The sequence below is a fragment of the Nematolebias whitei genome, chromosome 6 (assembly GCF_014905685.2).
Source record: "Nematolebias whitei isolate Nwh7 chromosome 6, NemWhi1, whole genome shotgun sequence".
Lineage (NCBI taxonomy): Eukaryota > Metazoa > Chordata > Actinopteri > Cyprinodontiformes > Rivulidae > Nematolebias > Nematolebias whitei.
In genome coordinates, this window is record NC_056503.1 from 40,362,686 (window position 1) to 40,428,504 (window position 65,819).

General features: G+C 37.4%; 4 protein-coding genes across 4 annotated transcripts in view; 1 reads left to right on the forward strand and 3 right to left on the reverse strand.

The window, feature by feature from the left end:
- The window catches only part of nbeab (neurobeachin b), a 249,282-nt gene extending 248,571 nt beyond the window's left edge, over positions 1–711 (forward strand). Inside the window, exon 55 of the mRNA XM_037677882.1 lies at positions 512–711. Coding sequence (XP_037533810.1) covers positions 512–602 — 91 coding nt within the window. The 3' untranslated portion in view covers positions 603–711. The remainder of the gene's footprint in view (positions 1–511) is intronic.
- A 3,304-nt stretch (positions 712–4,015) lies between these two features.
- Positions 4,016–19,689, reverse strand: LOC119411343 (serine/threonine-protein kinase DCLK1). Its single transcript, XM_037678286.1, has 17 exons — positions 19,578–19,689; positions 18,841–19,224; positions 18,257–18,603; positions 12,231–12,330; positions 11,585–11,701; positions 11,411–11,505; positions 10,411–10,498; positions 10,154–10,323; positions 9,797–9,916; positions 9,469–9,615; positions 7,729–7,862; positions 7,527–7,604; positions 7,249–7,345; positions 7,051–7,131; positions 6,828–6,941; positions 5,994–6,067; positions 4,016–4,070 (listed from the first exon to the last, which is right to left on the reverse strand). The coding sequence occupies exons 2-17, from the start codon at positions 19,199–19,201 to the stop codon at positions 4,016–4,018; spliced, it is 2,178 nt and encodes a 725-aa protein (XP_037534214.1). The 5' UTR covers positions 19,202–19,224; positions 19,578–19,689.
- Positions 19,690–23,433: 3,744 nt separating this feature from the next.
- spartb (spartin b) lies at positions 23,434–31,106 on the reverse strand. The gene is made up of 8 exons (XM_037678287.1): positions 30,936–31,106; positions 29,726–30,501; positions 28,516–28,713; positions 26,470–26,617; positions 26,181–26,375; positions 25,931–26,089; positions 24,658–24,748; positions 23,434–23,860 (listed from the first exon to the last, which is right to left on the reverse strand). Exons 2-8 carry the CDS (start codon positions 30,494–30,496, stop codon positions 23,656–23,658), a joined length of 1,767 nt encoding a protein of 588 aa, XP_037534215.1. The 5' UTR covers positions 30,497–30,501; positions 30,936–31,106; the 3' UTR covers positions 23,434–23,655.
- A 23,773-nt stretch (positions 31,107–54,879) lies between these two features.
- Positions 54,880–65,819, reverse strand: part of postnb (periostin, osteoblast specific factor b) — a 13,060-nt gene continuing 2,120 nt past the window's right edge. The window contains exons 3-20 of the mRNA XM_037678288.1: positions 63,203–63,267; positions 62,850–63,007; positions 62,607–62,771; positions 62,379–62,525; positions 62,152–62,293; positions 61,162–61,374; positions 60,921–61,055; positions 59,332–59,480; positions 59,032–59,168; positions 58,709–58,839; positions 58,471–58,601; positions 57,980–58,082; positions 57,788–57,855; positions 57,519–57,564; positions 56,950–57,141; positions 56,821–56,868; positions 56,549–56,626; positions 54,880–55,288 (exon numbers count right to left, since the gene is read on the reverse strand). Coding sequence (XP_037534216.1) covers positions 55,260–55,288; positions 56,549–56,626; positions 56,821–56,868; positions 56,950–57,141; positions 57,519–57,564; positions 57,788–57,855; positions 57,980–58,082; positions 58,471–58,601; positions 58,709–58,839; positions 59,032–59,168; positions 59,332–59,480; positions 60,921–61,055; positions 61,162–61,374; positions 62,152–62,293; positions 62,379–62,525; positions 62,607–62,771; positions 62,850–63,007; positions 63,203–63,267 — 2,137 coding nt within the window. The 3' untranslated portion in view covers positions 54,880–55,259. The remainder of the gene's footprint in view (positions 55,289–56,548; positions 56,627–56,820; positions 56,869–56,949; positions 57,142–57,518; positions 57,565–57,787; positions 57,856–57,979; positions 58,083–58,470; positions 58,602–58,708; positions 58,840–59,031; positions 59,169–59,331; positions 59,481–60,920; positions 61,056–61,161; positions 61,375–62,151; positions 62,294–62,378; positions 62,526–62,606; positions 62,772–62,849; positions 63,008–63,202; positions 63,268–65,819) is intronic.

Genomic DNA, 65,819 nt, shown 5'->3' on the forward strand with positions numbered 1-65,819 from the left:
ATATATATATATATATATTTATATATTGTTAACCTATCCTTACTACAGTTGCTATGAGTACAGTAACCTTCTTTGGTGATGTCATTTAACAAATCTGTTAAATATTTTTTAAAGTCTTTAGCTCCAACCTTTTGTTTCAGTAAGTTGACATTAGGTTAGCAGAAGTGAGTTGAGCTCTAGCTGCATTCACAGAGGGCCTTTCTGCAGCAACGCTGTTCATTGTGCCTGAAAGTTTAGGCCCTTGGGGGTGTAGCAGTGAAACGCAACCCCAGAGAACCGGCTGCTTTTGTACGTACCAGTCAGGCATGGACAAAAGGTTGCAGAAAGACGCTGGGACTTTTTCAGTTAATGTCAGTTTTGTGAAAAAATACAAAAACATAATACAGTATATATTCAATTTTTTTTTTTTAAGTACTTCATTATGCTTTTAATACACATAAAACCAGCAGTTCTGTTCTCTTTGTACAATCTGCTTTTAGTTATTGTAATTTTGTGTTTTATTCTTCCTTAGGACTTTAATCACAGGCATGGCATCTGGCAGTATTGTGGCATTTAACATAGATTTTAACCGATGGCACTACGAACACCAAAACAGGTACTGATGAGACAAATGCCTTCAAAAAGATTTGGAAAGCTAAAAGATCAACCTGTGATGACGCTGGGCAGCAGAAGATAAAAAGAGCATCCAAGAGGTCACGTCGAAGGGAGAACATCAGCATGACAAAGAATTTGACATTTACATCTGATCTTTCGGATAAACTTTTTTTTTTTTCCACAGCTGCTAAACAATCTGGACATAATGTTGGTTTTCACATCTTACATGAAAAACAACAGTCTTCAGTTGACTCAAGCTGAGCTGATCTTCTGAAAAAAAAAAAAACCCGATTACAAATAAGACTGTTTTCCTTTCAACCTGAACAAGTGTTGCAAAATCAACTTCTGTTAAGAACATTTGTTCAATTAATTTTTGGAATACTTTTTATGTGAAAAGCTTATCTGAGTATAGACCGTTTTACGTTTTTCTAACTGCATAAGCTAAACAAAAGGGTCAAAATGATGTTTGACATACATTATCACCATTTTATCATGGAAGCCATGAATAAATATTGAACTAGTCTTTTTTCCGTTTAGATATTTGTTGAATAGTTACATGTACAAGGCCATTGTCTGCACTTATATGGTGGTTAAATGTGTTTGTGAAAAGAAAAAAAAACAGTCCATGTTTGTTGTAAGTCAAAGTCAGTGTGATTTTTGTCCTTTGTGATAAATGTTTTTAATATGTCCACAATAAAATGATATTTCCATATTTATTTCAAATTTAAAACTTAACTACTTCAAAAGTAAACTTATTTTGAGACTTTTACAAGAGTTTAACAGTTGTGTCCAGATGTTTAAATAACAATTGTTTGATAAAATATATTTATTTCTGTTTGTAGTGCATTTAAAAAATAAATCATGTAAATGATTTCACTTCATATGTGAATACTATTGTATTTTTTTCAGTTTGCTAACTTTTGTTCCAATTCTGGCCTGACTATTTTAGGTACGTTTTTTCACAACCAGCAGTTAATTCCATCATTTCATGCTCATGTAAGCAATATCAATTTGTTGCTAAGTGGGTTTGAGGAAGGTTTTCTGTTTTGTGGCATGTCCTATTGATGAACAGGACAAAAACGACTCCTATTTTTGGTATGATGATCAAAGCATTGCTCTGAGCTGTGTTAATCTTTCAACAAAAATATGCAAATGTATATGTTTTTTCTTTTAATGGCTGGTGCTACATGACACCATTCTACCAAAAGCAGTCATTTTGCATGCAAAGAAACTATGTAAAGACAGTTTTACTTAGCTTTCATGCTAAATGGTCTTCATTTTGAATAAAGATTTGAGAAAATTTGTAGTAAGTAAATTCTTAAATAAATGCAGTGCTTTGAGATTTCATGTACTTTCAGCTGTGCTGCCACCAGTTTGCATTTGTTTTGGTTGAAATGAAACATGGCCAGATACTGATGACATCAAAATTCAATTACGTTATTTTTTTAAAATAAAAAGTAAATTTACTTGTAAAGCTGTCTGTTTTATATGAAGACTATTAAATACTAGAAATTTGTAAATTAAAATAATTAAATGTTAGTCTGGGATCTTTGCTCTTACTGCCATCTGCTGGTTAACAATAGACACTAAAATTGATAGCGTTTCAGTGAAAAAAAGAAAAAAAACTGTAGAAACTTTGGTGTTCATCTACAACAGATTTATTTTTTCCAACTCATTCATGTTGCTTTATGGCATATTTACAGAATGTTTAAATAAAATGACATTCAGCTTTTCTTTGCTTCAACAAAACACCAGCATTCACAATCATCTAACATCCCATTAACATTTTAACTCCAAACTACCCATTACATTTTTCAGACATTGAAAACAACTGCAGTAAACCTATTCTTTTTTGTAACTTGCCACCACTAATTTATTTCCTTGTGCTTTTTTGTTTCTATTCCTTCCAAACAAAACACAAAAGCCCTTTGATAACAAAACTGTGCATAAAAACACATACAGATGTCTTAGTTTTGCTATCAATAACATTAAGCATAACTGAAATACAATCATAAGACAGTTACAGCAGCAAACATTTCATATTTTACAAACATATTAGTCAAAGATGAACAGCTGAAAGGTTTATATATCAGCGCACATGCAGGTTAGGGTCTCTGAAGTCAAAAGGACATTCACATCCATGAATATTTGATCTGACACACAGAAGATCAGAGTTATTTGATCAAAGTTATGTTCAACAAAAGAGCTGCTTCTATTACTTATTCAAAAATGTAGTTTTACTGGAAGCACTGCTAAATTTTTAAACATTTAACTTAATGTGAGAAAATAATTCATGTTGCATCAGTTGCCCCCATCTAATAGAGAAGCATGTCAGTCATTTGTCAACAATACCAGAAACACAATCTGTCAGTTCAGCATTTTAAAAGGGCATATTTTACTTTGTGCACATTGGGCAGTAGACTTAATTGAACTTAAGTCCAAATGTGCCAAGGCAATATAGCACTGACATTCATTTGTATCATGACACAGTCACTCTACCAAGAGCTACAACTTTGCAATCTTTGAGTGGACTGTTAAATTAGACCAGCTATCCAACATTAGCACCTTTTGTATGGTCTGATGAAGAGACAAGCTACTAGAATACAAGGATAGATCATTTTCTTCAAAGTTTCTATCCAGTCCAAATGATGCTTATGGTGCAGTATAGAAACATTTCTCTTGTATTACTAAAGTCAAAGGGCAGTACTATACCCAAACTTTGGGCCCTGAAGCACAAAGCAGTAAAGTCGGCACACACAAGTTGACTAATGCAGTTATGTTTGGAAGTGAATTGTTTAAAAAAAAAAAAAAAAAAAAAAATGTACTAAATATGCTATAAATAAATAATAAGTAGAAGCTAAGGTGCTTATGTATAAATTCAAATTAAAATAAATCTGGTGGTCCATCCTGTAATGCAAATATCAACCTCCAGAGGGCTCTACAGTAAAACTAGAAACGTGTGATTTCTGGGTGGGGGAGAATGGAAGGGCCAACAAAGACAAATTTGATTGTTTTGAACTTTGGATCAATAAAAATGTCTTAATCTATTAAAAATTTAAATATTTTATAGCTAATTTGTCACATGCCATCAAACTGTATTTTTATTTCAATGAGTTTTCTTTTAGTTTTGTATGTACCTTGTGTGAAAACAAATGAGTCATTATGGGGTATGAATGTCCAAGTCAGCAGATTGTTTCCATTGTATAACCCCCTCGCCCTCTCACCCAACCTTTCCCACAGAAGACAAGACAATGTTGTGATTTCTGGAAGGTTTAGAATGGAGAGATTGGTGAATGCACAGTGTCAGCTGAATTTGGGGAATAATCTTCAGATTCAGAGGTGAAACCAGCAGGAGACAGGACTGGGTTGACACTGTTCGAGGTGCCGGCCCCAGAACTGTGTGGGAGGTTAGCTACAAGCTTTACATCCTGGTGGCATCTTCTGAAAACTTGCTTCTCTTTATCAAGTGGTGTGGTCTGAGAGAGGTAACACAGCAGCACAGGTTAGGTTCTTCTTGACAAGACCAAAGGCATCCATGTACTGCGTTATGAAGTTAATTCTAGATGAAACAATGTAAACATACAAAAGCTGCAGCTCCCACTTAATTATTCTGAGATTTTACCTTCTTATAACACACCCATGGAAAAACTTGTCAAAAAAATAAAATAAATAAAAGTTGAGGCCGCAGCACTTTTTGACATCAGACCCCATGTATAAAAACATGATTGGACAAGGAGTGGTTCTCAAATGGTCCCCAAAGTTCATGCTCAATAATCCAGGTACAAATCCAGCAATGTTTAGTCAGGTCATCTTGACAGTTTCATTTTTATTGCTGAGATGTTTCGTCCTTCATCCAAAGTACTTCTTCAGTCCAAAGCGACACAAACACACTGGAGTCCCACAAGCACCAACTCCCATAGTGGAAAAAAAAATAGTCACCAGCAAACAGTTTTTTTTTTTTTTCCCACTATGGAAGTTGGTGCTTGTGGGAGTCCAGTGTGTTTGTGTCTCTTTGGACTGAAGAAGTACTTTGGATGAAGGATGAAACATCTCAGTGAAAAAATAAACCATCCAGATGACCTGACTGAACATTGTTCTCAACTGGTCCAGCTTCAAGATCCACCATCAGCCCCTAATGACAAGATGTGGCCCAAATAAAATAAAATAAAAATTACATCTCAAATTTAGCAAATGTATAAAATTTAAAAAGTCAAATGAACGACAAGTATTTAAAAAAAAAACTTGAAACTTGTAGCATTAGCCGAGTAACCACCTATTGAATGTAGAACAAACAATGCATTAGAATTATTCAGTCACTTTTTCAAGAATTAACCATAAGACTGACAACAATCAGGACTCCTTATTCTTTCCGCTTTTCCCCTCTTCAGGGGTCGCCACAGTGAGTCATCCTCCTCCATCTCACTCAGTCTTCTGCACCCTCTGTCAACACTTAATCTACCTCCATGTCCTCTCCAACTGCATCCATGTATAGTCTTTTCACTGGCAGCTGCATTTCTAACATCTTTCTACCAATATACCCACTGTCCCTACTCTGGACATGTCCAAACCATCTCAGTCTGGTCTCTCTAACTTCATCTCCTAGTTGTTCAACCTGTGCTGTACCTGATGATCTCATTCCTAATCTTATCCTTCCCTGTCAATCCTAAAGGAAAACATCATCATCTTAATTTCCACCACTCCCAGTTCTTTCTCCTGTATTTTTGTCAATGCCACTGTTTCCAGACCATACAGCTGGTCTCACAACAATCTTGTGAGCTTTTCCTTTGACGTTTGTCGACACCCTTTTGGCGCAAATCATTCTTGAAACTTTTCTCCATCCACTCCATCCTGCCTGGACTCTTTTCCCCCTCTTTACCACACTCCCCGTTTTCCTGGACAGTGGACCCCAAGTACTTGAAGTCCTGCACCTTTGTGACCTCTGCTCCTTGTAGCCTCACTGTTCCACCGGCCTCTCTCTCACTGACAACACTGGGTTATTTTTATTTAACTCGTGCCCTGGCAAATGCTTACAACCCACTAAAAATGGGTTCACAACCCACATTTAGGTCACGACTAGCGAGTCGTGAATCACTGTTTTAGACGGCTTACAAAAGAAAAGAAAGTCTGATGCTCAGTATGTGATATGAACTATCAAATGCAGCTTGCATTATGAAAACACTTTGCAAAGTGACTATCAACTTACACTGCACAACAAAACAAAGATAAAAGTACAGTAGCACTAGTGAGAATGTAATAAATTGATGAGGCACAATGGGAAAAAAGAAAAAAACCCTCAGCTGATGGACGATGGGTCAAACCCTTGGGGGATGGGAAATGGAGACTGCCAGCACTTTGCATTGGAAGCACTCACTGCACTTTAGCACTTTGCTGTGTCATACCTTATCCAGTCTAATCCTGGATGCTGGTTTTGGTCCAAAGACCCTGACTTCTTGAAGGTTAGGTCTTGGTCCAGCTGGGCAGAGGGAAATGAATGCAACTCAGAGAATCACGAACTCCAAACAATAATGACCTTATCAGTAAAGTGCTACACTTACACTTTTGAGCACTTCTATGACACTGGTAGAATAACGACATGCAACAATCAGCTGACATTTTGTATACTGTAAAATATTTCCATATGACTATTGACAGCCAAGTGCTTTTAAGTGATAAAATTAGTTAAAATCCAGAGATATGCTATTCATTTCAACTCCCATTCTTTGTCAGCAATGCTCGATATGCAGTTCGCCATCTCTGAAACAATGGAGTTAAGGTTTCATCTACTTCACCTAATGAATATATGTAACCAAGTGAAGTGAAAGATCTCCAAACAACAGTGCTGACAGTCTAGATGGCAGGCCAGAGCAAACAGGAAGACTCCGATGTGAAACGGGTAGAAAAAAAATAAAAAATGATGGTGTAACACAAATAGAAGAATGCTGGGAAGTTGCCAAAAAGAGAAGCCAATTATTTTTTTCTTTGTAAAAGTTTTAAAAAGTAAAAGTTTGTAAAAGGAGAGAACTCTAGCAAATATGAATGTTTAAAAATAGCATCCAATGTACAAAAGAGCATTTTGCTCAGAATACAAGCAGCAGCATCATAATTAAGATGGTAGAAATTTAAAGCTTTTCTTTTTTGAATGACAAAGCATTAAAAACAACAAAAAAAAGTGTCATATTAAAGCTGAATTGCATGCAGTGTCACGGTTTGGTGGAGTACAGATCAGTGCTTACTGTAATTACTGACACTCCTGCTGTAGTGCTGTTGAGCTTCGGTCCACAGTTGAAATGTTTCTTGATTTTTCCTGCAACAGGAAGTTGATGCTCTTTCTCCAAAAGGCCATCACCCTGGAAAATTAAAACAGTACTTTAGAAACTCCATACGATGCATTGCATGTTTTTTTATTTATAATCTGTATCAACTGGTTAATTATTTAAAGTAATATGATGAACTTACATTGACCCAGTGGTGATCAAGCACTTGTATAGCTGTGTATCTTTGATCTATCACTACCTGCAGCATCCCACTGATCAGAGCCTAAAGATGGATGAGTTACTCATTAACCGTTCTAAATAATATAAATATCAGCCTCTAATCTGATTAAACTGTGGTGATTAATGTGAAGAATAATGATGGTAGATGGGAGCACACAACCTTGGCAGCGTCAGAGACACTGTCCCAGTATGGTGCTGGAAAATCGAGCTGGCCCTTCAAAATTTGTTTGAAAAGGTCCTCCTGGTCTTCTCCAGTACTGAAAAAAAGAAAACATTAACTTCAAAAAGAGTTACTGTACAGCAATAGTCTACAGAGTGATAGAATAAACAACTAGTTAATGATGTAATTAAGTTCCAATTCAGGTAAAAAAATAAAAATAAAAATAAAAAAAGTAAAATACATTTTATAATGTAAACTGCCAATACAAAATAACATACCCACGGAAGGGAGGAAAGCCACAAAGTAGAATGTACGTGATGACACCAGCTGCCCAAATGTCCACTTTGAGGCCATATCTTCAAGAAACAAAAGACCGATTTAAAAATCTAAAAGCTTCTCTAAATAGAACATCCCTCTACATGCTTTTTTAAAAATCAGATAGTGATTTTGTTTCTCCCCCATATTCCCATTGAACCTTACCCTGTTTCAGCAATAATCTCTGGTGCCACATAGGTGGGTGTTCCACAGACAGCATAGAGAGGACCATTAACAACCGTAGCCAAGCCAAAATCGCCCAACTTCAAAGATTTACTACCATCAACATGATTGTACACCTGTGGGGTGAAGAAAGTGCAGAGAACGAGACAAATTTTAAGGTAAAAGAAAGTAACGGGTCTTAAAAGACTGCTGCTTTAAAATTTTTGTATCTACACAAATGTTTTAAAAATATACATATTAAAAGCTTTTCCAGACCATCCATTCATCCATCGTCTTTACCCGCTTCTTCCTTTTTGGGTCGCGGGGGTCACTAGGTGCCCATATCCAGCAGTTATTGTGCGAGAATTTTTTGCCATTTACTTATTTAAATTCTTATTTATGACAATACACTAATATAAACAACTGTTACTATGTTTTTGATATTAAGTGAAAAAAAAAAAAAAAGATACTGTATGCCAAAAATACAATTACGGTAACATTTCATCTTTGCTTTAATTGTATCACTAATAAGTTTACCGCTAGGTTAATCTTGAGTGAAACTCATTTGTCAAGAAAAAAAAAAAAGACAATATACATTCAATTTCTACAGACATCACAATATTTTCAATAAATTATCGGTCTACAGTGACTACATAATTTGGATATAGTGGCTTCTCTAATCTTAGTACATTTAGATGTGATATTCTCACTCTGTCAGCTACATTACACAATAATTCATATTTTCTTTTATGTACAGTAGTCCCTTGCTTCTTCGCAATTCGACTTTAGTAGACTCGCACTTTCACGGTTTTTCATAGTAAGATTGGACATGACACACAATTGGCTGATGGATGAGATTGTATTGAAAAGATTCCAGATTGAATTTTAAGTTGGAAGACTAAAGTCTAAGTATGTCGCATCGTAAAATTGTCATAACAAAATATATAAGTATTTAAAGTAATTTTTAATTATTTTAGATCTTCTATGTTCCGTTGTTACAGTGTAATTGATCAAGAAGTACATTTCTGCTGTGGTGCTGCCGAGTGGAGGGTTAACCCTTTGCTGTCCTGCTGTGCTTCTCCTCTACAATTTAATGCTGCATGGACAGTTTATTTAAAATATTACAGTATTTAAATTTAAATTGTTTATTTATTTACACAGAAGGAGAGAGATTGGGAGTGAAACTTGAACTTGGACTGCTGTATCCCTACTTGGCGATTTTTCACTTATTGTTGGGTGCATGGTCCCATAAACCCTGCGATAAATGAAGGACTACTGTAAAGCACTTTGACCAATGTTAGTTTTTAATGTATATAATTAGACTCTATATACTATAAAGTGATGCATATAAAAATACACATCAAATAGATTTCAGTCTTCCAACTATATAAACCAGATTAAGAATAAAAAAAAGTTTAAACTAATTTAGGGACATTTTTGAAGCATTTTCATTTGCATCTCAAGCAAGAACTCTGAACACAACCAATACATTAGTATTTTATGATAATGTAAATGTTTCTTTTGTTCACACTTACTCCTCCTGCTTAACAACCATGTATAGTTATATAATTGTTGTAGCAAATAAGCCTAAATAAAAGGGCTATGTTCTGACAAAGGAACAAAATATCGGTATCGGCATCAGTTATCGGCCAAATAAGTTAACATATTGGCATATCGGCCAAATATTTAATATCGTGCATCCCTACAAAAAGCCATTAGAGGAGTTTGCAAGGTCATACATACCAACAGATTTTCTGGTTTAATGTCTCTATGAACAATGCTGAGACTGTGAAGGTACTTGATGGCACTGGCCAGGTTGAACAGCATACAGCTGGCATCACGCTCTGTATATTTGTTGGAAGACGTAATGGCATCAAAGAGATCGCCGCCCTGGAGAAAAGGGTAAATTAAAACTTTCCTTTAATAATGATTGCAAACAGTAATAATTTAGAATGAGATTAATTCAAATTCAAAATTCGGAAAGAGTAGTTATAAAAGCAACTTTGTAAACCCACTAAAAAGTGTTTAATAATACAGAATGTATTTTTGCATGAAACATCATGCAAGGTACCTTAACCAGCTCCATTACAAGATAAAGCTCACTGAGGGTGTCCACTTCCTCAATTAAAAGTACAATGTTTGGATGTTTCACACGTCGAAGGATGGATACTTCACTTTGTATCATGTGCTCCTGAATGATACAGAACATTTTAGAGATTAATGCATAGAAATCAGTAAGATTTAAGGCTACACAGCTTTTTTTGCCATCATTACAGTGTATATGAATGACACATTTTAGAAACAGACATTTTGTACTGTGTTATACAAAACATACAAAGACAAATGTTAACTCCAAAACAACAATGACTTGCCACAAATTCTGTGATACCTCCATACCTCATTTCAGCAAATGTACAGGGATAATCACCTTTCCCTTGCATTTATCTTTGCTGATGATTTTGAGAGCATACTCTCTTCCAGTAGATCTTTCCACACATTCTCGGACTACAGCAAAGTTCCCGTCACCTAAAATCCTTCCAACTTTGTACCTGTCCACTATGGCAACAGGAACTACGTTACACTCATCCAAATGCTCAGCTTTGAAGCAAATTAAAGAGAAATGCATTAGGAAAGGCATAATTTATTGTCTTGCTTGCCCATTTTTCTACTTAAAATCTGTCTTACCTTCACCGTTAGGCCCATCCCCTTCATCCATTGAGCTGCATACTTTAGAAGAAGCTAATGAGAGTGAAGAGCCACTGTGATGAGAACCCTGGGAGAAAAAAAAAATCCAGCAATTAGGTACAAATAAGAGGTGTATAACAGAATCCAAAAGGAGGTAAAACTGTCATCACAGACAGTTTAAACTAAGCCCAGTTGATGTGCAGTGGAGTCTCAAGAACACAATCAGCTGCAGCAAAACCTTTAAATAAAATAATAATAATAATAATAATCTAAAACTTAAATGCAGTATAGCAAATGTTTGATCATTTTTAGGTTGTACACAAATCAAAATACACAGTCTTCTTGCATTTCTATAGCAGTTTCTTTTGAGTGACATTCTGTCAAAAAGTCAAATGTCTGCGTAGACTTAAAATTCATTTGCATGGAAATAATCTGAAGGAGTGAATTAGTAAAAATTTAATTAAATTAAAATTTTATTTTAAATGCTTGTTTTATTCTGGGGCAGCATGGTGGCACAACTGGTAGAGCTGCTGCCTCTCAGCGAGCAGGTCCCCGGTTCAAATCCTGGAGCCTTTCTGGGTGGAGTTTGCATGTTCTCTCCGTGCGTACGTGGGTTTTCTCCGGGTACTCCGGTTTCCTCCCACAGACTAAAAACATGCATGTTAGGCTGATTGGTAACTCTAAATTGTCCCTAGGTGAGAGTGAGAAAGTGAATGGTTGTTCTGTCTCCATGTGGCCCTGTGATGGACTTGCGACCTGTCCAGGGTGTATCCTGTCCCTCGCACAGTGATTGCTGGACATGGGCGCCGGCGACCCCCGTGACCCAAAATGGAAGAAGCGGGTAAAAGATAATGGATGGATGGATGTTTTATTCTGTCCTCTATAACACTTTTAAATTGTTTGATGCTGAAGCTGTTACAAGCTTTATTGATGCAGTATTAGATTATTAACACTATCAAACAACTGTTTAGTTTACTTAAAGAAATGTTAATTTTATTACCTGTCGTCTTCTATGGCTAACTGGACTGGTCGCAGAGGGGCTTGGCGACTTTCCAGAATGAGGTGTGGATAGCTGACTGCCTGCAGTGCCATTAGCTGTTGGCAAAGAAAGAAGAGACAAATCAGAAACAGAACAACAAAATGTATATTGGATTTTTACGAGATAGGAACACACTTGATCCAGGGGATGAGGGAGATTTGCTTCGCCGGGACATCCCGCCACATCTAGGAGAAGAACGACCATGAATTGAGGGGAGCCGACCATATGATGGAGATTTTGCCACCCTGCAAGCTTGTAAAAAACAACAATCATAAATCAAGGTGTATTGCTGCATTAACAAAATGATGGAATGTCTGTTCTAAAAATGACCGTTTGAAGCTTAGTGTTGGTTTCAGCTTAGAAAACTGGGCAAAAACTCATAACATCCTAGCCTGCAAGCTTACACAGCTCATATCAAATATAAAACTAGAATGGATCAGTGCAAGTAACGTCTATCGTTCAGTGTGCAGCAAATTTACACCAACTGCAGTCTAAACATGCAAGTCCTTACTACACAAAACAAAGGCACCAATGTACTGCGTTTAGACAATTTCACTATGGCATCCTTTCAAACAAATCCAATGAAACCGATTATATACACGATAAGGTTTGAAAAAGTTGATTAGTGTCATTCTGTATCATTAATAAATATGACCTTCACATACAAAAATCTGATGTAAAAGAAAGGTAGCAGCAGCATAAAATAACACTAAACATTAAACCTTAGGATCAACCTGAGTGTGGATCCCAAGGTCACAATGTCAAAGTTTAATGTACTTACCACTTTCATCCAAACTGAAGTCATCTTGATAGCGAAACTTTTCAGGACCACAAGCAAAGAATATGTCATCTTCCCCAAAAAAGTCCTGAAGGCTTGTGACCTAGCAAAGAAAATATTTTCATCAGCTATAAAAACAAGTACAGTACAATCAAGATGTAGACAGTTAAAAAAAAATAAAAAATCTGACAAAAAGGACACATTTTGAAATGTAAAAATTAGCGATCCATTTTAAAGTCTAATCATGCATGTACAAATAATGTTCCTAATACGAAAGCATTTACAATTTATACAGAAAAAATATGACCAATATTCAAATGAGATCGTCATTGCATATTCAATATACGTTTTGATTTTTACTTTTGCACATAAAGAAGCATTGAATACAGAAGGACACCTATGCTTTGATGATAAACTGTGATGATCACTCTAAAGTTATTGGGGTGCTTTAATGCAGCTGGATGTCAGAACATACAACTGCTGCTTTTATTTCCTTTACACAGGGGTGAACAATAATGCAAACCTATAAAAGTTTCCTGGTCTGGTTCATTACTTAGATTTTTTTGTTGTACAACATCACTGATTATTTTAAAGCTGTGATTGTTTTTGAAGATTGTGTTTCAAGTGAGTCAGCAGTGTTATGTACAACAATCAGATTATGATAAAAAGTAAGTTTTATCAGCTACTCCCTTCTTCAGGGGTCACCACAGCAAGCAAACTTGCATGAAAGATTTGGTCATTTGTTTTATACCAGATGCCCTTCCTGACACAACCTGGGCTTGCACCTGCAACCTCAGGATTACAAGACTATGGCACTGACCACCAAGCTACCACAGCCCAATCAGCTTCAGATTTCATAGAAAATAAAGCAAAAACATTTAACATTCAATTTCACATCAATGATGCTCAAAAATTTGTTTTATCAGATAACACTAGCTAAAAAGCATGCTCTGAGACAGACATATTATACTGCAAGCAAACTATATGAACCATTATGTAAAAAAAATAATATGATGTACTAACATTCATGTAACAAGCTGGAACCTTAGATTTTGAATTTAATTGAGAAAAAAAAAAAAATCGAGCTAAGTTGTAAATGTTCAGTTTGCTAAACAAACATGCTCATGCAAAAATGCAAAAAATGTATTTATTAGCAACCTTTAGCAAATCCTATACCAAAAACTTAACAAGGTTGAGTCAAGTCCTGGATCGACTCTTCTTTGTTGAAATATTTTGTCGAAAAGACAAAAGACCCGACTCAACCTTGTTAGATTTATCTACCTGGATTACTGAACATGCATGATGACTACATTCATTCAACCTTTATTTAGACAGGTTAATCCCATTGAGCCTTGAGGACTCATTTACAAGACAGACCTGATTTCCACAAAGAATGATGACAACAATGGACAACAGCGACAAAAAGACAAAAAAAAGAGGCATACCATTTTTTTTTTTTTAACAAATAAAAAAAAAGATGGCAAAAATAGCAAAACGGCTAGATTATAAGGCGAATGTAGAAAACTAAAAACAGGAACATGTCTGCATTGGGCCTTGCCAGGAATTCAACAGATTATTAAAGCCACTTAGAGAGGTCAAGATCGAGAGCTTCAGATATTTTTGCAAGATATTCCAAGAAACATATCAGGTCATTTTGCCAACAAAACCTCAAATATACAGGAAGTGGGTTAAATATAGCTGTTTAATGTCAGATTTTCTTCTTGCGGCATCAATATTTTTTTTACCACCCTATCAAAATGTACATAAAGTGGTGGTGCTGGTGGGGTGTGGGTTGCTTGAACCCTACAGGATGGATCTGCACAATAATTGCCAAGGAGATGAGTCAGACAAACCGCTCAGATACAAACAATGAGAGGATATGAAACCATATAGATCACCTGTCAGATCCTATGTGTGGCTCTGAACAATGTAAACTGCATAAAAACTATTTTATTTTACAGCTTTACACATGCAAAAGCTTTTTTTTTTTTTAAGTTGTTCCAAGCACCTATTTTAAAAGCATGTTTCACTGTCAAACATAAAACAAAACAAAAAACCCAATCACAAAGACCAAGACAAAAAGTTACTGAACTCAACTTTAAAAGTGCCACTTAACATATTAGTTGTGAACATCATGGTGACTTTTCTGATTTAAAGGCGCCAGGAATATTGTAATCAGTACTGGACTCAATAATAGGTCTCAATAGTCTGAGACAAAAAAAAAATATATATATATATATATATATGCATTTACAAAAATGATTAAGCTACTTGATGTGCATGCGTGACATCTGAGGCATAAGCAAAAAACAAGGGCTCAATCACGGTCACATTCTGCATTAAAAGCACAAGCAGTTGGTTTTGTAAAGATGAAACGCCCATAAAAAAATAGCCCTTTGATCCCTGTGAGGGCTCATTTGACCATCTGGAGGCACAACATGACAATATTCTGAATATAGTTCAAGGGGGGTTAAGAAATAGAAATGTATTTTCAGGCACACAAAATGACTATTATATAGAAGAAATTAAACTAAAATGTTCTGATGTACACCATAGCTCATTTTGTAATATTGAAAAGGTGGCTCCTATCATGGGAATATACTCAGGTCATGTGCTCCTTCACTGCCAGGTGTACAAGATAGCCAACCAAGGAATGAATCTGTGAAACCCCTTACAAAACACCTACAGTCTTCATACATCACTTGTTCACTATTCTGCAGCAGCAAATGTCCCCTAGCAACCATCTTCAAAAACCATTCACCATAGAAACTGTCACAGCCAAAACGAGAGCACACAGAATAGTTTGAACATTTCAAATACCTATTTTTATAGGATGCTTAGTCAGTTATTATGCAGATGATACATACCGGCAGTTAATCTAAATCAGCATATTAAAAAGTCCCGTTTCCCATGGTTCCTAAATTCCAGACATAGCATGAATAGTGTAACTGCCTTGTTTATAATTATTGTTGCAAAGAAAATTACCAGTGTAGAAAGTGCTATTCACTGCATACAGAACAAAATTATAAACAACACTTGTTTTTGCTCCTATTTTTCATGAGCTGAACTCAAAGATCTAAGACTTTTTCTATGTATGCAATAGGCCTTTCTATCCAATATTGTTCACAAATTTGTGTAAATCCACGTTTGTGAGCACTTCTCCTTTGCTGAGATAATCCATCCAACTCACAGGTGGATGAATTTTCAAGCACATCAAGATGCACACCAGCATGGTTATTGCACAGGTGTGCCTTAGGACTGGCCACAATAAAAGGCCACTCTAAAATGTGCAGTTTTATCACACAGCATAATGCCACAGATGTTGCAAGTTTAAAGGTAGAATGCAATTGGCATACTGCAACATGAGAATTTTAGTGGACGAATAGCATTACAATGGACCTCAGGATCTCGTCACTGTATCTCTGTGCAAACATGCGCCTGCCCATGCCATAACCCAAATATTTATCAGGCATTAGCTGTTGTTCAGCTCACCATAAGGAAACAATCTAAATTTGCATCTTCTTCATGGAGATTCATCTGGGAAAACAATCAGTTATGGAGACATGTCCTGGATTTGTAGAAGATCAAACTCTGTAGAAATGTTCATTTCAAACAAAGAACTAAAACAACTGTACTTTTAACACAGGGTGTGGTTATACATGGTCTGCGATTGTGAGACCGGTTGGATGTACTGCCAAATTCTCTAAATATAGATATTCCTGCAGTCATCATGCCAATTGCATGCTCCCTCAAAACCTGCAACATTTGTGCCATTGTGCTGTGTAATAAAACTGCACATCAGAGTGGCTTTTTAATGTGGTCAGCCTAAGGCACACCTGTGCAAGAATCATGCTGTCTAATCAGCATCCTATGCCACACCTGTGAGGTGGATGGATAATTTTGGCAAAGGAGAGGTGCTCATTAACACAGATGTACTGTATTGTACTGCATTGTGTCCAGCTTTGCTGACGCTGCCCAGCACCTTGGCCTGGAGGTCAGTCTGAAGAAGATGTGCTACACCAACCAGCACCTGGTGAGCAGTGCCATCCCCCTCACATCAACAGCAACGAGATGGAGCTGAAAGCTGTCTAGCAGTTCACCTATCTTGGGTGCATCATCTCCTCAGACCCTAAAATCAACAAAGAAATCGACAGCAGATTGGTGAAATCGAGCAGCGCCTTTGGCAGACTCCGCAAGAGAGTGTGGTCAAACAAAGACCTGAAGACGAGGACCAAGATCAGTGTGTACAGACAGAGCCACTGTAGTGACTACCCTCCTGTACGGCTCCAAATCATGGGTCACCTACCGCCGCCACATACAGCTCTTTTGAGCGCTTCCACCAATGCCGTCTCCGCTCCATCCTCCACATCTACTGGAGTGACTTTGTAATAAACATGGAGGTCCTCCAGCAGGCAGAAATCACCAGCATCAAGGCAATGCTGCTCAAGGCTCACCTACGTTGAGCAGGGCACTTGTCCAGTATGGAGGACCACCACTTACCAAAGATTGTGTTGTATGGCGAGCCATCCTCTGGGTGGCGCAAGAGAGGGGCACCGCAGAAATGCTACAAAGACCTCATCAAAGCCTCCCTGAACGTGAGCCATATTGACCCCCAAAACTGGTCCACGCTCACCGCTGACCATGACTTCTGGCGGTAAACCATCCACGAAGCTGTGGGCTGTGTTTGAGACAGACAGATGTGCCAGCCTGGAGGTCAAGCAAAACAAGAGGAAGAACAGAGCACCCATTCACTTGCAGCTGCTGTGGCTGAGGCTGCCACTCCAGGATCGGTCTCATCAGCCACCAGAGGGCCTGCAGTCATGGACACCCTTCATGATCTTCGGAGACAAGGCCAAGCCAGAGAGACACACAAATTTGTGAATATTTGAGAGAAAAAAGGCCTATTGTGTACATTGAATAAGTCTTAGATCTTTGAGTTCAGCTCATGAAAAATGGGAGCAAATGCAAAAGTGTTTATATTTTTGTTCAGTATAGATTGGAAATAAAAATACACAAGGCTTGTTCTTACATGGAAAATCTCTAAACCTCTTATCCTATTTAATAGTCTTCTACTGTTGGTAGAAATATGAGATGAAGTCCTAGAAACCCAATTCTTGTAATACATTTAGGAAATATTCCCAGTTGACTAACACTGGGCTGCTTATCAACTTGGGTAAAGGAGCAATTTCCAGAGACATGACTAAAGGACAGAACAATGCTTCAATGTACTGGATTAAGCCTCTGATATGGGATATGATACTCAAAAAAGGAAGCCATCTTTGTTATTGTCAGTATCCATGTTCTATACATTATGTTTGTTAGAGTACACTGTACAGCTAAGTAGTAGGCAAAGGTTCTCCCTATGAACAATTAATGTTTTAATGGTTCAGACAACTGCACATGGGCAATGCACTTTGTAAAATTCTAAGCCCTGTTAGTTGTTACAGTTTCTTTGGGGGAAATTAACCAATAAAACTGACTTGTTATAGAAGGCCTTACTAATATACAATACATTATAATGTTTGTTAAAGTGAATTTTCAGTTAAGTTCATTTCACATTGTGTAAGAGATACACAATTTAATAAATCAAATTAAAAAGGGTGATGACACTGAACAACTTAAGCTAATGTAACAAGTTAATGTACTCTCACCTCTGAACAAGATACATTTAAAAACACAAAGTTTGTTTTCTCAGTCATCCAGGTATATAACAACAAAAAAGGTTGAATCATGTCATCTGGACTTCGTTTTTTTGTTAAAAAGAAACGTTTCGCCCCTCATCCAAGAGGCTTCGTCAGTTTTTGAAACCATTAGTGAAAAGGCCAGATTTCAGGGGTATCTGAGGCAGGCTTGAAACACAAGAGTCAGGGTGGCTTCTGGGTAATACCAGATGGCTAGGCCTCAGACTGACGAAGCCTCTTGGATGAGGGGCGAAACGTTTCTTTTTAACAAAAAAACGAAGTCCAGATGACATGATTCAACCTTTTTTGTTGAAGATATATTTAAGTTTTAAGGGTGCAGGGACTTACCATTTTTCCGTCAACAGTATATATCCTTTTGACGGCTCCAGAATCTAATTTAATTGCATCTGTGATGTCAGTCATGACCTGCTCGAAGGAATGTGCGGTCTTCTTGTTGAGCAAAACACGTACAGCTTTGCGAGGTTTTACTCCACTGCGGACAATTGTTACCAGTTTAGGTTTTATAAAGTCTTTGCTCTCCCAGGTTTCCAGACACACAGCTTTGGCACTACCAAGGGATGAAGGATCACGAACAGATGCAGAAGTCCTGGCACCTACTGACCAGTTCGGATTTACATTCTTTGTGTAGTCTAGCTTCTTGTAAGGCTCTATGGATGCACAGACATAGCTCTCACCTGCAGAAAATTAAAATACCCCAACAGATTTTAGATCAGCTTGCAAATACAGTAAAAAAAAAAAAAGACATGAATTAAAACAATTTAAAAAAGTGAGTTACTTTTTTCTCTTCGTGATTGAGAACAGCATACATGTTCTGATTTTTTTTTTATAGCTGTTATAGGGGCAGATCTGATCTTTCTAATTTACTGCAATTTTAATTTCAAATACATTCACAGCCAAGAAACACAGCTCACCTTCTACTAGTTGGTCCATGGTGGTGATCCTGGTTGTCCCATCAATGCTATATATAGTTCTGACCCCTTGGGGCAAGTTGACATTATCAGACAGACATCTTGTGAGGTCTGCAAGGAGGGCATCTAGAGACCCAAATCTCTCCTGAGAAATGGCATACACAATACCTTTGAAGTATCGGTCACCGTTGCGGTAGAAACGAATCTTCTTGGCCTTCTTTTCTGAGCTCAGAGCTTGAAGTGTCCTGGTTCTGTACAGGCTGCAATGAGCACTATGAGTGGGACTGGGGAGCCCATTACCTCTTGAGCCTCTTCGGGTATATCTGAGAGCCTTGTCCCGCTCATCAAAATGCTCCAGTTCCATAGCCGTTTATTATTGCTTGCCGTCTAAAATAAAGAGAAAACCATCTTACACTATTGATAACATCCTTAATCTGAATTCTTACGATAGCCACAGTAGATCAATCAATTGTGTTGTGCCGGCCTGACTGCTTTTACACCTGAATGATTCTAGCTTTGATGCTTTTGCACACATAATGAACATGTCACACCCATTTTATGCTCTCTAGTCTCTATATTCAATCTAGCAAAATAAAAAAAATTAAAAAAATAACCTTTTCTATGGAATTATATTAATTACCAGCATATTTTGATCAGGCAGATTGCTGCAAGCTAAACCTTAAAACATAAATAGAGAATGGTAAATGTTAAGATTTTGTAAGCTCATTGCAATATCCTACCTTAGTTTGAGGTGAGGACAGATGCAAATCAGAAATGGAGTGTTTTAAATTGTCTTATAAATTGGAGGTTTCGAATGAAGCATGCGTCCCTTTGTTGCCCTGTGATGGAGCTCTGCCTTCCTGCTGTCTGCTCACATGCGGATTGGAGGCAGGGCAGCCGGTGTCCTCCACCCTCCCTTTTACTCCTGCTCCAATGCAGTGATTTAGCAGGTGTCAGCCTGCCTCGTGCACAGCGGTGTTGGGAGCGCGCGCGCACGGGCAACCGCGCCTCCTCAGCGTGATGCGCGGTCACGTAAACATTAAGTAACCTTTTACTTTAGAAAACCAAATATTACAAATCCCAAATTACTCCTACTGCTTGAAAAGAACGGGCCTTATCACCCTTAAGCTATACTCAGCTAGCTAGGGCTAAAATCTCCATGGCAACCAGGCTGTAAGCTAGCAAAAACAGGAACAAAAAGCAGCTAGCCTGATTAAAAGTGTATATATTGTACAAAAAGAAGTGCCGCAGCTGTTTATATTTGCTATAATATTTATGTCATTTCGTTTAACGCATACACAGATGTGTTGTAGCTTTGTAGTTTTTATCATTTGCAAACAAAGCAATCATATTTTTTACCTCCTGTATCCAGTTTGGGGTCAGCTCGCGCAGGTGTGTGTGATGTGCGTCATTAAGTGGTTCGGTTGAAGAGCACGTGAGCTCCAAACTGACAGGTGCCACTCAGCCCTGAGCAGCTGCACCTCCTGGGTAATTCTGTACTTTTGTTCTTTTTTAACAAATACAGGTTATTAGGGACAGTTACATTATTATTAGGCCTTTGTCCAACCTACTTGACCTGCCTGCTGAATAACTGAACAAGTTATTTTTGGCTCTAAAAGAGGCTTTACTTTTTAAAACATTATAAACAAAGTGGGAAATTTGTCAGATTTGGAAAAATACAAATAGTAGCTTATTGTTTGGATTTTTTTATGTTTTAATTCATTGTGGTTTTTATTGCTTCATCTGCAGAATAACTATTGTCAGAAAATGTCACTTTAAAGCAAGAAAACACAAAGATGGACTACAGTATATACATAAAACAGAATTATATTTAATGCCTTTTTACAACCTGAGAGCAAGTCATTTCAGTCATCACCTGACTTGTTTGCTCTTATTTGTCTTCTCCACATCACTCAAAACAAAAAGTGATGATCTAAAGTGGGTTTATTATATCCTGATGGCAACAATAACTGAGGCTGAAAACAAATTCATCAAGCTATTTAAAGTTTTCAAACAGTGTAATTTTACAGAAAAGAAATGTGAGAAGTTTGTTGAACAATGCAAAGCTTGGAAAAAAAAAACAATTCTGTTAACTGTAGCTTTTAAAGGGAAAGCCTCTTCTAAAATGTATATGGAAAGTGGGTGTTCTTGTAGAGAGCATCAATAGATGATTAGAAGTTAAAGTATTGTTTCACCCATTTTTTTTCCTTCTGTTTTTGCTGTGTGAAATTATATACCATTTCATATTATGCCTCTGTGCGTAGCAGTGAATCAAGCGTGTAAATCCATTGTTTTTCTGCAGTGGATCGCCCTTTGACGATGGATCAGACGCTTGGCAAAGCTGACAGCCTGACCACAGTGCATGCCCAGCCAATACTGTTGGATGAATCAGCTGTTCCACGAGGACAAAAGCTACCAGTGCGCCAGGATCAATTTCAGTTTGTGGAAAACAACTGGGTAAACTTCTGCATTTACCAATTTCTCTTCACATGGCTTTACACCACTAACTATCAGTCACACTTTCCCACAGGTGGGACCAGACCCGCTCTCAATCCAAATGTCTCTGGAAGTCACTTCGGGCCAAGTGGATCCTGTTGCTTTTCAACCATTTAATTTTGACAAAGCCCACAGACCTCCAGAACCAAAGAGTGCTTTCAGATGTTTTGACTCGTTGGTAAAACGGAGCGATTCGCCTCGTATCGGCCTGACTGACAGTACAACAGAAGTATTTCCAAACCAACAAGTCATCCCTCTGTCTCAACCTCAAAGTGCAACTTCAGGTTCTGGTGACCTGATGAGTGGAAATGAAACTAATCCAGTGCCAGAAGTTTTGTCTAATTCTCATTTCTTGGGGAATGACGGTCAGTGTGATAAAGTCAGTCCATTATGGCTGGATTTATTTTTGGATGCCAGTAACAACTTGAGCTTTCCTGATGCTGATCTAGAATCTGTTTTTTCGCTAGAAACTGGCTCTTTCTAACTGTATAGCTTTACAAATGATCACTCTGCTAAATCAATCAGTTTTAAATGGACTACTTTAAGAAACTTTGTTAAATTTATTTGGTTAAGCTCTTAATGTTGTCTGTAAGATGTTTTATAGGAAATGTTTGGAGATAAAGCTGGTTTTTTTTGTGTGTGTGTGTGCAGGGTTACTTACAGCTGCATAGCATTCAATACATATGGGTAACTATACAAGTAAAAAAGGAAATATTTATGTTAGCCTTTATTCTGAAGTTCTTGTAAAGTGGAGTATGAAATGATTACTTCAAATCTCATTACAATTTTTGAAACTGAAATAAGATATATTTTTGGAAGCTGTCTTGCTTAATAAATTTTCCCTTTTTTTGTTCCAACTACTTTTATATATCTAAATTGTGGAAGATCATTGAAGAACTACTGTTTAATGTCCTACAGTAGGACAAACATCTTATAAGCTTCTATCAGTATCTACCCAGTAAAATACAAATTCTGCACTGTGTGACGTGTTTTACAATTAACCTCTATCTATTTACAGCAGTTAAACATATAAGTTGACCCTCAGAAAACGACTGGATGTTTTCTTTTTTTTTACTTAAAATTTTGTAACGTTGCAAAAAAAAAAATGATTTGAGTTTGTTGACAAAGTACAACCCTGTAAGTAACTAAACAGGACGTCCAGTTTCAGGACAATTTATTTTCTTTGTACTACCTAAACTGTTTTGATTCCTATTTTATGTTGCACGTCTGCTTTTTTAATTAAACGCCAAGAAACTAAGTTCCATGATATTTATTTTTTTTTAAACTCCGCAAATTAAAAGTTAAAATCAACACTTTGATCATTCTGCACGTTTCTGATGTCCAGCCTCTTGGCAACATGTTAGAAAAATACATCATTAGTTTTGTTCACAGCTTTTTGTTAGAAAATGGCATGATAAATGTGAACTCAGAGCTTTGATTTAGTCCCCCCCACTCCACACACACATAAAAATGGAGTACACTATGTTTGAAGTATTTTAAGTACAGGAGCTCGTGGGTCTGGACCTTTCGGTGTTCCGTGTTTATGGTCTGAACTGAACATTTTAGAAACCTGCTCACAGCTTCATGTTGGACTTCAAATCCATGTTTAAACATTTTACTTCCACAAAATTTCAACCACACTTGAAACAGTTTTTAAATTTATTGTTTTTGTTAGCATCTCGCAAGAAAAAACTATTGAATACAATATTTAGGTAACATGAAAAACTGTTTCCTCCAGACTTGCACCACAGAAACCAGCATGGCAGGTAGGAGTTAAACAATGCAAGAAATTTATGAGAAAACATATCACTTGATTTAAAATATTCTGACAAGAATGCTGCATACTGAATAGCTCACAAATATACATAAATGAGTAACTTCTACATGACGAATTTGTCCCAAATGTTTATTTTTATTTATTGTTACGATTAGCAGTGACAGAACTCGTAATGATAAAATCTATATAAGGAAAAAAAGGCATAACATTAGTAAAACACACTTTAATGCTTCATTTAAATCAAAAATAGTTAGGAAAATCAAACATTCTATAAAGGTTTTAAAAATCTCTTCAAAAACCGTTTTGTTAAAACAGACGCCTGCTTAGTTTACTAGTTTTATTTCCTGTCCCACATCTAAAATCCTCTGCTTTATAGATTACAGAAAAATTAAAGTGCTTCAGAGCTATATCAAACTGCAGGATATACATAATCACAGTAGTCACTTTGTAGAACAGGTCCTCATAAATAAAGATATTAAATATAGAACTCTGAGATTAGTGAATATAAAGTTTTAAGGCGTTGTTGAAGTAAGGCAGGACAACAGCTATTTGTCCAATTTCTCCACTTGCTTCTCAGTTTCTGGTTTTTCCTGAAGGTGGTAATCTTCCAAAATGGCCTGTGCCGTGTGCTTCCCAGTCTTTTTCACAGCAGCTTTGATCCCCAGGTTGTCAATATTGAAGGCAGTGATACCAACATTAATGGCAGAATTGACAGCGTGGTCCGTAGCTTGTCCTACTGCCGCCCCGTACCTTCAGAGTCAGGATCAGAGATTATTAAGGTCAGAGCAACAGGCGATAAAATGTATGTGTTCAACGATGTCATGCAGAGATTTGTGAGGATCACACCCATGCATGTGCCCAATCTGAAAGGCCTATCTACCAAAATCAGATTTTAGGGTCTTCAGTAATTACTTTTAGAATTAAAGGTTGCTAAAAAGAGAAGTCAAAATTAAACTTTTTTTAAAGAATGCTAAATCAGTTTCCACATAAACAAATACAACCAGAGATAATAAAAATAGAATGGTAAAGCAATTTTATTATACCACACTAGATGCATTTATAATTGATAAATCCTTAGAAAAAGATTTTTATTGTGTATATTGGTCAGTCATCAGGTCATGCATCATCAACTCAGAGTATGAGAGGATGTTCAGGTCAGGCAGGACAGTGATCTGAGTAACTGTGACGTTCTCCTTAGAAATATATTAAGAAATCGGTGAAAGCAGCAAAAGTGAATTAGTGAAAGTGGATGGGAAGTGAACTGGTGAAACATTACAAAAAAAAAAAAAAAAAGGGGAAATATAGTGTATCTGTAATTAGTAGTGCAGTGAGAATAACAGCTGCTAAGAAGAATTACACTCCTTCTCATTAGGTTTGTCAAGGATGTTTTGTAGACCCCTAAATCTGTAAAACAAAGGGGAATACAAGTGAGTGCATGGTTAACGTTGATCAAATTGTGCTAGAGATCAACCGAAATGCACACGTCCACATCTAGCAAGCCGGGAAAGAAAAAGGAAAAACATTACCTTAACAAAAATAAGACTTACTTGTGTTTGATGGTGGTGACTGTTTCTCCTGCAACATTTTTGGTGATGTCTTTAGCTGCTACTTCCAAACCGGTCCACACAGCAGCAAATCCTGAACAAATGCAGGGATCATGATTAGGGATAGAATTCACATTTCTTTTCTTTTAACTTCACATTTGTGCATTTTACTGTAAATAGTTTTAAAGTAAAGTTGACTACAAATAAAGAACTGATGAAGTTGGCAACTGATTTCCTTCTACACAACTAAAACTAATAACAGCTTTCCACCTTTTGTTTATATTGTTTTAACATGTCTGTAGGATGGTATGAACCACTGAGTGCAAAAAGGTTGCGAGTACTTCATGGACAAATCACCAAAATAGATAAACCACCACAGTTTGTTCTCAACCAGCTGCTCTGACATGGCAGCTACAAGAAAGTAAAGTCAAAAGATTTTACAGGTACTGTGGTCCCTCGCTACTTCGCGGTTCAACTTTCGTGGACTTGCTCTGTCGCGATTTATCCAACAACAGTCAACTTTAATATTACTCATGTGATTAGGACAGTACGGAATAAAAAGTTTATAAAAAAATACTTCGGGACAGGCACCGCCATTTTGTAGTTTTCTTTCAATAAGCCTACACTGTAACGCCAGTCAAACTACACTACCCAGAAGCCAACAGTGCTGCCGGTCGCTGCTTTCTGCCAAAATGGAGGGTAAGTTTTGCAATGCAAAACTACAATATCTATTAATCTATGAAGCTCACAGAAGTGGCAGGAAAGTCGTAAACAATCCTGAAACTTCCTGAAGCTCAATTATCCACACGCACATCAACCTGGACGGGGCGGTGGACTTCGTCGCTGCAGGGTAGGTCTGCAAAACTGGAATCGACCAGAACTGAGCTGCTGTTCTGCAGAGCTGGTGAGTAAAAATTTGCAGTACTGTACAGTACATATACGTATGTTGTTAAAATGATGCAGGTTTATGAGTTTAGAACATTAGTGTGAGAAGGGTTTATAAAACCTTAAAAAAATATATAAATACTAAAATAAATAGTGTTCCTACTTCTCGGTTTGTCACCCATCAGGGATGTGTGGAACATAACCCCCGTGATAAACGAGGTACTACTGTAATTAACTCAAACCACCTTTACAACACTCAGCAGGTCAACGCCTTCATTTATTCATTTCTAAATATGAGATAATAAACCAGGAAATGCTGCATGCACATCTCTTCACCAACCATGTTTCACAAATATAAAATCCCTTTCGAGGGGACACAGTTCTAGTTTACCTTGAACTCCACTGGCTGCCACCACCATGGCTCCATCGATGTTAGAACGCCCATCCTTGTCTTTTCTCATGGACTCAGGAATCAGCTTGCCTCCGTGCTTTTTCACGTGAGGAGCCAACTCTCGACCCACACAGCCGGCGACGGCACACACCCCGTCCACTGCAGTGACACAGCACCACTTCGTTAGAGATCTGCTGCCAAACGCATGAATCACAAGGTCAGAAACACGCTGATGGGAGGACTTGGTCACCTAAGAACTGGCTGACTTTAACAGCTCCTCCCGTTGCTTGCTTGGCCACGTGGAGGCTTTTAGTGACAGTGGGGCTGACGTTTGTAGGCTTGTCCTCCGGGGTGATGTGTTCTCTGAGTTTAGATGCACCCATTTGTATGGCCTTGCCCGTGTACTCGGCACCTTTCACCAGGCCCCAGCTTAACCAGGATGCACCTGACAGGATCGAACAGGCTCAGTCTGGACAGCTCAGCCTCAATAAAAAGCATTATAGATCCAAACTAATAAAGCAAGAAGACGTTGACCTCACCTGTTAAGATTCCACTTGCCACCTTTTCACTCCACTCGGGTAGAGTCTTTTCCTCCTCGGTCTCTGCTGGTTCCTGCTCAGTGTCCTCGGGTGTGGGAATGGAGACCTTCTGACTGAGATTAACTGAGTCTGCAGCTTCATCTGGAGGCTGATCATACACACACATTGGTGAGCTACTACAACAGTGTGGACTGCAATTAAGAATATGTTCACAGTCCAAATGTTTGAGAATAAAAAACAGAATTCTGGTTCTTTGTCCATGCTGATCACAACACAGTAGCTCCTCTCATTCGGCGCTTCTTATCACAATGCTCCATCTGTTTACCCCAAACAGGCTGTTTGGGAAAAGCTATGCAAGCTGTGCGCAAGCAAAAAAAATCCCAAATCCTCTGCTTTAACCCAAAATAAAACCAACAAAATAAACTTACACTCTGACAGGGAACCACGTCCATCAGAGAAAATATCTATCCAGAATACATTTCTAGGAGTCACCTTGTCGCAACATGAGCACCATTTCTACTTCCATCAAGGCTGAACTGACACTTGTCTTTCAGCTGAGGCTCTGAAGTTGTTCTAAGTGCTGCAGATAAGAGCATTATAACTAATTAATTCTCCTCACCTGCCAGGATCAAATCCCCTCAATGCTGAGGCAGGGCTCACTTGGGGAAAGATGCCAGACTGGTGGGAAGAAGGGGCAGGCACTCGATGCCAAATAAAGGAATGAAAAAGATCAAACTTTCTTCAGTCAACTGTTTCTAATATGCAGCAAAAAATAAAGTTCTGAGAGGAAAAATAAATTATTTTTAAATGTATGTGACCGACATAATTCTTTATGACAACTGACTAAAATAGATGAGGCTGGGATGGTAAAAGTGTTGAGAAATCACAATCCCAACACTGCAGAGCACGTTAACGCCAGCATCATCTTAAAATAGCTTTCTCTTACCCCAGTGGCACGAGATAAAGCACGGTGCAAACTGATGACTTCAAATTAGAGATGTAAGATATTGGATTTTTGGCCGATATGACAATATGTTAAAACTTATTTGGCCGATACAAATACCAATATATTTTTCCTAGACCTACTTAGAGACTACAGAGCTTTCTCTGCTGTGGAATTAAAATACATTATTCTGCACGGTCTTTGTCAGTTTGGCTGCTACCAAATGTAGATGCTAAAAGAGGGGCTGAAAATGATGTAACACTTGAACTTGGATTGTTTAATGTCAAAATTATTCATCACATTTACTCTCTAACACAAAGACAACATTCGAACAGTGCAAATTTGTAAATTTGCACAAATCTAAAGTCAACGGCGCACGTGACGTCATAACGTTGTGCTGGTTCTGCAGGCATCCTCGTCACTGGGCTGTCATACAAAAATAGCAACTTTCATACATGCACCAATTACAAATACTCACATTATTGTAATTAAGCAGATTTTTTGGGGTACTTGTAATTTTACTCATACTTAAGTACAATTTAGACCATGTAATCTACTTCTCTACTTTTAAAATCAGACGTCGCTACTGAGTACGGCCACAATTTGAATTAATATTCAAACGTTCATCTGTATCTTTGTAGCCAATAAGACTCTCAGATCGCGAATGCAGCAATTACCCATGACGTAAGCAAAGGACTACTCCATAGAGTAGAGTCATTTATGGACCGAAGATTTGGAGAAAAACACAAAATGGAGACAGAGGACAACACTGTCAACAGAGAAAATGAGGAGGTAAGGGCTGAGGACGAGTGCCCGTGGCCGTACCTGGAGGAATTTTTCATGTACAGAGGGTGAAAAGGAGACAACGTCCAGATGCAAACTTTGTTTGATATTTAACTTTATCTCTAATATTGGCCGATACCGATGCCATGCTGATAATATTGTGCATCCCTACTTCAAACAATGAAAATGTTTTCTGCAGCTGAATGAACATACAAAGAACCAGGAGCACTGATAAATGTTTATTACATTTACAGTTCATTTGCAAATGTTTGCCAAGAAATGTGTAAAATGGCTTGTGTTGGTGCAGACACGACACTGACCTGAACCCTGAGATCGGTCATTTGGGACAACAGGTCCTGAAACACATCTCTGTCTGCAGCGGGCAGCTCGGAGGACAACACCACCCCCACGTAGTAGCCTGGCCCTGGCGCCATCATGTCCGGAAACATAAACACCCCGGTGTTACACAGCAACACAGGTGAGTTCATGGCCATGAGAGGGTAGAGCCAATCACACACCTGCCGAATGACAGAAAAACAGTTGAAAATTTGTCATTTGAAATAAACGACAGCCAATCAGTTGCCTAATAATGGGTGGGATGGTAGTTATTTGTATTCAAGCAGAGTTTCTGATTCACCAACACGCAGTGAGTGAGTTTAATTGAAAATGGGATTAAATGTAAACACAAAGACGTCTGCAAGTACTGCAATGAGTGAAAACAGAGAAATGTCAGAACACAGACATCCTCTCTGCTGCATGTCTAACAGGATCACAGTGTAGACTGAGGTGATGTAATTACTTGTGCTCATGTGATTCACTGATGTCACCCACTGGAAATTCCCTATTAGAGTCAAATTTCAGTTTCATGACGCAGCAGTGTCAAAGATGATGGATGGGACAAAAACCAAACACTGCCATCAAAGTAAAACAGTAAATAAGTCAAACTAGGCCAGGAGGAAGAGGTTTTATAATGTTTCGATTTAGCCTCAACAAGATGATTTATTCTTTTTTTTTTACTTATCAGTGGTTGGGATATTTAGATATAGGCACCACAACAAGTAAAAAACTAGTTGTTTTTTTTTAACGTGTGCTTAAGGCACTCCTACAAACATGTATTATACTATCAGGATGAAATCAGTGATTGGAACAACAGAATGCTCCCAGTAATGCTGTCCAATAATCCCCACACCAAATATGATTAAAGGAACAATTTCTCCAACTTGAAGAGACCTAATCCTGATCTCGTCTTCTTCACTGGATGACATCAGTCTTTCTGATTAGGGAAACTGGATAAACAACTCCCACACGTCTGTGTTCATAGGGCAAAGGACATCGATCACTGACAAGGCTATCATCGCACAGTCGAAATGATCTTAAGAGGTCTTGAACACATTCCAAAATCAGGTGAAAGGGCACAGAACAGATCCAAAACAGCAGTGATGACCTTTACTTTGCATTTATTGCATCAGACGGGCAGGAGGTTGACTTATCGTTGTTAGGCTTTAGGAAAAGGAATGTTTTCTGTCATACCTGCAGAAAAGCTGGTGGTCGATTGGGCATGGTGTCAGAGCGGTCACTGGTAAACTTCACCAGCCGAAGGTAGCCTGGGTATGAAGGGGCGCTCACTTGGCTCTCAGGTGTGACAAAGAATATTTGAACACCATGTGGAATGTACAGCAGCTCCTCTCCTTCTTCCCCCAAGCTCTGAGGAGATGGGGTTGAGTTGGAACGATTGTAGAACTCTTGTCCAACTGCTGACATTTCCCCTGATTCTGTCCCAAAGGAGATAGTCATGTGACCATCAGCCGCCTGAGGAGAATAAGCCGGAGGCTGATCGTCAGGGATTACAGGTGGACTGTTTCCAGCTGTGCTTCCTGCAGCTCCTGCTGCTCCGAGTCCACTAGGCAGGTTTGGTGGAGCTGGTCTCTCTTTGGCGTTGAGCTTTGGGTAAAAAGCTTCTGCAGAACTGCTAGAACTTTGCATGGCTGCAGAGTCCTCATCAGAGCTGGTCTCCAATATGGCGAGGCGGGTGGTGATATTGTTCAGCGTCTCCTGCATCTTCTGCTGTATCTGTTTGGCCGATTCCCAGGAGCTGCCAACACACTCGTCTCCGGTCGAAGGCACACTGATGGCCCTGAGAAGGTGTTTACGGCCTTGCTTATAGAACTCCAGGGCCTGCTTCTTGTCTCCAGCTTCATCTGCTGTGAGTCCTTTGTTGATGCACTCGAAAGCCTTCTCATAGCCATCTTTGATCACTTGAAGTCTGGCGTTATTGAATGCATCTTCTTTAGCCTTCTCCATTCCCTCTGAAAAAAAGACATCAAAAATCAGCTTTGTTGGCAAATTGTTGTGTCATTTATGTCATCAGACCTTGGGCAAAAATAAGAGCATGAGGGGAAAAGGGCATCCTAATAATAAACAATTGCAAACATTTTTCCAAGTTTACTTAAGAGCTACGCTTGAAAAGTTACTCGGCTTTGCCTCTAAACTCAGTTTGAAGTAAATTTATAGGCTCCTTAAAACAAAATATCTCACAGTTGTACTGGACCAAAACAAGCTAACCCAATGGCCAAACAACAACAACCACGAGGCTAACATCAACAACGCTGAAGGTCTGTTGTTATAAGTTTTTAATGTCACACTAAACATGATTAATAAAGCAAGCAAAACTGTTGACATTTTATTATAACAGTTAATATCCCCCCGTGACTGACGACTATAAACAGGTTGTCTTACTTACCTGACAGCGCAGCTTAGCAGTTAGCTTGTAGACCAACGTGTCTGTTCAGCTAATAATGTTAACTTCACAACCACACCTACTTCTGAAGTAAAGCACGACTTCCAAAACATTCGACGCTGTCTGACCGATTTTACGGCGCCCTCGTGACCTTTTCGAAGCAAAACTGTAACCGGAAGAATCAATGTTAGCGTAAAGCGGATCTACGCTTTTATTGTGAAAGTATGTAACGGATGTGCGGCTGACCGATTATGTTAATCCAATTTATGCAGTTTTTTGAGTCGCCACTAGAGGGCAGTATGTAACTCGTATTAACAATAAATACATAATTTTATATATTATTTAAAGTAATGGGGATATTGTTTGTATTGATACCGTAACAAATATGGCGATTTTTTTTTCTAAAATGTTACTTAATTTTCTATTTATGTGTCAGGCCAAGGGCTCCATTCAAAAATAGACCTGTTTTTATATAGTGCCTGTTAAAGAAAAGTCTGTAAAAATAAAAATGATAATAATAATAATTATTATTATTATTGTTGTTATAATAATCAGTGAACACAAAAGTAATAAAAATGACAGAATGTTGCGTACTTCTGAGCTGCTTCAAGCTAGTCCAAGTACTACTACCCAAGAGCTATGGGGATTTGTTGCCCTCTTGTGGTCAGGTTTTGTAGGTGCAGAGCATTTGTTTTGTCAAGCTAAAACTTGTATAACGTTAAACATTTCCGTTAAGTACTTTCGAAATAAACGGAAAAGTCAGGGCATTAATTATGATTATTTCCTTTATTTTATCAGGGTAAAATCGTTTAAAAGATTAAAAGAGTGCTTGACCATAATATACTATATATTATATAACTAATAACAAAACACAAAGATTCATAAACCACATTTTCACAACAGTAACATTAACTATTATAAAGCGGATTCACGCTTTTACTGTGAAAGTATGTAACGGATGTGCCGATGAACGATTTTTCATCAGCTTTAATGCAGTTCTTTGTGTCGCCGCCAGAGGGTAGTAAGTAACCCGATTAACAATGAATGTGTTGAGGACACAGAAATCATATGTGTTGAGGATAGTTTGTTAATGTTGCATTTTAAATACATAATTTTAGATATTATTTAAAGTAATAGGAATATTGTTTGCATTGGTACCGTAACAAATATGGCTTTTTTTTTTCAAAACAATTAATTAATTTGCTATTTGTATTTCAAGCCAAGGCCTCCATTCAAAAAGAGACATGGTTAAATAAAGGTCAGTAAAAAATGATAATAATAATAATTATTATTATTATTATAATCAGCGATCAAAAGTGATAAACCCGACAGCATGTTGCTCTCTTGTTATGAGTTGTTCAGTTGTTCAGCTACGGGGTTTTGTTGCCCTCTTGTGGTCATATTTTGTAAGTGCAGATCATTGGTTTTGTAAAATGGAACTTGTTCAAACGTAAAACATTTCCGTTATGTACTTTCGAAATAAACGCAAAAGTGCGGTCATAAATGAAGATTATTTTATTTATTTTACCAGGGGAAAATTGTTTACAAGAATGTTGTGACCTAAACCGATAAAAAAATACAAAGATCCATAAATCAACTTTTAACAACAATAAGAGTAAACATTATAAAGTGGATTCACGCTTTCATTGTGAAAGTATGTAACGGATGTGCCACTGAACAATTTTTTAGATTATGCAGTTCTTTGTGTAGCCACTAGAGGGTAGTAAGTAACCCGATTAACAATAAATGTGTTGATAGGTTGTTAATGTTGTATTTTAAATACATAGATTTATACATTATTTAAAGTAATGGGGATATTGTTTGCATTGGTACTGTAACAAATATAGCATTTTTTTAGTATCTATCTATCTATCTATAATAATTATTATATAATCAGCGATCAAAGTAAAAACTGACGGAATGTTATCAATGCAGATACATGAATGTAATGATGCTTACTTGTTATAGGAGTTATTCAGCAGCTGCTTCATTGTTGTTTTTCACTGAAAAACTGCACTGGTCCACTGCTCCCCCATAGCTACGGGCCTTTGTTGCCCTCTTGTGGTCATATTGTGTAAGTGCAGCACATTATTTTTGTCAAGCTGGAACTTGTACAAACGTTAAACATTTCTGTTAAATACTTTCAAAATAAATCCAAAAGTGAGGTCCTAAATGATTGTTTTCGTTATTTTACCAGAGTAGAAATCGTTTACAAGAGTGTTCTGACCAAAACTGACAACAAAACACAAATATTAATAAAACAAACTTTAACAACAATAACAGTAAACGTTATAATAATAGAAACCATAAAATATATTCTTTAAAATATGGTGAATCGTTCAACCTTTTTTATACAGGTTAGTCTGATTGAGTCATGAGGACTCATTTTCAGGAGAAACCTGTTTTAAACAAAAACACATAGATGAGGTACACACAACAATGAATAGTAAAAAAAATCATATAAAATGAAAACGAAATAAAAAAAACTACATTATGAAACAGGGTAAAATACTAAATGATTTTTGTATGGAACTTAATTGTTTAAAATCCCTTAGAAAGGTCAAAGTCGAGAGCTTCAGATCTTTGTGTAAGGTATTCCAGGTTACAAGGCCCTTTTTTTTACATGACTAAAACATACATTTCATGAAAGATAAAACAAAAGCCCATGTTTGTTTCTAAAAATGTTTTAAAATACTCTTAAATATGTTTAATGCAACTAGCTCCTGAAAATAAATGTACATACTGTACAGCACACAGTTTGTGAAAATTATATTGAAAATTTTAAGTTAGATCATTTTATGCGTATCTTTATAGTGTATGTTTGTGATTCGAGTCAGACGTGCAAACTGAAGATGAAAAGTAGTGAATATTAAATATTGCTATATCTTACATTTAATTCACTGTCATTTTTCTCTGTGCTTGTTGGCCAAGTATTAGCAAACTTTTCACGTTTTTAGTTTGATACTTTCTGTGACTTCCCATTTAATCACGTTTTTATTTTATTTTACTTATATGAAACTTGTTAACAACCGGTAATAAAGACTTATTTTTCAGTTATGTTAACAGGTCTTCAGTGCCCAAGTTATCTTAATTTTGTTTCCATTCAGAAAGCAGGAAAAAAGAAACTAATCCAAAAGAAAGCAACAAGGAGATATGTTCCCCAGCTCATTTCAGTATTTTTGGTTAGTTGTGCTGACATTTGATAAAACTGTATTTTTTCATGTTTAGTTGTGAAAACATCAAGATAACCCTCTTGAATGTTCAGAATATTCCTTCTTTAATTTGCCACATGAGCTTTATCTCTTGACGGCCACCCACACTTAATGATGTGCAAGATTTATACTCACTATGATTTAATTAGATCAAAGACACATTTTTCAAAAAACAAGCTTAAAAAAATCAAGTTCTTAAAAACAAAATGTGTTTACAGTACTTCTTACAGCCAATCATTATTTGGGACTGTTATACACATAGGAGGTCACACAAACAACTATGTAGTTTAAATCAGTACAACTTGAAAAACAATGCAGGTAATCCTAAACAAAGAGACACAAACGATCAGTTTCATTTGTGAAATGTTCCAAATTATTAATGATGCAAACAACTTTTTCAACAATAACTGCACTCAGAGCTGTGATCTGCAGAGGGTGCCAAATCATATCCTAAACGGAGACGACCAACACAATGTTGGAATTAAACCTTTAAAATGTGCTCATCATCTTCAGTCTAATACTGTGCCCAAGTGCTAAAACGATCTGGCCAGCAGTAGGAAGAAAATGTGCACTAACGACCATTAAATTACCTTTTTATAAGCAAAAAGTCATCAAGCAGAAAACTTGGGCACGGGCTTTAAAACCCAGCAGAATGGAGACACATTAAATTGGTATTAGGAGTTTTGGGCCCTGTCTGTTCTAAGTGCCACCAGATTGTTCTCTGACAGTCGCTGTGAGTCTGAAGATAAGCATGTGATGAACATCAGTTCAATCGAGCCTCCAGTTTGAAAAATTCCCAACATTTATCAAGTACAAATACCAGAGTACTGGGACTGGACTGGACACGCTCCTCACACATGTGGAGTTCATACGACTTAGCTCACGTCTACATCCTGTTTAACTCCTTCTACTCCATGACATTTTTTTTAATTTATCACATTTAAAACTCACAGATTTCTTAAAATACAAAGTTATTCATTTTCTTTTATCTGCACTATTAAACATCACAGTTTCATAAAATAAGTGCCAACACATATCAGTGTTATCAATATTTCCACAAGATTTATTGATTTGTATACAAACTTATGCTTCAAACTACACTGAATAAAAACATTAACACATTTTTGTTTTTGCTCTCATTTTTCATGAGCTGAAAAAGTTATAAGGCTTTTTGTATGTACACATTATATAAGTATAATGAATATAAGTAGACGTGCTCTGTGTTGTCATCATTGTATGTTCCCATACAATGAGGAAATGATCTGTTCTCTGCATTTAACCCATCGCACCTGAGATACACCCAGGTGGAGCAGTCAGCAGCTATTGGGTGCCCAGGGAGCAATTGGGGATTGGGTGACTCGCTCAGAGACGCCACGACATGTGTGAATGGCTGGGAGTCGAGCCGTGATTTTCTGGTCCCAGGTCAGCTGACCTACCTCTACCCCATCTTGGCCCTCCATTAGGCCTTTTTCTTTCAAACATTGTTCACAAATTTGTGTAAATTTGTGTTAGTGAGCATTTCTCCTTTGCCGAGATGATCCATCCACCTCACAGGTGTAGCATATCAAGATGCTGATTAGACAGCATGATTATTGCACAGGCGTGTTTAGGCTGACCACAATAAGAGGCCACTCTATCATGTGCAGTTTTATCACACAGCACAGTGACACAGATGCTGTAAGTTTTGAGGGCATGTGCAATTTGCATGATGACTGCAGGAATGCCCACTAGAGATGTTGCCCATGAACTGAATGTTCATTTCTTTACCATAAACCATCTCCAAAGGTGTTTCACAGAATTTGGTAGGACATCTAATCGACCTCACAGCTGCAGACCACGTGTGGCCACACCAGCCCAGGGCCTCCACACTCAGCATCTTCACCTCCAAGATTGTTTGAGATCACCACCTGGACAGCTGCAGCAACAATCGGTGTGCATAACCAAAGAATTTCTGCAGAAACTATCTCAGGGTGTCTCATCTGCATGCTCGTTGACCTCATAGGGATCTCCACCTGATTTCAGTTCATCATCTTAACCAACTTGAGTGGGCAAATGACATTGAATGGTGTTGTGTGGGTGAGCGGTTTGCTGATGTCATTGTTGTGAATGGAGTGTCCCATGTTGGGGGTGGGTTATGGTATGGGGAGGCGTATGTTATGGGCAATGAACACAAGGTGGGTTCATTGTTTGTTACACATGGTCTGCGGTTGTGAGGCCGGTTGGATGCACTGCCAAATTCTCTGAACATGGACATCATGTCAATTGCACGCTCTCAAAACGTGCAACATCTGTGGCATTGTGCTGTGAGATAAACCTGCACATTGTAGAGTGACCTTTTATTGTGGTCAGCCTAAAACACACATGTGCAATAATCATGCACAGACAAATAATCAGATATGCCACACCTGAGAGATGGATGGATGATCTCGTAAAGGAGAAGTGCTCACTAACAGATTAACACAAATTTGTGAACAATATTTGAAAAAAAAACAAAAACATTGTGTACATGGAAAAAATCTTAGATCTGTTAGTTCAGCTCATGAAAAATGGAACAAAAACAAAAGTACAGTTGTTTCGGTTCTTCATGTGTGAAACGAAGTACATTACTACAGAGTTTGGTCTTCTGCAAATCCAGGACATGTCTCCATAACTGAGATTATTTTTCCAGATGAATCTCCATGAGGAAGTTGTAAATTTAGATTGTTTCCTTATGGTGAGCTGAACAACAGCTAATGCCTGGTAAGTGAAACAAGCTGGTAACACACCTCTGGTTCACATATGAACAACATATGTCCTCCTTGTCACTTTTGTAAGACACATCATTTTTCTTTTACAATCTATAGAAAGAAGACCAATGCATTTTATTTTCAGGACATATAAAAAAAGTAGTAAGAATGTGAGTTTTTAAAACGGTTATAAAAATGATGTCAGCTTCAGAAGAAAATCCCCTGGAGATAAAGAAGGCTTCCACTACTCTTCATGAACAGTCACCACGCAGCACAAGGACCATTTGGGATTTATTTTAACTTTTAAAAGACATTTATTCCCCCTCAGTAGGCAGAGTGGAATGTTCCAGAACTTGAGTGCGACTGAATGATGTGACAACACAACAATACATGGAGATGGGCTACAATAACACAGACAGCATTACACTTGTATCCAGGTGGATTTATGATTATTCTCAGCCCTGCTAGTGTTTTTAATTCAACATTTTTTTACAGTGTAGTCAAGACTTTGAACTTTTCTCTTATTTTGTTGTGTAAATTGCAGCTAACAATGCTGTTAAATGGATATAATGTTGATAATTTACCTTTGGAAAATTTTAAATGTGATTCATTAGACTGTAAATGTGGAAACTGTTTACGAGCTTCTTTTTGGTTCTCTTCCATGTTTCTCCTTTTAGCTTTAATACAGAGCCCTGCAAAGCACCCATCACTGTTGGGAATCTTTCTATTTTGTTGTTTTACAACCTGGAGTGAAGAGGACTGTGTGCATTTATTTTCATCCTCTGTTACTTTCAGAAGCTACATATAATTTATAAAGTAAGACCCACCTGTGAGCAATTTAAGTGTCTAATGATCTAAAGCTGTCAAATGATGCACACATGCTGTATTAGCATCCCTAGGGCAACACATCAAAGTACAAAGTAGTAAGGTCTACTAACATGCAATAAACACCATGAAGACCATGGAACTCTACACAGGTCAGAGAAAAAGTCATGGAGAAGTACGAATCAGGACTGGCTTAGAAAAACCAGAACCCTGAACTATTAGAAAATGGAAAGATGATATCAACACCGCAAACCTGACAAGAAAGGGGTTGTCCACCAAAACCTGTGAGTTGAACAAAGAGGGCTTTAATCCAAGAAACATCCAGGAGGCCAAAGAGAACCCTGATGCATCTGGGCAGCTCGTGCACAGATGGGAGGATCTGACCATGGACCACTAAAAGCTGTAAAAAATTGGGTTTCATGGAAGAGTGGCTGTGAGGAGATTATGGGAATGTGCTGTGGTCAGATGAGAATCAACGCAACTCAACTTTTAGGCCATCAAGAACAACACCATGTCCTCTCATCATACTAAGAACACCAGTTCAAATGGTGGTGGTAGCATCATGCTATGGGAATGTTGCTCATCATCAGGGACTGGGAAACTGTTCAGAGTTAAATGAAAGACAAATGGAGCAAAATACAGGAAATACTAGGGAGAAACTCGATGGGATCTTACAGTCCCAATCCCAAACTTATTAAAGACTGGGATGGAGGTTCACCTTCCAGCCAGAAAATGATCCAGTTCAATGTCATGGAATGGCTCAGACAAATCCCAGACCTCAGTCCAATTGAGAATCTCTGGTTTGATTTAAAGAGGACATGAGCAGCACCCATCCAACCTGAAGGAGCTAAAGCAGTTTAGGATGGACTCAGCGGTATGATAAACTGAGATCATGGAGACGGAGCAGAAGAAACAGGATCCAGGGACTGCTGCAAATGGTGGTGATTCAAAGGATTGAGTTTTGGGGCTGAAAACACATTACACATAATTTTTTTAGTTTTATATTGTTCTAGAATTATTCAAAAGAGGATTTTTCCCCCTCACCTACATTCCTTCCCTCACATATGGTCACAAACTCTGGGTAGTGACTGAAAACATGAGATTGTGGATACAGGAATGAATTTCCCCCGCAGGGTAGCTGGACTCTCCCTCAGAGATAGGGTGAGAAGTTCAGTTATCAGGAGACACTCAGAGTAGAACCACTGCTCCTCCACATTGAGAGGAGCCAGTTGAGGTGGTTCGAGTTCTCTGGTCACTTCCCTAGGGAGGTGCTTTGGGCAGGTCTGACTGGGAGGAGACCCAGAGAAAGACCCAGGACATGCTGGAGAGACTATGTCTCCCATGTTGGCCTGGGAATACCTTGGAATCCTCCCAGAAGAGCTGGAAGAGGTGACTGGGGAAAGAGATGTCTGGGCCTCCCTGCTCAAGCTGCTGCCCCTGCGACCTGACTTAAGAGCAAGCGGAAGATAATGGATGGTTGGATGGAAGTGTTTTCCCCTTTGATCTTTATTATTCTGAAGTGTTATTGCTTTTAATAAAATTATAATACAATTAAATTCCAGTTTGCAACAAAATATAGAGATAGGGATTACTTGTGCAAGGCCCTGTAATGTTTGTTTAGTACCTTAAAAAGTTATTTAAACTGGTTTGCCACTCCTTTCTTTTCTCTAACCCTTTTATTTTCTTAAACTCCCAGTATTCATTTTACTTCATGTGAAGACCAAAGCATCCCATCACTTTCAGTTATTATTCAGTTATATTGCAATTCTTACTTTGCACTTTAATTTTTGTTTGTGTCTTTGTACCAGACTAAATCAACATAACAATAAAACTAATTGTAAGTGACACATTGCATTTTACTATATATATTTCTGTCTTTATTAAAGTGAGACATGCCCAATATTTGATTTACAGTCGTCTTGAATCGCATGTTTATCGAATGTTGTCTCCAAGTTAAAAAAAAAAAAGATTGATAACCTCATCAGCTTAATGGCACAGCTTTATGTTTGGTATTTCATTATGTGGAGACATTAGTAGGAGCTAGTATTCCTGTAAAACAGCTCCAACCTTTATACCAGAATGAATACCAGAATCACTATATATTTTTATTGTTTGTTTGTTTACACTCTTAAAACTCAGCGTGGGTAGTTTTATAGTCGCCAGTCATGGATGAGACTTTTTAGGTTCAAAGGCTGCTGTGATGCAGTCCCAATGTCTGTTGAAGTTATTGTGTATATTACTTATTTATAGCCGTTTAGACAAACTCATTATAAAACAAACAATAAATCATGCAAGCAAAGTGAGCACTTTGATTACAATTAACTGAATATTTAATAAATTTAGGCATGCTGACAACAATGCAGAACTATACTGACACCACATCTGTCGTTGTTTCCATTCATGAAGAAACAAACACAATATAGAATAATGGCTGAATGAACTATAACACACCAGATGTATGCAACATGGACAAAGAGGAGAAAGGAAATGAAGACCACATGATTCCAGTTAAACCAGAAACAAAACCCCCACAAATCAACAAACCTGGTAAATAAATAGAACAAACGTTCTTTCTAGCACATGTTGCTGCTTCAGACACTCAAACCTAATGTACTCTCATGCGTATATAATTATATTATTATATAAAACGAAGCAGTTCCTAACAGACATAAGCCACAGTTTCCACTCAGACCTCCACTGAGGTCATCACGTGGCCAGTTAATGTCCTCAGATGGCAGAGAAACTCATTTCAAAAACAAACGTTTCGAGCTTATCTCTCATTAACACAGGCTCATTCATTCCTACTCATAAAAAACAGTGGAAAAACAGCAAAATTACAGAACTAATCAAGATGCTATCAGTTTTTTACCTTTGTTTAACCACAGAACCACAAAGTAAAAGCAACTGAGAGAAAAAAAAATTAAACCTATCAGCAAATCTCTTGAGTTTACTTCAAGAGCAGTCTCACACAGCTCATTATTCATTCAACCTTTATTGATACAGGTTAGTTCTCATTGATCCTCGAGGACTCATTTACAAGAGAGACCTGTTTCAAACAAAAGTATAGGAAAAGAAAAACACGAGGGGAGGTAAAAAATATATTGTATCTCGCACTATGTCCTGGCCAGGGCACAGTGTGAAAGTTGCAAAAAAAAAATATAGACCTCGCACATAAACAGCAACATACTAATGACATCATAATGCATTTATGCATGAGGAGGCCGACAAAGGCAGTGAGTTGTCTGTGGACACTGCCAGAAATTTCCATAGTCCTGATAAGATGGTACAGTGTCTATCAGCTGGCTCAGTTCTGATACAGATCCACAGATGTCCTCGATTATTTATTTATTTATTTATTTTGGGGGGGGGGGGTGGGGTGGATAGTTGACCTATTCTAGTCAAAGTGGGGAAGCCAGATTTAGATAACAACATTTGTTTGGGACAGGCCGACTCTGCTTTTTTTTTTTTTTTTCTTTGTCTGCCTCTATAGTTCATAAAACTTTAAATTGTATGTTTACAAAGAAATATATTCAATATATTTTGGAACCTATTCTATTCAAAATTTTCCCAAATGCCCATTATTTTATGTTATTACCAACATAAATTAAAGTAGGTTCATTAAACATTGTTAGAGAATTTTTGGCATGAATATTTTATTGTGTTTCTATATTATGGCTGAGAACGTAAATCCCTCGAAACACTTTCTTATCTCGACCTGGAGACTTTCTCACTGCCTTGCAGTGCCTCCTTGGCTTGGTTGCCATGAGGACATGCCCAAAACATTCTCTTATCTCCGTCTGGAGGCCGACTCGCCGACGGTCATGGATCGTGTCTGTGCAGCTGACTGCGGCTGGCTATTAGGGACCGCCTGCTGGTCTCTGCTGCTGTATAAAAGTCTGCAGAAAACACTGTTCAGTTTGTGACATGTTCCATGCATTATGTGTCTGTGTATGTAATCTGTCTTGAATGGATCCTTGCAAGTAAACGCCAGTGAAAATCTTCTTCTGCCATCGAGTGTGGCTCTTTTTGAGTACGTAAGATTAAGCGAGAATATTTTCCTCCAACAAAAACTATGTGGAAAATGAATGTCAAACTGGAACACAGTTATTAGCCTTTCCAACCTTTTTATTTGTGAAGTAAAAACATTCTGTTACTTAAATTGCAGGGTCTTCTTGAGATGTCATTTTTAAGACCAAATGAAGGGGTTTCAATTGGAAAAACAGGCTTTGCTAGTTTTCTCTGAGTTTCCGACTGAAAATGTGCCAAGTTTGGAATCAACTAACCTAAAATAAAGTTTCACAGGAATTAAGGTGTAACATGAAAGCTAATTTTCAAGCACTCCCTCAAAAAAAAAAAAATCAAAAGAGATCATCCAGACGCAGATAATTACCAATAACAGGCTTTAATTAAATTCATTTTATTTTTTCTGCATCGAATTACTGCAAAAGCCATCTCAGGACATCATCTGAAGACAGTAAACACATTCAAGTTTAAATAAACAGTCAAATTCAATTACATTTAATCCAGTCCAATTTATTCCAGTTCAGTTTAAAACAGTCCAACTCAATGTATTTGAATTTAGATAATTATAATGTCCACACATTTTCTTCACCCGCTTTTCAGTGCAAGGTTGAAGGAAACTGGTGTGTTTCCAGCAGCCCGTGGGTGAGAGGTGGGTACACACTCTCCATCACATGGCTAATGCCAATAATTAACTCATATTTTGTTTTTGAAAAGCAATGTCTTACATCAGATGTTCACTTGGTTTAAATAAAGCAAACCCCCCCTTCAGCAGAAGAGCCCTCAGCAGAACCAGATTCAGAAAGCCATCTGCCTCTGCTGGCTGAGGGATGAAAGAACAGAGGAGCAGACAAACACAAAAAAATCTGTTGGCCAGAAGTACCTGCTGAAACAGAGAAGACAACATAAAATAACTGACAGGTGTTTTTAAAAAAATGGAGAGAAGGAAAGTACCCAGCAGAGAGTGAACAGCCACCAGGAATCTTTTACCTTAGATGAACTGTGTGATGACTGTGAAGGTATTACTAACTAATGTGAAGCAAATAGGGCAGGGATGTGCTTAGGCTTTTATTGTTCAAGGTTTAGACTGTTCTTTATGTATAATTCACACGAAGATGCTATGAATAAATTTTTCTTCTGTTTTTGTTTACGTTTATGAATTGTAGTTTATGAAGGGAGTGGCAGTTTCAGTTCTGGCACCGTGCGCCTCGACTACTAAATTGTCTTCATGTGGTTGAAAAATGCTTTAAGCTCAAGCACATATTTGTGAAGCGTAATTGCAGCTAAAACATATTTTGATAAGGAATGTCACTAAGTTGAATATTTAAGCCCTTTTCTTAAGAGATAGTTCTAAATTAGAACAAGTCCATATGCCCATTTTCTGCTGACAGAAATGCAAACATAGCCATGTAATGTGTTTGCTTCCTGCAAGTCTGATGAACAACAATGTATTTTTAAGAAAAAAAAATCGTTATGAAGTCATGACAAATACATCTTCAATGCATATATAATGTGATTTAAAGTCAGCAGTGGCCTGTCGAGCCGGATGAATCAGGGTCTGAGGGCTGTTTGTTAACCTCCTAACTGAGATGAGCCATGCTGATGTTAAAGCCAGAAATGGAAGTTTCACAAACACATCCAGAGATCATGCAGTTTCCCAAGACAGTAAAATATCCCTGGCAGGAAAGCATAGGAGGATGGCCAAACACATTGGATCTGCAGCATAAACTTGAGGCCAGCCAACAACTGATCTAAGAGACAGAAATGAGAACCATATCAAGTGTTTCACTGGAATAACTTTATTTAACTTTAGTGTTTGTAATCCATGCAGAATGTGTAGAAATGTGATGAACACCTTAAATATGTTTTTTTTTTAACTGAAAATAAACCAAGCATTTGAAAAAATCTATCGTGAGTTTCTGCACTTTTATAATTCTTGACTTGACGCACATTAAAAAGTAGCTAAAGTAAAATGTTATCTTTACTTGTGTATTTTAACCCACATATAAACTCATAAGTTGGTGCACTTGTGTGTTCTTTGCCTTGACACATCATGAATTACAACCCTTTTGGCTACATTTTGTTGAAACGGTGTGCTCTGCATGCCGGCACAGATAGAGGAATTTGTCAGCTCCATTTAGGTGTGGCTCAGCTATATTGTCTTATCTCAAGGCGACAGTTGAAACAATCAATTTTCACTTCAGAGTTTGGAAAGCACAACACATAAAAACGTAATAAATTCTAAGGAGTGATGTGTGAAAAACCTGGAAGCATGAGGTATAAGGGCATTTTGATTTGGCATGTACCCTGTGCTATGTGTAAAAGAAAGCACACCTGTTTTATGGTGCATCACTTTATTTTTTTATTTATTTTGTTATCTGTAAAGGCACAAAATACCAGGACTTTCTTGCAAGACCTGAATTTTTTTTTTTTTTTTTTTTTTGTACTTTGCTCTTGGTGAACTTTTGAAACGTGTACATAAACCCTTGTTCTCCAGTTGCCCTCCAGCCTAGAATGTATTTGTCTTGTGCTTTCTTTTCTTGAATACTTGACCTTTACCGTAAGGCGTAAAGTATGTGCTACGTTTGACAGAAGATGGCTGCTTTAGAATTGATTTGCTGAAAGGGTAAAGTTTCTTTGTGCACACTTTACATGTGAACCAAAGGCATGTACTTACAAGTAGGATTTTATGACATCATCACCACTTTAACATTCACCCAAAGTCCATTAGGTGTGAGGCTGACTGGATGAATGTGGGGCTAAACACAACCTGAAGATATTTTAGACAGATATGGAAAATTAAGGTTTGCAAATTTTCAGTCGAGTTTTACAATAAAAATCTATAAAAGGGTTATTTTTCTTGATTTAATTTTACCTTCATTCCTTTCCTGTGTTCTAACAAGTTACATTTTATCAGATTTTAGGTTTTGTATAGATATTATTACTGCATCAGTTCTTAACACTATCAATAAAGTTTGTATAGTTTCTGTACTTTCACGTTACTTTTAGTTTCTCTCAAAACTGTCATGAATTTAAAAAAATGCAAGCAATTATCATATGAGCAAACATAACTAACGGGGACTCAGAGACAATAGAGATGAAAAAATCAAACATTCGTTGGTGGATAGTTACTCTTCTCTATAAATTAATTCTCTAATCCTTATTTATGTTCCTCAGTTCATCCAGAGAAAACGACTTACGAGGAAATTTCAACATGTGCTTGCAGGTGTTCCTGTTCTCTGCTCAGCATTTTTGCACCTTGTCCTTCATTCCGCTTATTGATACGATGTCCACCCTTCTGACAACACTGGGACAGATGTTTTTCCAGGACTTGGCTTATATCCAATGGCTGTAGAGAACACAGCGAAAGCCTTTATTAAAGGGGCGGGGTTTAACATCAATCAAACTGTGCACAGATGAGTCAAGACAAGGTTAACCCTCCAGTGCCTGTGCTATGTACATATTCCCAATGGAAATACTGGGAGAAACCACAAAAATCACAATTTGTAATAATGTTGCAATTACTTCAAAAAGGAAAAAGTACAGACATGTAAAAAAAAAAAAAAAGGACAACCATTATGCATTATTATTATGCATAGCCATACTGTTTACCACTAAACATAAACTTTGTCTTGTTGTTTGTGAAATGAATCCTGGTACATTCACACAAAAATCATTTAATTACCTGTTGCTGGTTTCAAGAAATCTGATTTTTTTTTTCATCCAAAGCACACCAAACTCTCTTACTGGCAACACCTGAGTGAATAAAGAAGATGAGAGGAAATAGTACAACGACAATCTGGATCCCAAAAGTACGACCCATCTACGTAGCTCACAGTGGAGAGAAAATTATACAAGAGCAGAGTTTTGTTGGTGGTCATAGTACCTATTGAAGAAAAGAAGTAAATATTTTCCTGTGACACACAGTACATTTAGAACTTGGAAATTCTGAATTTTTCAACACTGCTGCTAATAAAATGTTTACATCCAGTAGGTTGAAGATATAGGAACAATAAAATTGCAATCCAAGTACAAGGGACATTTTAAATCTTTTACATACACAAATACTATATCTATTTTAATGGTACTATTTTCATTTACATTTGAAAATCAAGTAGCAAACCACACTCTGACAAAAGCCTTGGGAACTGTTTACAGACTCATGCAGTTGATTTATCTTTATTTCTATTAAATCTGTGTATACAACTTTTTACAGAAACAAAACACATTCTTATTTCTGATAAGTTCAGTTTTGATGGGTTTCCTCTTAATTATTCAATTTGTGAGGCATTCAAGAAGACTTATCTGGTGTTTTATATTTACCAGTATATTTTTCCTGGGATGCAGTGGTTGCCTCTCAGCGAGAAGGTCGCCAGTTCAAATCTCGGGTCGGGACCTTTCTGGGTGGAGTTTGCATGATCTCTCTGTGCATGCGTGGGTTTTCTGGGTACTTCGGTTTCCTCCCACAGACTAAAAACATGCATGTTTCAGGTCTCTCTTGTAAATTAGTCCTCGTGGCTCAATGGGACTAACCTGTTTAAATAAAGGTATCTCTAAATTGTCTTTAGGGGTGAGTGAGAGAGTGAATGGTTATTGGTCTCATTTGTCTCTAAGTGTCCCTGTGATGGACGTGCGGCCTGTCCAGGGTGTACCCCGCCTCTCACACAGTGATAGCTGGAAATGTACACCAGTGACCCCCACAACTCGAAAAGGAAAAAGTGGGTAAAGATAATGGATGTATGGATGAATGTGTTTTTCCTCATGTACTATAAAATAATACTGTACTTGCACTGTCTGAATGCTGAATGGTGTCTTTGTTTCACTTTAGGCAGTACACAGTCCTCTCAATTCCTCTATTGTCTGTTGGACATAATCCATTTGCAACAAATTCTTAACTATTTTTAAAGTGTCACTCCAGCTTACAGCACTGTGTTTACCCAAGTGCCCAATAGGTTATAAATCCACAATTTGAAAGAAATAAAGAAGGATGGTGCTCCAGAAAAAACAGAATGCGATAATAGATTTCTTGAACAAATTTTTGATGTTGGAATTCCTAATGTCTTACTGAGAACCACAAACCAAGTTTTGGACTTGTGGAAAAAGGGGGAAAAAATAGTTATTTGTACTTTGAAGAAGTATAAATTTACTGTGTCAAACACTGTTAATTTAAATATCTCACTTATCACTTCATTTGTTTTTCATATTTTTCCAGGGCTTTGAATGAGTTAAAAATCCTCATTAGATATTGGAAGCTTCACTGCACGTTAGGACGTATATAATGTCTCACAGTATTTGATTTGGCTCAAGTGAATGGAAGATGTTAAACTTGAATGTGATAAATGACTAAAGCAAAAAGATCTGAATATTGTATCCTCGGGTCCTTCAAAGCGCACGACTGTCTGCTGTCAGGTTGTAAATCAAAAACAATTTCTAGTGGAGAGCTGTATAGTACGTGTTCAGAAATGCACTAATAATAGGAAAAAAAAGAGAGAAACAAAATGTTCTGATGGTGATGTTGTGTCGTGCTGTGCAAGAGATTAATTTAAAGTGAACCATGAAGTTTTTGGTGTAAGAGAGTTCCTCATGTTTTTCATAAAAATGAAACATACAACCATCAGGAAAGATGGTTTCTGCTGTTGATAACTCTTGTACTTTGAGCAAGTCATGGAATTTGGAAACAGGGATGAGACCACATCTGCTGTTGGTGAAAATACCAATGATTTTGTTTTCATGACGAGATCTGATGTTTTTCAAAAAACTTTTTCACGTCAGACAGACTTGGATATCTGTAAAAGACATTCGAGACAGAGAAACATTGAGATGAACTGTACAGACTTTAAGAGGACAAAAAAATAAATAAATAAACTGAGGTGACAGGATTCTGGAGACCTACATTTGTTTGGATGCCTTATAATTTGTAATGCAGCTTTAACTTTCTTTCTTATAAGAGTTATGCTGTCATTTAAATGAAAAGTTTGGCCACAACAAAAGTTATGATTAATTAATATCATATGAATAGCTTCTTGAATGATTTTACTTTGGTGAACTAGAATTTACCCTATACAGAAAGTTTATGACAATGACTTCAATGGCAAATGGTATTTTCTAAATATCCTGATGCATTCTCAATAATACGGGTAGAAAAGTATAACAAAGGATCTGACTTAACTTTGTTAGCTATTTTATAAACTTTTACATTGCTGTTAGTTTAACATAATATGGTTGCTTAGCACATTGTATTTACAAGTGTAAAGTAGCAGTATGGCACCTTCAGACCATACAGGGTTCATGTCCTATACCATTAAAAAGACATCTGTTTAGTCTGGCTTTTACGTAGGTTGAAGATTTTTAATTAATTAATTAATTAATCAATTAATGAGCAAGGAATTAATTAATTGATATTTTTTAACTGTAAAGCCTTTTGAAAAAAGCTTGATCTGAAAAAAAAATCCATCCCTCTGTCTGTTCGTCCAGCCAGCCAGCCAGCCAGCCAGCCAGCCAGCCAGCCAGCCAGCCAGCCAGCCAGCCAGCCATCCATCCATCCATCCATCCATCCATCCATCCATCCATCCATCCATCCATACATACATCCATACATACATCCATCCATCCACACATTCATTCATCCATCATTTTCCACTTGTTCCAAAGTTGGGTTGCAGGGACAGCAGCTTGAGCAGGGAGGCCTGGACATCTCTTTCCACAGTGACCTCTTCCAGTTCCTTTAGAATTCCAAAGTGCTCCCAGGCAGATCGAGAGACAAAGTCTTTCCAGTCTGTCCTGGTATTCCCCATGTTCTCCTCTCTGTTGGCCGTAAATGGTAAATGGACTGTACTTATATAGCACCTTTCTATCTTATCAAGACATGCAAAGCACTTTACACTACAATCTGTGCCCTCATTTACCAATTCATACATCACTCCACTAAATCTCTACAAAGCTAATTGAACAAATCATTCGAAAGAGACTAATCAGTGCTTTAGATCACATTCATACACTGATGGGACGCATATTGAAGGCAATGAGTGGTTCAGTGTCTTGCCCAGGGCCACTTTGGCATGTGACTGCTGGTGGATTCCAAACCCCAACTCTTGCATTGGACAACAACTGTTCTAACCACTCAGCCACAACCGCCCCATGGAATGGTCTGGAAAACCTCCTTAGGGAAGTGTCCAGGGGACATACTTACCAGATGCCCAAACCACATCAACTGATTCCTCTTGATGTGATGGAGCAGAAGCTTTACTCTGAATTTTCCCCAGATAATAAAACTTCTCACCCTATCTCTGAGGAAAGGTTCAGCTACCCTGCAGAGAAAACTTAGTTCAACAATTTGTATTTGTGATTGCATTCTTTCTGTCACTACCCAGAGTTTGTGACCATGAGTGAGAGTAAGAACCTATAATGCATGCAATACTGTGGAAGCTTGACTGAACCGTCTGTTGATCTCACACTTCAGTCTTCCCTCACTCATGAAGAAACCCCCAAGATATTTAAACTCCTGCACTTGAGGCAGCACTTCACTCCCAACATGGATAGGGCAATCCACCCTTTTCCAAATGAAGACCATGGCTTTAGATTTGGAGGTGCCGATCCTAGCCCCAGCCACTTCAGGCTCGGTAGCAAACTGCTCCAGAAAAAGCTAAAGATGATGGCACGATGAAACTAACAGGACCACATCATCTGCAAATAGACAGCCCTGGCAAAAAACAACTCTCACCCTGGGTCTAACTTACTGCCAGCAAACAAACTCTTGCATTGATTTTACAAAGTAGAAGGACTGAATGCACCAACAATGAACCACAAATCCCATGTTCACAGAGAAACAAGGACCTTATGTCCCTTCTTGATGTCGCCAGTCCATACAATTGTTATGGTTCACTGTTTGTCTGGCCAGTTTCCTAGGACTAATCTGCCATGGGATACCCCACCCGTGGCAATTGCCTCTGACAGCATAGCTCCTGAGATCATTCAGGTACACAAATGTGAACGGCAAATAAGGTGGCAATTCAGAGGAGAAAAATTAGCTCTACAAAATTGATGGTTGTATACTTTACTGTAATTTTCTCTTGTTTGTATTAGCATGAACTGCTGTGAAATTTTAAAGACTGGTGCTATTTTAAGACGACAAAGTCTGCTTTGAAAATGGGTTTACCCAACCTTTACTAATAATTATAAATGATTGAGCTAAGCTACTAGACTGTTGTAGTTTATTTTGTGTTTTAAAACTGTGACAAATCTGTTTTTAAAGATTTAGCAGATAGGTGTCCCCAAAAAAATGAATGTGGTAAGATATTTGTGTCAATAAAGTAGTGATAATTCAAATAGCATTTTACTATTCATTTTCTTGTTATATATTTTTTTTAAATATTTAGTAAATGTGTGGTTTGTCATTGCATTGTATGTGTTATGGATTCTACATGTTCTTGTCATGAAAACACTGAGTTCACAGTTGAAATATACAAAATATATGATTTGTTTAATTTATCTTACCTTTAGCTTATCATTTTTGTAATTGTAAATTCAAATGGGGACAAAAAGCTTTGTAATAAGTTCCTCTAAAAGGCCCTAACCCCCAAAAAATGATTTGTTGAAATGGAAAACCTACAGGGGAGGGTCATTTATCACTGTGGATTTGAGGGTGGAAAAAATTTAAAAAAAAATTATAGATGGAAAAAATAGTTTTTGAAAGAGATCTTCAACTGAAAAGCTCATTTCCAACTTAGAAATATGTGCATTCATTTTATTATGGTTTTATTAACACGTACACTTTGGCAAACCCTACATTATAATGTAATGATGCATGCTTGTTAAACTATAACTACGTTGCCTAAACGCAACGGCTACCTTTGAGACATTTCATATTCTGTAAAACACTGATTGATTGACATAGACTTTCAGTATCTGTGATGTATTTAGTTTCCGTGCTACTGTAAATTGTCTGGGCTTGTTCTGCAGTCATACAAGGTAAAGAAGCCTCTCTGTCCCATTCCTGTCAGTCTGCTAGGGAACACAAGGTTCACTTCTACTCCCCATAGAAAGTAAGTAGGCCATGATTTTATTTTATTGTCATTCTACTATTACTTCTTTCATCTATCAAGAAAATTTGGCCATGCCATAAAATATTGAGCTTTTGGAACGTTTGTTACATTTTTATCACAAGTTACCTACAGCTGGATCCAGGGTGAGCTCCAGATTTACTGGTCCTGGATGTTTGTCAGGTATGTGGGTCACCACAAACAAACTGAGACCTTCCCTTTTTTCCTGTTTTTGTTGATCATATACGTATAGTACATTTGTTTTCTACGTCAAGGATTCTCCTTGAGGCAAATGAAAGCAAATGAAAGTGTTTTAACAAATGACTAAATCAATATTTTTAACTGTTCTTTTTATTATCTTAGACCTCCAAAGATCTAAATGACCCTAAACAATTCTGGAAAACCATCAACTCACTTTCCGGAAGCTCTCATTCGTCTGACTTGCCACCACAACTTCTTGTGAACTCTGTTCCTGTGTAAAATAACCATGCGATCCTAAACTGTTTCAATAGCCATTTTGTTGCTTCCAGTTACTTGCTTGCCACATTTACTAATAGAAAACCAGCTACTTCTCTTTTAAGCATATCTTCTACAAATCAAATCTCTCCTACAAGTCAATCTTCAGTAAACCACAACTTTTCATTTTCAACGTTTTCAGTTATTGAGGCTAATAAATGTGCTGCACTTTATTTTTTTCATTCAACCTTTATTTAGACAGATTAATCCCATTGAGCCTTGATGACTCATTTACAAGAGAGACCTGATTTCAACAAAGAATGATGGCAACAATGGACAACAGCGACAACAGTAGACAGTTATAAAAAGGCATACAGATTTTATTATTTTTTTTTTTTTACAAATAAGATGGCAAAAAAGTAACAAAAGCAGCTAGATTATAAGTCAAATGTAGAAAACTAAAAACAGGAACATGTCTGCATTGGTTCCTGCCAGGAGTCCAACAGATTCTTAAAGCCACTTAGAGAGGTCAAGGTCGAGAGCTTCAGATCTTTTTGTAAGATATTCCAGGAAACAGGAGCAGAGTAGGAGAAGGCCTTTTGCCTAGTTCAGTCCACACTGAGGGGACACTGCAGGTAATAATGTCCTGAGAGTGCATGCTGTAGCTGCATTCACGCAGAGACATGTAGGAGGAGATGTATGAAGGCAGCAGACCAAGAAGTGATTTAAAGATGAAAATGTACCAGTGGAAGAGTCTGTGTGTGGTCAATGATGTCCAGTTAACCAGTGAATACAGGGTGCAGTGATGGGTACGATAATCCCAGCCAGTTATGAATCTTAGTGTACCATGATAGACAGCATCCAACATCTCCAGGGTGCTTGTAGGAGCGTTCATGTAAATAATGTCACTGTAATCAGTGGAGGGAAGGAAAGTCACAGTTACAAGGTGTTTCCTAGCATTCAGAGTTAGACTGGATCTATTTCTAAAAAAGAAGCCCAGTTTAACTTTCAGTTTCTTTACTAGGTTTTCCACATGGATCTTAAAAGAGAGATGCGAGTCGACCAAGATACCCTTTAGACCTGTCTAAAGCTTTTGACACTGTGGACCATGACATCTTATAACATAAGCTCTCTGAAATAGGTTTCTCAGATCACACTATTGGTTGGTTCTCTAATTATCTCTCAGATCGGAGGCAATGTGTTCAACTTAATGGTAATTCTTCCATTTATCTAACTGTTAACAATGGTGTTCCACAAGGTTCAGTCTTAGGACCCACCCACTTCACAATCTACTTAAGTAATGTAGGTCATACCATTCCTGATGCATCCCTACATTTCTATGCCAACAACACAGTAGTTTATTGTTGAGCTAGAGCAGTTGTCAAGGGTTTCCAGCTTTTGCAGTCTGCTTTTGACATCAACTAGTCAGATTTGTTCCGTCTCAAACTGCTGTTAAATGCTGGCAAAACCAAAGGGATGTTATTTTCAAAGAGGAAGTCGGTACCAGCAATCTTTCCTTCTATTTTATCTTTGAATGGTGTTCCTATTGAGTTTGTCGATGCTTATAAATACTTGGATAATTTGGTCGATTCACATCTCTCTTTTAAGCCTCATGTCGAAAACTTGGCGAAGAAATTGGTATTAAAACTAGGTTTCTTTCTTTTTTAGAAATAGATCCTGTCTAACTCTGAACGTTAGGAAACACCTTGTAACTGCTACATTCCTCCCCTCCATTGACTACGGTGACATTTACATGAATGCTCCTGCAAATGCCTTGCAGATGTTGGATGCTGCCTATCATGGTGCGCTAAGATTCATATCTGGCTGTAACTACCGTATCCATCACTGCACCCTGTATTCATTGGTCAATTGGACATCATTAACTTCACACAGACTCACACTGGTACATTTGCACGTCTTGATCTGTTGACTTCATATGTCTCCTCCTATATGTCACTCTGTGAGTGCAGCTACAGCGTGCACTCTCAGGACATAATTACTTGCAGTGTACCCTCAGTGCGGACCGAACTTGGCAACAGGGCCTTTTCCTACTCCGCTCCTTTAACACGGAACACCTTGCAAAAACATCTGAAGCTCTGGACTTTGACTTCTCTAAGGGATTTTAAACAACTGCTAAGTTCATGACAAAAACCAACGCAGACAATTTCCTGTTTTTAGCATTTTGCATCGCTTTATAATGTAGCTGTTTATGTTTTGTTTTTATTTAATTTCTTCTATTTAATTTTCATTTTATATGATTGTCTATTGTTGTTTGTACCTCATCTGTGCTTTTTGTTTAAAACAGGTCTCTCTTGTAAATGAGTCCTTGTAGCTCAATGACACTAACCTGTATAAAGGTTGAATTAAAAAAATTATTGTCACTTATTGTCATGCAGTTTTTCAGTATTGTGGCCTGTGAGCTCTACATCATTTAATCACGTGTTAAGTCGTAATTGGAAAGTTCCAAATCAAGCATATTTTGGCATGACATTAGCAGTTGGACTGGCCTATGTTCACATGTGTATATGTTTATACAACTTACAAAACTGTAGGCCTTTCATACATGTACAATTAGCCTTGTGCTACAGGAAATAATTTTAGGACAGGTAAATGTGTATCATTTTCATGTGCTGCTGGTTGAATAATCATTAAATATGGTTTGCAAAGATGTATTTTAAATATGTAATGCCTGAATATTATCACATTAATAAATACTGTGAAGAATTGAGTGTTTAACCATTTGCATGGCTTAGTAAGGCCTCGTATTAAATCCTTAAAAATCTTAATAATAATAAATAAAATATATTAACGCACTATTTAACTTTTGTCTTGATTTTGTTTGGTACATCAAGAGTTTTTTGTTTTTTTTACTTTGGCTGTTGCTCCTGTTTTTACTCTGTTTAATCAATTCAAGAGCCCATAAAAAGCCAAAGAATTTTACATACGAGCCAAATATCACTGAATCTGCGCCAGTTTCAAATCTGTGCACGCATAAGCTGACGTATGTCATTTAAACTTTACTTCACTGTTAAGTAAGACTTCACAATTCATTCTACAAACAAGCAGAAGTTCATTTGTGTTTATTTTATAGCTTTATGGGTGTAATTACTTGTAGTAAAATTCAAATTAGCTGGCTAAGTTTATGCTTTGGACACAAATTAGTCTTTCAATGAAAGTTTTATTTGATGAAATAGAAGCAGGCACTATTTTTAAGAAACATTATTTATATGAGCCCAGCTTGATTTCTGTTTTACAAATGTCCTCCTGGGCATTTCCATAGGTTCACTGCCAAACTCCTTCTTAACCTCACAAATAGATCACTGTTCCACTGAGCAACATGACTCATACATGTTAAGAGTTGAATTTAAACACCTTGAACTTTGTAATGCAAACATAATATTTAGTTTTGAACTCAGCTATTTTAAACTCTTAAACAGCATGAAGTATTGCCTACAACCAAAGAACTTTAAGGTCACAGAAATGACTTTTCTTATTAACAACATTCATCTACACAAAAAGCATTTTATTGTAGGATGTTTGGAAAACAGAAGAATTAATATTTGGTTACATCATTCCAAATATCACAAGCAGCCAACAACATGTAAACAACACCTTAAACAACTCAAAGCAAGAAAAATAAAATAACAGCTAAAATGATAAAGTACATCACTCTTTATTCATTAATGTTAAAAAAAACCTTTCCAAACAACTTGTAAATTTCCTCAGCATTTACCTTCATCAAAGCCACAATAAAACTAAAGGAAATGTTTTTAAGATTAGTCAAGTGACTTGATAATTCCTTTCCCTAACTTTCCACATTATCAGATTCATCAAAAATATCCATTAACTTTCTGACATAAACAGAATTTAAAGGTTCAAGATATATACATTAAAAGCACCATAACATTTATGTTTACCACATGTTTTGTCAGCTGTAGTCATGTTGTTTCGGAACTGACACTTTAGTGTGACACTTTTCTGTGTGACGTCATTTTCAGACTTTTAGTCTGTCTCCAGCTTTTCAAGGAAGACGTTATCATCCGTTCACCCTCAGTTTCTTCCCCGCCTCCTGTTAGCATCTGACAAGAGATAAATAATACATAAATGTCAGTCACATACAACATATAATTACCTTAAAGTGAAATATGTTCTGCGTCAAAGCTTGGAAAGTCTATGTGCTCTGATCTCATCTCTCTCCACATGGCAGCATTAAATGCAGAGCAGCAGAGGGTGGGAGGGATGACTGCCCCCACAGAGAACCTCAGAGCCAATGTGGATGCTTGACTTGAGATGAACCTCATGAAAACGTTACATGAATTGCAGCTGCAGAGGCATAATAAATATCAGCTTTAGGTAAGCGTTGTGCGGCAAAGCATGGTGAAATGAACAACGAGCCCACTGATAATAAGGAATTGTTTGACTTGTACTTATTATTTTTTGTAAATATGCTTGGCTGTTTTCTTGCTGAGTTTGGGAGAGAAGACTGATACCATCCCTCAATCGGCATGGAAAGTGTGATTCAGCAGTCGGCTGCCTTAAGTGAGCACTAGAACTGGAAAATGAAGGCATCGGCCAAGCCAGCCTGTACAAACACAACCAAACACACCTACCAGTAAATCCAAACTTTATTCATTAATGTTTATTTGATTTGTGAAGTGTAGAGACAACACATTGTGGTTTTACAGAGGGTTATGTACAGGACTGCTGCTCAGCTTGAACCCTCAGCAATGTTTTATTTATTGAGGTTACAAGGGTGCAAATGGAGAGCCAGGAAACTGATCCAGCCCTATTTCACCACATCATCTCCAGTAAAATACTTTGTCTATGATTAAACTAACAAAATAAAACATGTGAGCTCAAAAGGCACACATAATGTCAGACATAACTAAACTGTTTTTGCTTATTTGATTATTATTTGTGCTTCAACTTTGTGATAAATTTGCACAAATGAGGGGTTTATCAATCTTCCATCGAACTTTCAGCAAGAAAACAAGCAGTTTGAGAAATTTTCTCAAAATGTCAAACTATTCCATTAATTACACCCTCAAAGATTTATGGGGTGTAATACATTTATGCTGCAGGGCAGACATGGTGACATATAGATGCAAGCACAGACTTGAACTGGCAGCCACAATCAGCCTAAAATATATGTTTGCAACAAATATAGGTTTTTGGCTGGCTGATGTTTAATCTTTTTTTTTATTTTATTTTTTACCTAAAACTTTTCCAGGCTTAATTCTTTTCTCTATAAAAAAAAAAAAGTAAGCATATGTATACATCACATATTAATAGGCAAAATTTTGCTGAGTCAGTGGACTACACAGACTCAAAATACTTACTTTGGATCACTCTGGTAAGTTGATCAATGTCAAGATTAGCATCCCCTTCAATGGTAGTAAATTTTGAAAGATCAGTTCCTGATGGAAAACGAATTATGATACAAATTTATTTTATTGTTTTCAAATCACACTCTTCTATGACTTCATTATTATGGCATATAGCAGATATTATGTTTGTACAAGCACTAATATTCAAAGGAAATTTAATACTTCACATTGTGTGTGTCAGTGAAAATGGACATCCTGGGAAATGTGCCTTCAAATGTACTCACCTTCCAGGGCGATGTTTGTGGTACCGGTGCTGACCGAGTACTGAGGGCCTGGAAACAAAAGCATCCATAAATACTTGCAAGGATTAATCAGATGAGGATTTTCACAGATTGAACTAAAAAAGTTAATACCTGAAACAACCCTGGTGACCTTGGTGAAGGTGGGTTCGCCTTCAATAACCCTTGTGACCTTGGTGATCGAAGGTTCACCTTCAATGACTCTGGTAACCTTGGTGACTGAAGGCTTGCTTTCAATCACTCTGGTGACTTTGGTAACGGAGGGTTTCCCTTCTATAACTCTTGTCACTTTAGTTATTCCAGAAGCTGTAAAAGTGAAGAAAGAACAATTCATTTAATTTAACTTGCTAAACTCGTTGCTGTGTTTTGGATGTGTTATCTTAAAAACACTATTCAATAAAATGCTTGGATTAAAGATTGATTTTTAGGTGGGGGGGGGGGGGGGGGTTGCTTCTTCACCACAATTTGCCAAAGTTTTGCACATGTAAGTCTCCAATTAAAGATGTATGTATATGATTGTAAGAATCTTTTTGTTTTAGTCTGTAATCAGAATTACCATCTTGGACAACATGTGTGACAATATTTTCTAAATTAAAAAATGTAAAACCAATATAATTTAATATTGACTGAGAGATGCTGGAAATCAAGAACACACAAATAAAAATAGAAAGGAAAATGCTTACTCAAAAAGGTGAGGGGTATTTCCTGATATCTGAACCCTGGAATGTACTTTAAAAAGAATACAAATCTGGTAAAGCAGCGTTTGTGCAACATTTATGGTATGTAATTATAAATTATAAATAAATAGCAAGAAAATACACAAATTTCTTAGATTTTTTTTGTAAAAGTACTTGTTTTGTACTGCAAGAGTTACAAAACATGAAGATGTTTTTCACAGAAAACCGCACCCTACTCTTCATAACCACAGAAGGATTAATAAAAGTTAATTTACCTTAATTTGCAAATAAGTAATGAGTCTCTTCAGTAACGTAAAGAGTTCCTGGTTTCCAATAGGAATTTCTGGAAGACAGCACAGGGCGGTGACACGGTTTAGGCTTTTACTATGGTTATAAAAACAAGTGCATGTCTTGACAGATTTATAAGTGGAAGTACATATAAAAGTTTGAGTGGAAAAAATTCTTACCTTCAGTGAGCAAAAGCTGTTTGACAAAGTGAATGACACCATTTGTGGCCATGGTATCAGATTCCAAGATCTTAACGGTGTTCACCTGCACACTGTCTTTTCCCTGAGGTAAACAATTAAAACAGAACATAAATAGTGGAATGAATAGGTAGGTAAGATTCTTTTGGCTGCTCCCTTCTTCAGGGCTCGCCACATCAAGCGAACTTGCATGAACGATTTGCCAATTGCTTTATTGTATGCCCTTCCTGACCCGAAACCTCTGGATTATAAAACTGCAGCACTGAGCTACAGCAGTACCAAAATCGTGGCATGAATGAAAGAGGAAATTAAATTTGTTTGTTGTATTATCACAATTTAGGATAACAATTAACTCACATGTGAAAACCCATTAAATAACTAATAATTATATATTTAAAACCATGTTTTATACCTTTACATAATATAAGAAAAAGCAAAAAGACTGATTAGAATGACCTCGATTTAATACCTACAGATTTCACTTTGATATTGCTGCCCTGAAGGGATTTGAGAAGATTTGTCACTCCAGACTCCAGTCCCTCACCGATGACAATACCATTGCTGAAGTGATACAAAAGTATGTGTCTGAGAGCATTAGCGTCACCTGAAATAAAGAAAGGCAAACACAATGTAGATTAGTTTATGTGATTGTTCACTGGCAGTGCAAGTAACTGAAGTAGATGAAATCAAAACAAGGTGTAGTAGACCTACTCTTCAACAATTTTAAATCTCTGTCACTCAAACCAGCAAATGCTTCGTCACTTGGGGCAAAGAGAGTAAATCCTCCATCTGTTTTGAGCAGCTCTGTCAGCCCAGCAACTTCCATTAGAGATAAAAAGATCCTGCAGCAAAAACAAGAAACAAGCTGGGTTGTTATAGAAACCACCAAAGGCTAACAAACTGGATTGAAAGCACTTAGCTATTTCCATATGGTCAATATGGAAAAATGAGATGTGGTGTGCGAACATTTAACAAGCAAAATTGGTTGTTGTTGCATGTGCACACACACTCACACACTTATCTCCTGTGCTTACTTGAAATGTCCATGTTCTCTTAGGATCTCAAACATGGATTTTGTTGCTGGTTTCAACATTGCCGTCATGAGATGAAGGGCCCCGTTGCTTCCTTCTTTACTGCCTCTGATCATACAGGAATTCTCAATGCATACAGCCTGCAGATATAATCCACAAGTTAAAGACAGAAGGGGTGAATGAGATGGTTCAAAACTTTATGACTAATAGGAAAAAAAAAAAAACACAGAGCAGAATACATTGTGGTTATTTTGTGTTATACAGTCATAAATTCTGGGCACAGTTTCTGAGGAGATGACGTACTGAGCGGTATATGAAGACCCTCAGAGTTTTTCCTCCAAGAGTCTCCAGTGTTTGACCATTGTATAGATGTCCAAGGCCAAACTTATTCTTTATGATGTGGTTTTCCAGGATAAGTTTGAGGTCCCTTTGATCCAATGACATTACTTCATCTGCAAATTAAAGAACAATATTTCCTTTAAAGAAATTGATCATTTGCAACTTTTTTTTGGCTACATTCTTTTGCATTTATTACCATCCTGATCACAGTAGTGATCACATCATATGGTCTGGAGACAGTGGCACTGACAAAAAGACAGGAGAAAGAACTGGAAGTAGCAGAAATTACAATTTTGAGGTTCTCCTTAGGAGTGACAAGGATGGATAAGATTAGGGATGAGGTCAGCAGAGGCACAGCACATGTTGAAGAACTGGGAGATAAAGTTAGACAGGCCAGACTGAGCTGGTTTGGACATGTCCAAAGGATGGACAGTGGGTATATTGGTGGAAGGATGTTAGAAATGCTGCTGCCTGGAAAAAGACAAAGAGGAAGGCCAAGGAGGAGATATATGGATGCAGTTAGAGAGGACAAGGAGGTAGTTGGAATGAGGACAGAGGATATAGAGGACATAGTGCGATGGAGATGCTGTGCTGTGGCAACCCCTGAAGAGGGAAAAGCTGAAAAAAGATCATTTTGATCACAGTAATCTGAGAGCAGCAGATTATGTATGTAGAACAGTGTATGTAGAACCAAGGCTTACATGTTTGTTTGTTTGTTTGTTTTTTGGTTAAATTTACAGTTACTAATTAACATGTTAAGAATCCCTTTTGTTTGTTACTTATGAATTGAAGTCTGAGTTCCATATACTGATAGTTTATATTGAAGAACACAGTACCACATTTGAAAATATAAATATCTCTCTTAAAATGTCTGTGTACATACACTGTTTTTACAGCTTTTAATAACTGACTTATTCAGGTCTTATCCTACTAACATTTTCATGTTAATCTGTTGTTTAGACTTCTATCATGAGAGGCATACAGTTCTCCCCTTAAGTTAAAACATGGGCAATTATTTTAGTAGCCTGACTTTGTGGTCTCACACAATTCAAACGTTTGCTATTCTCTCAACTACATGTAATTAGTTTGTCCTGAATGCCAATTTACAAAGTTTTGTAATCTGCAAAAATATGGTCACTGAACTGTTCAAATGTTCAGTAGTCACCTCATGTACTAAGGAAAATAAGTAGTTTTGCATTTGGGTTATACTTGTTGAGTGCAAGCATTCTGATGGAAAAAAAACCCCAGTTTAGAACTTTTTTTTTAATTACTCTACATCAAGAAAAACAGGCACTACAGTAATCCAAAACATACATTTTGGACATATTAGTGTCTCATGTATACATATCACTTTAGCTGGAATTTTATTTACAAAACAAAACCTACACTGCAAGCCCATACAAATATGCTTGCAAGCAGATTTTTTTTTTTTTTTTTTTGTGTGTATGCTTTTATTCACACTGCACCTGAATGAGGACAAGCATCTATTTTCTGTTGCTAGCCGAGTGGAAAGCAGAAGGACATGCAGGATACAACAAGCGTATGTGACTCACCAGTAAAAGCAACATTTTGAAGACCAAGCAAAGTGTACTCTCCACTGGCTGACATTTCAGAAGAAAGACCAAGCTCAGCCACCATGTCACCAAAGGTGGACTGTGAATCTCCCAACAGCTCCATTACCTGCTTAGCTAAAATGTAAAAATAATTTGGCACCATTGAAATATGAATGACAGAATATCGGCTTGTATTTTTCATATTAAACAAAGTATGCTAAAGTGGAAATGGGAGTCTAACCTGAGTCTGGAACAAGTACTTGGTCAATCAAATGAATGACTCCATTTGTAGTGACGATGTCCTTCTTAAGCACCATTTTGATGCCATTGACTGTCAGGCTTTCACCATCACAGCCAATTTCAATGTTGTGTCCCTCCAGGGTCTCATAAGAAGTTCCAGCCAAGATGGCCTCAGAGCACTGGACAGAGTCCAGGAGGTGGAAAGTCAAAAGAGCTGAAACAAGACAATGCATTTTTACTTGGTATGTGATTATTTTCTATGTTTAGATGGTCTTGTGACACATATTAATGTATTATGTGTTGTCATCATTGTATATTTCCATACAATGGCGAAATTAACTCGCTGCATTTAACCACCATCCACTACCAGGTGGATCAGTGGACAGCTATTGAAAGTACCCAGGGAGCAATTTGGGGATAGGGTGTGCTGCTCAGAGACACCATGAGATGTGCAATGACTGGGGATTGAACCTAGGACTTTCGGGTCCCGAGTCGGCTGCCCTGCCTCTACCCCATCTCGGCCTCACATTGACAATCATGTAGTTTTCCTTCTGTAATACTGCAGCTGGAGAAGTACTGCTTACACATGTTCATTCCTCTGCAGGTTCTTGGATGAACTGATTTGATACACTATGTTTACCATTGTGCAAAATGGTTCTGGCTTCATTTAGCAGGCTCTGGGGATAGACAAAAGTTAAGGTATGTTGCCAATTTGTTCAGCCTTCACAGGGAGGCAGCTGCTTCCTGCTACTCAATGCCCACACAAATAAATCTGGTGCTAAAATGGCAGAATTTTGTTTTCAAGTTGCTATATGTGTATACTATGTTCTAAAACTTGATTTCTCTTTAAAGTGAAATATGCATTAAGTTCCAGATTCTTTCAGGAATAAATTGTGTTTGACTGGAAAAAAGTACAATTCATGGACCTTCTACATTTTGTTAACTTAATTGCAATTTTAAAAATAAACCTTTAAATATAGATTAGGTTTACCTTTAAGTACTTCCTTGTCACTTAGAAGTCTTTCCATTGTGTCACTGCCAAGCTTATCAAAGGCATCATTGGTGGGGGCAAAGAGAGTGTAGTGTCCTGGCGTACCCAATTTCTCAAGCAATCCAGCATTTTTAACCATGTCCTAGAAAATAGTTTCATATGTGTCATTATGTTTAATGACCTTCAACATGTAATAAACATGAAAACATTTTTCTGGCCATACTTACACTCAGTGTTGTCAAGTCATCACTGACTTCAATGAATTCCTGGATGGTGTTTCCAACACTGCTGATGACACGGTCAATGACATGCACAACTCCATTGGTGGCAACCTGGTTGCCATAGATAATCCTTGCACAGTTCACAGTCACCACCTGCACATGATATACACTTTAATACTTTGCTAACATGTTATTTTATTATAAAGAGAATGGGTCTTATATGGCAATACTTACCCCATTGGGATAATGGTTAATATAGAGACCAAGGTCATTGGACATAGAAGTAAGTGTGAGCCCATTCCTTAAATCTTTGGTCAAGAGGCGTTTGTTGACCATGTGAAAATGAAGAGCATTGTACAGTTCAATGTTGACGTTGCTGACCAGTGCAGATCTTACCGACTGTAAAGCAAGAAGTGTAAAGGTTTAAATCTTCCAGACAGCGAAGTTACAGAAGTTTTCATTTTGTTCCTGACTCACCTCATCCAATGCCTCCCAGGCCTCATTGCTAGGAGCAAAGAAAGTGAAAGATCCTGGTCCCTCGATCTCAGGTCTTAGTTTAGAAATGTCAGCATAGTTTTGGGTTGAAGTGGCCATCACTAGACCCAGGCTCCCATACACATGGTCAATCGGAGCAACTTAAAAGCAAAACAGTGAGGTTTAATATCAGGAGAAAAAAAAATCGAAACAATTGTCGCCTAAAAAGGATACTAACAAAATGTTATTGTATGTTCTACTTTTGAAATTCAAATTCAGCTGACAGCTGTTCAGCAGTTTGAGGAAGTTGCTTTATCAACTTTTGTACATCTGCTTTGTTTTTGCACTGAAAATACCTGCAGGGCAACCACGTATGCCTTCCATCTTCATATACCCTGGGCAGCATTCATAAAGCACAGTCCTGTAGGTAAAAACATACAAGTCACAAACTTGCATGTTTCATCTCCTTCAAAATAGCATTTGCAAGCATATTTCCAAATGGTTGTTTGAGATATTTGGATTTTGTCTTGGCTGAAATGTTTTCTGCTGAATCACCATCTGGTGATGGTGAGATTTTATGTTTCCAGATGTAACTTATTATCTTCTGGTTCATTCCAACAGACCATTTGATCCAGCAGTTTGAGCCAAAATGTAATGGAAAGGATACTTTGAGGTTTATGCTACCAACACAGTAGTAAAAGTTTGTTGCCATAATCTGATTTTTAAAGCAAATTGGTTTGGACTTTCTTTGATCTGTGATCAGACACAATCTTGATCTTCATATAGAGCTTTTCAACACATCAAGCATCAGTTTTAATAGGCTTACCCTAAGCTTGAACTAAAAACACCCTTTTAACTACCTTTTTTTTTTTTTGTATAAAGCCCCACCACCAAAAAAACAGCTTCATAAAGATAGCTTAATAGAACAAAAGTTAGAATGTTTTTTTTTTTTACTGGTTTAGGAACAAGTGATGACTGGTGTCTCCTCCTTTTTTTGTCTCCTCATTTTGCCAGATATCAAAGCCTGGGGAACATTGTAAAACTCAAAGTGCAGCTGTGAAATAAAAATACAACTTGTATCAACACGTTCAACCATTTTGTAACTATAACAGTGACTCCAGCTTTGGAAAAACGACACATGTAATGTACATCTACTCCTAAATAACTCACTGATATTTGAAATTAAAAAGACCCAGAAGACATGAGGAAAAACTCTGCTGTAGTTATTATGCTTTAAACAGTACCATATGTGCCCAGAGTTGGCTACAAAATTTATTAGTGTAAATCACCCAGCTTTATTGTAAAGTTTCCCTCTGATCTAACTTTTAGCTCAGTGGAATTGAGTAATCGCTACAAATATTATTAACAAGGTAATGCCTTCGCATTTTATAAACAAATACCTTGTCAGTCTCTTGTTGTAGGAAAAAAAGACACATCTGACTATAAATCCTATATAATGATTCTTTAAAAGCTGAAGGTAAAGAAGAAAAGTTTGATGTTTAGTAATTTTATGTACAGGAAAGCTCCCATTCCAAGCTATAAGCAAGTTCCATTTATAGAGGACTTTTGTGACTGAAGATGAGAAAAAAACTCAATAAAATGAGAAAAAACAAGATGAGAAAAAAACTCAACAAAAGTTTCAAGGACACTTGTCTATTTAAAACCAGACACTATAAGTATAGCTGATTGTTACAAATCAAGACGCTCAAACTATCAAGAGTTAAGACTTTAAAAGCAGAAAGTTTACTGAGGCATGCTCGTTCTTCTTTTATCCTCCTCTGATGTTTCTGACAGTACACAGAACGTTGCTTCAGGGTCATGGAAGCTACATGTCTAAAACAGCTGCACTTGAATCAAGGTTGAATGGGGTTTCAGAGAGCAGGATGATCTCACAGGAAGCTCACTGGGGCAGACTCAGCAGAACTCTGGTTATATTGCTTTACCACATTGATGGATTGTGTCTGGCAGTGGAACTGGAAAGTCTTGACCATCAGCGTCTTTATGAAACTGTTGTTCCACTACAAATCTTGATAACTTTTTTATAAAGTATCCTCTATATGGTGTGGTCTTCGTTAAAAAGTATCCTCTGTGTGATGTGTGAGCTTTTAATCCAATGCAGTACATTGCCAGTGGGCCGTATGAAAGTCTAACTTTTTTGTTCCTACTTTTGGCTGCACCCTTCTTCAGGGGTTGACACAGTGAACTAACTCACATGAAGACTTGGCAATTGTTTGTACGTCGGCTGCCCTTCCTGACGCAACCACAGACCACGGAGCTACCACAGCCCTCTGTGTGGAGCAGAGAGCTGCTATCTAGGGCACCAGGGGAGCAGATGGTGGGGGTTAAGGGCCTTGCTCAAGGGCCCAGAGTGGAGCAAATGAAGGTGGAGGCAGGTGTGGGTGCTTCACCTTTCCCACCCACATTTTGATGTTGACAGCCTTATGGTGAAGTTTTTTTGGACTCAGACCTGAATTGGAAGCAGATTTGTTCTCTCAGTGAGAGAAAACAAATATTTTGGCAGGCTACATAGAGTTCAAGCCCGTTGGACCAATTCAAAAAGCACAAATCAAGTCTTTGTCTCAACCCATTCTGGTAATAACATAAAAATGATTGGGATGACAGTAGCAGCTATTTCAATTTATGATGATGTGCCTTTGTAAACATATATCTTGTTGTATTTTTTCTAAAAAAAAAAAGAAAAAGAAAGAAGGGTCTTTGTCAAGAAGGACATACATTTTAGTTTTTATCTCCAACTTATTATCTTGATTCCAGTAAAGTCTTGAACAAAAACAGACATTGATGCACATATAGCATGTACAGTATTTTTCTTTTTTTAATTTAAGACCTTTACAGTGTATTAGTTTGTGTTCTTGAACTCCTGCAGGTTGTGTCTAAAGTTACTTTAAAAGCAGGATTTATTTTTATAATTATTATTATTATTATTATTATTATTATTATTATTATTATTATTAT

What these genes read in the sequence shown, in the direction of transcription:
- spartb (XM_037678287.1), bottom strand. Translation starts at nt 30,496, where the DNA reads ATGGAGAAGGCTAAAGAAGATGCATTCAATAACGCCAGACTTCAAGTG. An exon ending in GGCAAGTGGAATCTTAACAG is followed by an intron (nt 26,376 to 26,469) that starts GTGAGGTCAACG and finishes CGATCCTGTCAG; the next exon opens with GTGCATCCTGGTTAAGCTGG. An exon ending in GTCACCACCATCAAACACAA is followed by an intron (nt 23,861 to 24,657) that starts GTAAGTCTTATT and finishes CTGACTCTGAAG; the next exon opens with GTACGGGGCGGCAGTAGGAC.
- LOC119411343 (XM_037678286.1), bottom strand. Translation starts at nt 19,201, where the DNA reads ATGGAACTGGAGCATTTTGATGAGCGGGACAAGGCTCTCAGATATACC. An exon ending in CATGGACCAACTAGTAGAAG is followed by an intron (nt 18,604 to 18,840) that starts GTGAGCTGTGTT and finishes AATTTTCTGCAG; the next exon opens with GTGAGAGCTATGTCTGTGCA. An exon ending in AAGATAAATGCAAGGGAAAG is followed by an intron (nt 9,917 to 10,153) that starts GTGATTATCCCT and finishes TGTATCATTCAG; the next exon opens with GAGCACATGATACAAAGTGA.